Source organism: Mastacembelus armatus, chromosome 24 (assembly GCF_900324485.2).
Source record: "Mastacembelus armatus chromosome 24, fMasArm1.2, whole genome shotgun sequence".
In the NCBI taxonomy this organism is placed as follows: Eukaryota; Metazoa; Chordata; class Actinopteri; order Synbranchiformes; family Mastacembelidae; genus Mastacembelus; species Mastacembelus armatus.
Genome location: NC_046656.1, coordinates 6,165,212 through 6,237,300, shown reverse-complemented (window position 1 = coordinate 6,237,300; position 72,089 = coordinate 6,165,212). Strand labels below are relative to the sequence as shown.

The window sequence follows — 72,089 nt, the reverse complement described above, 5'->3', positions numbered from 1 at the left end:
ATGTCCTGCTGTGAGCTGAATTGAAATTGTGGTGTGGGACCAGGATAAGGTAATAAAAGATATGGCTGGCAGGAGTATCCTCTGTCACTAAGGAGGTAAGCATCAAACTCTCCTATAAAAAGGAGACCAGGCAGTTTAACATTTTAATATACATATAGAGATACATGGATAACGGAACACAGGGAGGTGTATGTTAGTACTCATTATGGGCAAATCTGTGGCTTAGTGCACACTCATGAAAAATTTGTAAGTGTGCACAGATCCAGGCCACATTCATGTTTGTTATCACATGTGATGCATTACATATAACCACATATATCTTGATCTTAAGCACATAGAACAAAAAATCTGGATTAGCTGTGATGGAATTATCTTTCATAATGAATGCTAAAGGCCACTATTTACTTGTACATTAATGCTGTGGAAAGACTTCCTATTGACATAATCACCTACATTTACAGACGGAGCCACAATAAGAATATGAGTCCCATCTATGCAGCTGATCATGCCCTAAAGTACACAATTGATTTGTACATGAAGTGTAAAAGCCACAGGCTGAATGTGCCAATTGTTGATTGTAGTGATACCTGCAATTTTGTAGAATAATTCCTCTTTGATAAGATTTGTGGGTCTGTGGTTGGGGAAGACCACAAAGCTGTACAGCAGACGTTTGAGCACAGTCACCTTTGACTCACTTCTTTGACTCACTCAGAGTCAATCTGAACGCGCTTTGTGAAACTGAAAACCCTGAGTATCCCTAATCTCAGGGTTAACAAAATCTGGGTTTTCACTAAACCCATTTTCTGAAACAGGCCCTGGGTCTCCTTAGGTAGTTGACAGACAACACCAAACATCTTTCCTGTACCTGGCTCCCACAGAGAGGGAGAGGAAGAAGCTGGACAAGGTCATCAAGATTTCCACCTCTGTCCTGGGCTGTCCTCTGGACTTAGTAAGGGAGGTGGGGGACCGAAGGATCCCGACCAGGGCCTCACTAGTGTGGGCCCTTAGGCAAGGTCCTTAACGCTACTAGCCTACCTCATCGCATCATACAAACACTGGAGTCATACCGGCTCGGACGTCGCCCGGGTCAACAAGGTCCGCGTCAGGTGCTAGGGGACCAGGGCAACCTGATGAGAAATGGGCTACTGGAACAGGACACTCGTGGACGAGGGCTGATAACAGAGAACTGCTTCTAATAGGGAATGTGAGCTGGGATTAGACCGTCGTGAGACAGGTTAGTTTTACCCTACTGATGATGTGCTGTGCAAAGATGCCTCCCAGGCCTCTGGTAGAGGACCCGAGATTGAGGAAGACACACACACCACCCATAGGTGTGAGAAGGGAAATTTTTTATATATATATCAATGTTTATATATTTTTTTTATATATATTTGCTTTAAACTGTCGTTTACTCTATACTTTAATGCTATAACAACCACACGGGGAAGTCAACTACAACCTATAGACTGTATTTTACTCTGTATTTATTCAAATTCATCTTTGCAAAAATCATTAGAATATATTCAGTAAATAAAGGCAAACCTGCCTAGGATAAATTACGAGTTGCTATATGGCTTTTATTTTAGCAATATTACAACAAACACATTGAAAGAGTGCTTAAAGTTTAATTTTGTGTTGTCAGTGTACAGTATTGTGATAATAAAAGTCTTTATTTCATAAAGTAGTAAAGTATTAATCCTTCGTCAATATGGAATAATCCATAATAAAATCAAAACAATTTTGAGTTAGAAAAATCACCTTGGAATATTTTTCCAGAAATGATCATTCTGAAAGCTGCTCTGAACCAGCTGTAAAAGAAAGCATAAATTAACGGATTCAGCGTAGAATTTGACAGTGTAAGCCAGTTAAGTGCTTCAATCACAGGAACTGGTGGGGAATTATTAGCCAAAGGCTGAAAGACAATACAAAGAAAGTAAGGAGTCAGACATAAAAGAAAAACACCCATAACAGTAGCCAGAGTTTTAGTGGCCTTTCTCTCCATTTTACTGGCAGTAGCTCCAGGCTTTGCATGCTGACAGGTTGTGTTCTGGATGCTATTCAACTGTTTCTGAGCAACAAGGAAAATCTTCAGGTAGATGCAAAGTATTATGATTGCTGGAAGGTAAAAGGAGAAAACAGGTCCCATAGTGTTTGCTAATGCAACATCAGTGGAACACACTTCTTCACATGTTCCTTGGCTGAATCCTGCAATAATGATGCCAATTCCAATTAAAACAGACACACTCCAGCTCACCAGGATCATAATAACTGTAACATGAATATTTATCTTAGTTCTATATGTCAGAGGCTGACAAACTGCATAATATCTGTCAATAGAAATACAGCACAAGTTTAGAATAGAAGATGTGCACAGTGACACGTCAAAGCTGTCCCGTATTTTACAAAACAAATCTTCATGATACACACATGACGTTACAGTGAATACCATGCTAAAAGGAAAGACCAGCACACCAACAAGTAGGTCAGCCACAGCCAGAGAGAGAACAAGACAGTTTGTAGGAGTGTGGAGCTGTTTGAAGTAAGTTATGGAAATTATTACAAGAAGGTTTCCAAAAATTGTGGAAATAGATAATAAGCCAAGAAATATATATACTAAAACACAGATTATGGAAGGTTTGCTTGTAAATACATAAGTTGTATTATCCAACTCATAGCAGGGATGTATGTCATTAATAATGGATGTACCATTGACAGCCAGCTGTGTTTCCATTCTCCTTGGTTAAAATTAGAACACAATCTATAACAATTACAATAATCTATGATAAGGAAATTCAAAGTTTTTTTTTCATTAGCATGTATGTACTACTTCAACAACATTCCTATTCTAAAGAAAAACATAGAATTTTCAGTATATTTGAGTTTTCCATTTATTATTTCTCCTACCTTGTAGTTTAACAAGGACTTCAGTCACAGCACCACTGTTCAGAACCTTTGCACTACTGCATTAATAAACCCCTGAATCTAAATTATCAAAAGCCTTGTTCATCCAATCAGATGTGGGTACCTGCCTACATTATGTCTGCACATGTATGCATGGGTGTGTTTTTACTTGTAGTTCTATCTTTGTGAGGAAAATTTTAAGCATCATTCTATGAGAGTGAGGACATGTTGGTCTGTTTTCATTTTTTCACACCCCTATTTAAGCCCTAAGACAATGCAACCACAGGGGGGCACGAATGCAAGAGGTGGATTTGTACAGGTTGACGAGGCAGAGAGACAGAGATGGGAAGGATGTGCAGCAGGTTAGGTTTATTAAGGACAGGGATGGAAATGTGTTGACAGGTGCCACAAGTGTGATGGAAAGATGGAAGGAATACTTTGAAGAATTGATGAATGAGGAAAATGTTAGAGAGCACAGAGTAGAAGAGGTGATTGTTGTGGAGCAGGAAGTAGCAAAGATCAGTGAGGATGAAGTGAGGAAGGCGTTGAAGAGGATGAAAAATGGAAAGGCAGTTGGTCCTGACGACATACCTGTGGAGGAATGGAAGTGTTTAGGAGAGGTGGCAGTAGAGTTTTTGACTGGGCCACTTAACAAGATCTTGGAGAGTGAGAGGATGCCTGAGGAATGGAGGAGAAGTGTACTGGTGCCCATCTTTAAGAACAAGGGAGACGTGCAGAGTTGTGGAAACTACAGGGGAATAAAGCTGATGAGTCACACAATGAAGTTATGGGAAAGAGTAGTGGAGGCTAGGCTGAGGTCAGAAGTGAGCATTTGTGAGCAGCAGTATGGTTTCATGCCAAGAAAGAGTACCACAGATGCAATATTTGCTTTGAGAATGCTGATGGAGAAGTACAGAGAAGGCCAGAAGGAGCTGCATTGTGTCTTTGTAGATTTGGAAAAAGCGTATGTCAGGGTGCCGAGAGAGGAGCTGTGGTTTTGTATGAGGAAGTCTGGAGTGGCAGAGAGGTATGTTCGAGTGGTGCAGGACATGTATGAGAGCTGTAAGACAGTGGTGAGGTGTGCTGTAGGGGTGACAGAGGAGTTCAAGATGGAGGTGGGACTACACCAAGGATCGGCTTTGAGCCCCTTTCTTGTTTGCTGTGGTGATGGACAGGCTGACAGATGAGGTTAGACAGGAATCTCCGTGAACCATGATGTTTGCAGATGACATTGTCATCTGTAGTGAGAGCAGTGAGCAGGTGGAGGAAAATCTAGAGAGGTGGAGGTTTGCTCTGGAAAGGAGAGGAATGAAGTTTAACCGCAGTAAAACAGTGTAAATGAGAGGGACTCAAATAGAACGGTGAGGTTACACGGAGTAGAGGTGAATAAGGTGGAGGATTTTAAGTACCTAGGGTCAGCAGTCCAGAGCATTGGAGAGTGTGGAAAAGAAGTGAAGAGACTGTTAAGCTTGTCGTAATTCTAGACCCAAGTGCAGAATGGAACAGACCAGGAAATCGGGAAGCAGGTTCAAGAAGTATTTAATTACAAAAATCAGGAAATCAACACAGCTTATCACTAAATAGACCGACAGGTGCAAGTCTGCAGGGTCGCTCCGGAGTCCCAGGTGCTGCCGGTTATCCAGATTAACCTGCTAAGAGAGAACCACACCCACATTCGCTCACTCATGGATAGGAGATCATAATCTAAATTAACACGTGACAAAACCGAACATGAAAACCCTAACAGTACCTCTCCCTCAACGACCGCCACTGGGCCGGCACACCATCCACCAGGTGTGGTGGGGGGGTGGGGGCTCCCCAGTCGGAGCAAGTGGGCTGGTAATCACGGGCTTGAGCAGGGAAACATGGAACGTAGAATGCACTTTCATGGTTGCTGGTAACTTCAGTCGGACTGCCACAGGACTGATGACCTTCTCGATCACAAAAGGACCAATGAAGCGGGGCGGCAGTTTAGGGTTAGTGGCTTTCAGGGGCAAATCTTTAGTACTGAGCCATACTTTCTGGTCCAGACAATAAGCAGGGGCCGGAATGAGCCGACGGTCAGCAATGTATCTATTCCTTTCTGCCGACTGGCTTAGCATTCTCCGGGTCTCCACCCATGTCCGGCAGGCACGGCGGATGTGATCCATGACCGAAGGGATGGCCACATGGTTCTCCGCAGATGGGAATAAGCGCAGTTGGTACCCCATGGCTGCCTCGAAAGGAGAAACACCAGATGCTGCTGAAACCAGAGAGTTGTGAGCATGTTCCACCCACTGTAGATGCTGTGCCCCTCCTTGAACCGCCACCTTATCCTGGTGGAGGGATTTGAGTGCCCGTATGATCCTAGGAGCTATGTTGTCCGCGGCTATATGCCCCTGGCAGGGTCTCCCAAGGCAAACAGGTCCTAGGTGACGGACCAGACTAAGAGCGGTTCAGTGACCCCTTATGGAGTGAAAATCGAGAACCGTGACGTCGCCCGGCATGGCGAAACCAGGGCCCCACCCTGGAGCCAGGCCTGGGGTTCGGGCTCGTAGGCGAGCACCTGGTGGCTGGGTCTCCACCCATGGGGCCCAGCCGGGCAAAGCCCGAAAGAGTGACATGGGGCGGCCCTTCTGTGGACTGTGGAATGCAGATGCACCCATGGGGACTTCACATAAGATAAAGGAAGTAACTGGCCTTGGTTTGCTCAAGCGACCCCCATCCAGAACACATAGAAGACAGTTGGCAATAACAACTACATATAGGGTAATATCATAAATTCCTTTTGGTGGGGCGCTGCCCAACAGTTTAAACATTGTATAGTTTCCATCTATTGTTTAGATCTCTCTGCCTGCGTGTGTGAGTGGATCTCCGGAGACGTCTCTGTACTTTTACAATAAACCGGTGTGTCGATTCCTAACTTCCATTCCGTCTTCTGTTAACTCTCCATTAATAAACTCGAGTGAACGTCACAAGGCCTGACTTTTCAACAATTTGGAGGCTCGTCCGGTCTTGGAGGGGAAAATTGGACTGAAAAACCGTTCGAAAGATCACATTGACAGTTTCTGAGGCGCCAAACAAAAAGTAAGGCAGAAACCTATTATATTAAATTCTGCTGAATTGAATACCACTAAAATGGATACTGTTGATGTGTATTTCGGATTGGTTACAAATTGAGACGGATTGAAAGTTATAAATCGAAAGTAAAATATACAAAGAAAATACAATAAAAGAAAAACTATCCGTGCGTGTGCGATCGGCGGAAAGATTAAGTAAAATCTGTGCGTGTGCGATCGGCGGATAGATTAAGTAAAATCCGTGCGTGTTCGATCGGCGGAGTATTTAACTCTCGGGTCGTGGTGGACCCCACCAGTCTTCGACGGGGGGCTGGGTAAAACTGGGTTGAAAGGCCCGGGAGCTGGGGAGACCCCGAAACAGGAATTAATAAAAGTTTGTGCGTGTTCGATCGGCAGACGCAGTGTGAGTGTAAATCTCAGCCGTGTACGATCGGGAAATATTCGTATGAATGTGAAATTGTGTGAAAGGCAATTAATATTGCATTATTCGATGTAGTTATTGTTATTAGACAAAGTATAATATATGTTATAACATAGTTGATATTTAGTATCATACTTATGTCTATATTCCTGAGTGAGGAGGTAAGTATGAACGGAAGTGTCTCTGAGAGGGACCCTGATAAACTGAGCAGAGAACCAGGATGTAGAGGTGAAGTGATTCAGAGGCTGCTCCTCCCACTATTTGGCTCCCTCTAGTGGCGCCGAGCAGAATTACAGGAGAAGCTGCTGACACCCGCAGGAGGCGGGAGGTACTGCAACAGGAATTGGAAAATTGCTCCATCTGGTGGAGGAAACACCGAATTACAACTAAATACAAATAAATAAAGAAAAGATCAAAATGGATGGAGAATTTGATCATGAGATGAATAATGACAGATGGGGCCCACCAGAAAAATGGGTCAATCTGGGGATTCAAGTTGAATCTATTTTAAAGGCAGGAAGACTGACATGTAGGGAAAAGGATCCCCAGGCAGAGATGGACAAGTATAAGGAGATGCTGATGCAGCTCATAAAGGATAAAGGTAAGACACCAATGGATCATACTGCCCTCATCCCATGGCTATGGGCAAGGGACCTCCTCCCCGGATCACCGGGATGGGGACTGCAGAGGAGGGGAACAGCCCCCTCGTGACAAGAAGTCTGCCTATGACTCCGGACAACCTATACCGCAGCTACAGGTAGAGAAGCCTGCACGAAGAGAGAGAGACAGAGGCGAGCGAGAAGTACAGTTAAGGTTCACACCACAGGAGGGTTCTCGACCCCCTGGGTCTATACTATTATGGGCAGAAGGAAAATGGAGACCTGAGGAGGAACCTCTGGATACAGATGAACATGACACGCTGTCTTGGTCTCCATACAGGGAGTGTGAGTCTCCAGGACAAGAGAACAGGAAGAAACCGGGAAGGACAGGCAAGGAATGGCAAGTCTGCAGACCAGCATGGATGCAAGAGATATAGAGAAGGCTGCGGGCACGCTCCGCAGACCAGATAAGGAGCTGTTCGCCCGGTGGGCTGGTGACCTGAGCAAGGCAATCCGCGAGAAATATCCGCTGCCAAATTCAGCAGCGGTCCCAAAGGTGACTTGGAACGTTAAAGCAGCATTTGTGTTCTTTTAGAATGTCTTTTCCTTCCTGCAGTGTTTTCGTTTTGAATGCTTGACATTTCTCTAACGGATGCGTTTTCTTGTGCACAGGGCAATATCGAGCTGGATCACTGTCTTTCTTTTCAGAGCCTGCGGTGCTTGTGGTGCCTGCGTCAACAGTAGCAGACACGTCTGTTTCGTGCACAGATATAGCAGTCTTGAATCCGCTTTGCTTGAATGTAGTTTTCTCCCCTTTGCTGTATGACTGGCCGTTGCTTGACGAGGCGAAACTTGGGTCGTTGCGGGCCCTAGCTTGGCCATCTATAAAGTTCACGAAGAATGAAAATCAAGGAAAGGTTACTCGTGCTGCTCTTTGAAGCCGGAGCCAGAGGTGAGCCACTTCTCCTGCAGTCCGGGAGGCAACTTCTCTACTATGGGCTTTATCCCACGAGGAGTGTCGAGGTAGGGCAGGCTGGGGAGGTATCCATCATCCTTAGCTGCCACCGAGCTCTCTCAGTTTTGCATTGTCTTTAGGAGATAGACGGGGAAAGCTATCCAGTCTTTTGAACAGGGCATCCTCCACCATCTCTGGTGTGCCGTAGTATTCCTGCCGTCTCTGCCAGGACAGATGGAGGGCCGCTCTGGGGTTAGTGACATGAACGGCGTGAATCCTTTTCACATGCTCAGATGACTCTTTACCCAGCCATGCCATGCTCTGAAGTTCTCTGGTGAATCGTCAAACTTCGAGAGGCCAGTGGTCACTAATTCTCTGCGTGCCAGGAACTTGGCGAAGTCTATCATCGGCGGAGAGTCGGGTTGAAGAGGAGGAGGCTGCTCATGTTGTCCATGTGAACTGTGTGACAGTTTTATGGTGTTTGTTTGCTCAGCTGCACGTGCAGGCTCGTGTGCTGATGGTCCGAAGACTCCGAGTGGGGGCTTTTCCTCTACTGCTCCAGGTGTCGACTGACATGGAGGACTGTTCACAGTGTGCTGCATTTCGTTGTAAGGGGATAGGGCGGAAGACTGTACAGAGATCTGTGATTGGCATTGCACATACTCCTCTGTGCGCTGTAGAGTTACTCGAGGTGGAACTGTACTTCTTAAACTTTGTACGTCTTCGTTCCCCATAGCTGCAGCTGCTTCTAAGACCTCAGGTTCGACTCGCGCTGCCTCGGCTTCCCCTTCATACGCCAATGCCTCCAAATCTGCTTCTAATGCAGCCTTTTGTAGATCTAGCCTGGCTCTCTCCTTTTTCATTTCTAACTGTCGTTTAGCATAAGCTGCCTTGGTGAGCGCTGCTTCAGCAGAGGCTCTAGCTTTGGCGGCAGCCTCCATGACAGATGATCTAGAAGATGACGAGCGTTTTGAGCTAGCTCTCGTGTGTGCCGAAGACCTTGGAGAAGATGGACGTGGTGGTCTTGCTTCAGACTTCGTTTCATCTCTGACACTAGTTTTGGACTCTGATGCCATGCTGGAGTTTTGTGTTTGCGTTGCACCCACTGCTGGTTGTCTTTTTACTGTACTGTTCTGTCTGTGTGTGAGCTCGTTAGTGCGTGAACACAGAGTAAACAGTAAGCCAAACTCGTTTTCACGAGCCAGGAACGCGAGCGCCTTGCTCCTTTATTATTTTTCTTCTTTCAGTTGACAGGTGAAAAGCGAGTAAAACTGTAAAAAAAAAAAAAACCAGAATACAAAGAACCATGAGCCTGACTTGTAAGCCCAAAAATCCAATATCTTAACCAGCAAGCTAACTGAGAATCAAACTACGTTCGTAGAGATCAAATCCAAAGCATGCATACGTCATGAATAAAGTTACGAGCGAACAACTCATGCACTTACAGACATTGCTGCCATAGGCATGATGAAACATAAACTCAGGAGCGAATTGACCCGGGACACCAGAGATGTGCTTCTACCATTTTACAGTGTTGATGGCTCATGGGATTGCCACAAATAAAACGTTCCCACATGTCGAAACAAAGGTTCCGCTTCCCTTTACAAAATGTCCCCGTGTGTATTCTCCTACATTATTTAATTCCATAGAAAACAATTCCCGAACATATTTCCCCCAAATTAACTTAAACCTGAGGACAGAACAGTTACTACAAAGAATGCTGGTTTGGGAGTGGCAGAGATGGGAGAATAGCTCTCTCGAACTGCAGTCAGTGGGCTTCTTATAGTCATCCTGGAAGACCTCAATCAATCCAGGAACACCAATGGACCAGCCAGCCATTTGAATGGACCAATCACGGGAATCCACCTATACTCCACGCCCTCTCCTTTCTCTCTCACACACACATACACATACACACCAAGAACTGGGGAGGAGAGATCTAACAACAAACAACCCACACACAACAAATCACATACCTAATGACCCAGGGTCATAACAGTGGGTTTGAAGTGGACTGGTATCTGATGTTTCCCAAAAATCCATTTAACTCTCTCTGAAACCCCTGCTACATATGGAATGACTAGGTTCTTCCTCTGTGGATCTAGAGGCTCATCTGTGTCTCTTGTTTTTCTGCCTGATGTGGATGTTGCCTTGTTGAAAGCCCACTTGGGGTAGCCACAGGTTTTGAGGGCTGTCTTCAAGTGTGTGTCCTCCTTTCTCTTGGCCTTTATGGTTGACCATTAAAACTATATAATTAGAGTCTGATGAAACACAGAATCAAGTTCATTAATAAATTCAGTTTTTGAAATTGAACCATATTGGCCCAAAAAAAATCTATAACTTCTTCATCAGTTTCACTCTTGTTATTCCTTCGACCAACACGGCGTTGGGCATTTTAAGGCCCAGTTTCTCAGAATTGTCCATGGTAAGTATAAAGACTACAGCTGATTGACAATGTATATTCAACTCTGTACAACACCCCCCTGGCTAGCTCGCCATGATTGTGTAGCATATGCATGGTATCAAGTATACTTATTGGCTAGTGATCAGACCACTAGAATTTCAGCTCTAGGAGGGAGAGACAGAGACTTAACTTATTGGTTCATAAAGTTCCGTGATTAGTCCCATGACCTTGTGACATTACCTCTCATGAAAATTAAACAACCCAAGATTAGGTCACAGGGAACTATAGACTGAGTAAATGAAAAATTCGGCACCTGGGTTACAAAAGCATTACTGTTGCACTGACCAGGGCAGAGTTATATACACATTTAAACTCATAGGTTTAAGATTATTAAATTATGATTTGTTTGCTTTGTCAAAAGAGGAAATGAAGTCATTTTTGGCCCCTAAGCTAGAGTGAATCAACATTATGAAGCTCTGGCATCTGACATCATCAGAAAAAGTCCTACATATGATTGGACAGCTAGAAAATGTATTCATTATGGTAATGAGACAGGTGTTCATAAACATCAAGGTGCACAGTGTCACAGTAATGAGGAGCATCAACACTGATGTTTATTATTTTGAGATTTTAAAGGTGTAATCTTTCTTTCACCTCTAGTGAACTATCACTGTAATTCTGAATTTGTGTAGGCAAAACTTTTTAAAATAATACTCTGACATTATAACTATTGTTATTCTTTACTGGGAAACTAATTTTCAAGAAACCAGAAACATGTCACCAGAAGTTAATGTCAATCGCTCTAATGCTGATGACACACCTCTCTGCTATGCAATACATAAGGTCTCTTATATATTGATAACTCCCCCTTTAACAATATGTGTTTTATTACACATTTTATTTGGTTCATTATCTGCTGTAACTGTATGTGGAAATCTCCTGGTAATAATCTCCATAACTTACTTCAAACAGCTCCACACTGTTACAAACTCTCTTGTTCTCTCTCTGGCTGTGGCTGACCTGCTCGTTGGTGTGCTGGTCTTTCCTTTCAACATGGTGTTCAATGTAAGCTCATGTCTGTATCATGACAATTTATTTTGTAAAATACGAACCAGCTTTGATGTAACATTGAGCACAGCTTCCATTTTAAATTTATGTTGTATTTCCATTGACAGATATTATGCAGTGTGTCAGCCGCTGACATATAGAACTAAGATAAATGTGCATGTTGTTTTGGTCATGATCTTTGGAACCTGGACTGTTTCTGTTCTAGTTGCTGTTGGCTTATTAGTTGCAGGATTAAAACAGGAAAGATGTGAAGACACATGCATCATTTCTCTCCTACTTGCAGATATTTTGGGACCTGTTTTTGCATTTTACCTCCCAATGATTGTAATGTTGTGTATCTACCTGAAGATTTTCCTTGTTGCACAGAAACAGGCATGCAGCATCCAGAACACAACCTGTCAGAGCTTAAAGTCCAGAGCAACTGTCAGAAAGATGGAGAGAAAGGCCACCAAAACTCTTTGCAACTGTTATGGGAGTTTTCCTCATGTGTTGGACTCCTTTCTTCCTCTGTTTAGCATTTCAACTTTTAGGTCATTTACCAGTCCCATTTGCAGTGTACGAAACTCTTAACTGGCTTGCACTTTCAAACTCAACACTCAATCCATTTATCTATGCTTTCTTTTACAGCTGGTTCCGAGCAGCTTTCAGAATCATCATTTCTGGAAAAATATTTCGAGGTGACTTTTCTAACGCAAAACTCCTCTGACATATTATTTGGAGAACTGTAATAGTTAATAGACATCTAAATACTGGTAAAATCAGACACATTCAACTTCATATAATTAAAGTCATTAGAATGTCCACCTTGTACCTGAGTTTCATGCATTTAAGTCTTTTCATTATGATATATAAGGTACATTCCAAAGTGCAACACTGACTGAGTTATAGTGAGATGTCAGTTTGTGCAATCTTATAAATGGCTTAAACACACTAAATGTTTATACTGTATGTGCTTGTTCCAACATTTCTTGATATATGATGCTTAGATAATATAATTACATTTACTGAATTAGATAAAAGTGTTGTTTCCAAAATGTCTACAAATCATTTCTTTTTCACACTTCGCTTCCAAATCTGAACACACACATAAAACACACTGATATTAGTCAAGTGTGACTCCCCGAAATATCATTGTCTTTGATGCCTATTGTGAGTACAAATCCACTTAAAAGTCATTGAAAAAGATACTTCAGAACTCGAGAACAGGACAATCAAATTTTTCAGTTATCAAAGTAATCCAGGGAGTGGAAACAGTTCAAACCCAGAATGGCCTTATGTTTCAGACTGTCTGGTGTTTTGAGATTGACAAGATTTTTTTTTCCCTACCTGAAGATATTGATCTGTACTTTGAGACCACTGTCATGAAGACTTTCCATATGTGCAACTGTAACTGGCATACAAATGGTATACTAATAAATTATACAGTAGTTGCACATATGACCTAAACTTTGGCTTGCGACTCTCCTGTTATCTATTGAGCCAGTGATTAGCCAGAGTTTTGTTTAATGCCCTTTCTCCACTTGTTGGACAGTCCATATACTGTACAAAATCAGTCAGGCAGGAGGACAAAGAGATGTGATTGAAATCCCCGGTAATTGCAATGAATGCATCAGGGTGCTGGGTCTGTATCCTAGCAACAGTTTAGGCCAGTCCTTCTGAGTTGTAGTTGCTTTAGTGTGGTGCCAATGCTGTTCGCTTTCTCCAATGCACTGTTGGTGCGCCTTTCCTTCCAACAGATTCTTTTCGTAAAGATTTTTGATGGTGTTGTTCCAGGACACACACGCCTGCTATAGGTAGTCTACACCTCGGCCCAATACAATAGGGTGTGGAGGACAACAGCACTGTACACCAGCAGTTTGGTTTGAGCCTTAAGGTCTTGATCTTCATATACTCTTTTCCTGAGTCTAGCATAATTCAATTCAATTCAATTCAATTCAATTTTATTTGTATAGTGGCAAATCACAATACAAATCATCTCAAAGCACTTTACAAAAACTAAAACTAAAAACCCAACAATTCCCTTATGAGCAAGCACTTGCTCAGTGGAGAGGAAGAACTCCCTTTAACGGAAGAAAAAACCTCCAGGGAGCTCAGTGCACCGATGGTCCTCAGGCAGTCTAGGCCTATAGCAGCATAACTAAGGGATGGTTCAGGGTTGCCTGAAGCCAGCCCTAACTATATGCTTTGTCAAAGAGGAAGGTTTTAAGTCTAGCCTTAAAAGTACAGAGTGTGTCTGCCTCCTGAACCCAGGCTGGGAGCTGGTTCCACAGGAGAGGAGCTTGATAACTAAAGGCTCTGCCTCCCAGTCTGCTTTTGGAAACTCTGGGAACCACAAGTAGACCTGCACGCTGAGAGCGAAGTGGTCTATTGGGATAATATGGTACTATGAGGTCTTTAAGGTATGAAGGAGCTTGATTATGAAGGGATTTGTATGTGAGAAGAAGGATTTTAAATTCTATTCTATATTTTACAGGAAGCCAATGAAGAGAAGCCAATATAGGAGAAATATGATCTCTCTTGCTAGTTCCTGTCAGGACTCTGGCTGCGGCATTCTGGATTAATTGGAGGCTTTTTATTAAGATATTAGGACATCCAGATAGTAATGAGTTACAGTAATCTAGCCTTGAGGTAACAAATGCATGGACTAGTTTTTCTGCATCATTTTGAGACAGGATGTTCCTAATTTTGGAAATGTTGTGCAGGTAAAAGAATGCAGTTCTAGAGATTTGTTTTAAGTGTGAATTAAAGGACATGTCCTGGTCAAAAATAACTCCAAGGTTTTTTACAGTAGTGCTGGAGGCCAGGGCTATGCCATCTAGGGTAGCTATAATTTGAGAAAAGTTATTTCTGAGATTTTTTGGCCCAAATATAATGACTTCTGTTTTCTCTGAGTTTAAAAGTAAAAAGTTACTGGTCATCCAGGCCTTTATGTCAGTTAGACAGGCTTGAAGCCTGGTTAACTGGTTTGTGTTAACAGGTTTAATAGATAGATACAACTGAGTGTCATCTGCATAGCAGTGGTAAATAATAGAGTGCATCCTAATGACATATCCTAAAGGAAGCATGTACAGGCAGAATCGGTCCTAGCACAGAGCCTTGTGGAACTCCATAACTAACTTTTGTTCGTGTGGAAGGTTCATCATGGACATGAACAAACTGGAATCTGTCCGATAAATAGGATTGTAACCATTTTAACGCTGTTCCTCTGATACCAGTCACATGCTCCAGTCTCTGTAATAAGATGTTGTGGTCAGTGGTGTCGAATGCAGCACTAAGGTCTAGGAGGACAAGTATTGAAACAAGTCCATTATCTGAGGCTAAGAGAAGATTGTTGGTAACTTTCAACAGTGCTGTTTCTGTACTATGATGTGCTCTAAATCCTGATTGAAAATCTTTAAATAGTTCATTCCTGTGTAAGTGGTCTGATAGCTGCTTAGCAACAGCTTTTCTAGGATTTTAGAAATAAATGGCAGGTTGGATATTGGTCTATAATTAGCCAAGACTCCTGGATCAAGACTAGGCTTTTTGAGTAAAGGTTTGATTACTGCAGTCTTAAAGGCCTATGGTACGTAGCCTGATACTAGAGATAAATTTACCAAGTCTAATAAAGACGAGTTCATTAATAGCAGGGTGTCTTTAAGCAGTCTAGTCGGGATGGGGTCTAAGAGATACGTTGATGATTTCAATGAAGCAACTACTGATGTAAATTCAGAGATCTATGGGAGAGAAGCAGTCTAAACATAACTGAGGTCTTACAGATGATTCAAGAGCTACTGTAGTAGAAGATTCATTTATTGCAGGTATAGGAAGCATCTGCTGAATTTTATCTCTAATAGTTGTGATTTTATTTGTAAAGAAACTCATAAATTCATCACTGCTGAGAGCTAAGGGAACACTGGGCTCAACGGAGCTGTGACTTTTTGTCAGCCTGGCTACAGTGCTGAAAAGAAACCGGGGATTGTTCTTGTTTTCCTCTATTAGTGATGAATAGTATGCAGTTCTGGCTTTACGGAGAGCTTTTTTATATGTTAGTAGACTGTTTTTCCAGGCTAGAAAAATTTCCTCTAAGTTTGTGGAACGCCACTTCCTTTCCAGCCTTTGTGATGCCTGCTTTAAGGTACGAATATGTAAATTATACCATGGGGCTAGTCTTCTCTGATTCACTAACTTCTTTTTCAGAAGGGCCACAGAATCAAGCGTTTCAAGCAGTGAGGTTACAGCGCTGTCAACAACATGATCAATTTGGTAGGGAGTGGAATTGAAGCAGCTGCCCTCCACTATGTTTATACTTGGCATAGATGTAAATAAAGATGGAATCATGTTCTTAAATTTATTAACAGCGTTGTCGGATAAACATCTGCTGTAGTGGAATTTTCTTCCAAACGCTGCATGATCCATCATTTTAAATTCAAAAGTTATTAAAGAATGATCTGACAAAACAGGATTTGGGGGAAAACTATTAGATGTTCAATTTCGATGCCATAGGTCAGAACAAGATCAATGGTGTGATTGAAACAGTGGGAGGGTTTATTAACATTTTGAATGAAACCAATTGAATCTAATATAGAATTAAATGCAATGCTGAGGCTGTTATTTTCAACATCTACATGAATGTTAAAATCTCCCACTATAATGACTTTATCTGAACTAAGCACTAAATCAGACAGGAAATCAGGGAATTCAGTTAAAAACTCTGAGTAAGGGACAGGTGGACGGTACACAGTGACAAGTAGAACTGTTTTTTGTGTTTTTCAGTTTGGATGCGAGAGACTAAGAGTGAGGCTCTCAAATGAGTTATAACTGTTCTGAGGATGAAAGTTTAATAAGTTTGAGTGGAAGATTGCAGCTACTCCTCCACCTTGACCTGTGCTTCGAGGAACATGATAATTTTCAGACTGACATATTCATCCTGCTGTAGCCAGGTTCCAGTAAGATAAAGTAGGTCAATTTGGTGATCAGTTATCAAATCATTTACTAACAGAGATTTAGATGAAAGAGACCTGATATTTATTAATCCACAATTGACAGTTCTGTTTTTCTGTTCAATAAGAGGAGTGGTCTTAATTTTTATTAAGATTTTATGAATAACTCCTCTTCTGTTAACTTCTGATTTATTTGATTTATATGTTCGAGGGGCAGACACAGTCTCTATGTGGTTTGAGGGGGGCGGTGGCTCTAAGGAAACTGCAGAGAGGCGTTTTAGACTGAGTCTCTGCATCCCGGTCCCCACCCTGGATTGTCAGGCTTTAGGTCGGCTAATAAACTCGCCCAAATTTCTAGAGATGAGAGCTGCACCATTCAAAGTGGGATGGATGCCGTCCCTCGCTACCAGACCGGGTTTTCCCCAGAAAGTGGCCCAATTGTCTATGAAGCCCACATCGTTTGCTGGACACCACCTAGACAGCCAGCGACGGAACGACGACATGCGGCTAAACATGTCATCGCTGGTCAGATTGGGGAGGGGTCCAGAGAAAACTACGGAGTCCGACATTAATTTAGCAAAGTTACACACCGACTCAACATTAATTTTAGTGACCTCCGATTGGCGTAATCGGGTGTCATTGCTGCCAACGTGATTAACAATTTTTCCATATTTATGATTAGCCTTAGCCAGCAGCTTCAGATTTGACTCAGTGTTGCCCGCTCTGGCCCCAGGAATACATTTGACTATGGTTTCTGGTGTATCTAGCTTCACGTTTTTGACTATGGAATCGCCAATTATCAGAGTCGGTTTCTCAGCGGGTGTGTCGCTGAGCGGGGAAAATCTATTAGAAACGTGAACAGGCAGGTGATGAGCCATGGGCTTCTGCTTAGGAGTACGTTTCCTTCGGACCGTCACCCAGGCTAATTCTCTGGGCTGCTCCGGAGGCGCCCTTGGATCGCTAACAGACCCTGAGCTCGGTGGCTCCACACCAGCTAATGGGGCTAGGCTAGCTGGCTTTTGTTCGAAGGTGCGGAGCCAGGCTTCCAAATCAGTGATCCTCGCCTCCAAGGCTGTCGTTTCTGCATTCAGCCTTGTCCATTCTTGAAGATGGTCACAATTAAAGCATCCTTGAGCTCGGAGGGGAGCTCTTTTTCCCAGACCTTGAGATGTAGAGCATGGATGTGGTACAGGAGCTCGGATCCACCTTCCTTTAGGACTTCAGCAGGGATCCCATGCAGACCGGTAGACTTGTTTTTAAGGCTCCTGATGATGCTGAACACTTTGGTCATTTTGGGAGGTTCCCCCATGTTTTCTATTATGGGGTTCTGGGGGATGTGGCTAAGGATGTCAGGTTCTGTTATGCAGTTACGGTTGAAAAGTTCCTGAAACTGCTCTTCCCAATGTGTGTTGATGGACACATTGTCTTTATCAACACAACAAAGGTAAGAATTACATTTAGATTACTCAATGCAAAGGTTTGTTCAGTAAGGCTGGCACGTCTCTACCACAGGAGGTTGGAGAATGGACTAGCGTCTACACTAAGGGGTCTACACTGTGTGGCACAAACTGGCTTAGGAAGCTCCCAATTAACTGGCAGTGAATTAGGTACCTTAAGGGGGAGCACTTAAGGTCACTTAAAGATGTGTTGGACAAATACACCCAAGTGTTTGAGTTGGGGACTCTCAAAGAGGTGAAGGCCTCAACTGCAGTCAAACCAGAGGTTAACTCCCAAATTTTGTAAGTATAAACTACTCCCTTTTGCCACAAAAGAGAATGTAGAGGGGAAGTTTAAAAGACTAGAGGAAGCCAAGATAATAACTCCAGTGAAGCAGAGCAAATGGCCAGCATCAATTGTGCCTGCAGGGAAGAGAGACAGATCACTCTGCTTTTGTGGATATTACAAGGTGTCTATAAATCAGGCTATTGAACTAAATAGCAAGCCTAGCCTTGTCCAGACGAGCTGTTAGCTACCCTTAGTGGAGGTAAGGTCTTTTCTAAGACTTAGACTTAAGACTTAGCTGCAGCTTATTAGCAGACGTTACTGGACGAAGATTCAAATAAATACACCACTATCAACTTATTGTTGTTAGACGTGGCTGGTGGTAAACTACCAACTAGGTTCCCAAGGAAAGTCTTGGTTGGGTTGGGAAAGGTAACTTCTGCGAGGTCAGGACTTCTTTAAGTTTCGAAACTCCTACTTTATATCAACTACCTTTTAGTCTATGCCAGGAAAAGTTAATCTGACCCCAACCTTCAGCTATTGCGTTTCTGAAATTCTAAATTAGGATTTCTGACCATTAAGATTTTGAATGAAACCCTGATGAACTATTTCAGTCAACTTATGTTGATCTAATTATGTCTTTAACTCTAGCTTAATTCCCTGTAAATTACTCTGGGCTCTTTTGCTTTTATTTCCCTGTCAATTCACGTTTAATTCCAGTTTCCAAAGTAAACCTACATTTTAATAACTTCTAGGTTTTCCACCCTAATTATAATTTTATTTAAGGAATTAAGTCTATTCATTATAGTTCTTTTTTCAGGAGATTATTCTCCACCTAGATCGGGACCTCACTCTTCTCTAACAATATCAAGATTCTCACCCTCGGGACCATCACATGCCTGGAAAGTCATGAAACAAGAGACAAACATGGGACAAGGACACATGAACAGAGGACATGGGAAAAGACTAGAGATGGGCAAATGATACCGAGGCTTCGGAGCTTGTGTCACTCTTCCTGAAGCGGAGTGATTCGAAACACTGTGTCGAGGCTTGTATCAAAACACCAGTGTCACGTGACTGATGACCTTCGAACGTCATCACTGTTTCGCTTCGCGCTTCATTGCTTCAAAATGTTTCAAAGCTTTTCATTGGCTCATAGTCTTTCAGTGTGTGTCATTGGCTCATGGCGTTTCAATGCATTCTGAGGCAATGACAGCTTGACAGGTTTGACAGATTTGAGTGGTTTGGTGCCATACCAGCTATATAAGATGCATCATTCTGCTTCAGGATTTGGACAGTGAGAGTGAGAGCATTTTGGCAAGTTTCACGGCGAGTCCCACCAATAAGCGACGTTCTAAAGTTTGGGATCATTTTGATTTCTGTCAGGGATTGAAACAGTGCCAGTGCTTCATTCGTGCTCTTTAGAGGTTGCTATGGCTTCAGTTGTCCACCAGATGTCACCGTCACTGAAGTCTCGAAGCTTTGAATCTTTTTCGGCACAATTGTCAGGAAAGCCTCAGTCCTTCATGAAGCTTCACTTGCCCATCACTAGAAAAGACCAGAAAACTAAATAAAAAGGAGGCAGATTACTTAACTTAAAACTGGGCAAACAAAAGATAGTCCATGATCCAAAATCCAAAAGAAAACACAAGTGTATCAACAGGCTCAAAAACGATGTCTTAGCAGGACTCAAAACCCATACATGAACAGACAACCTGGCAACTGAAACATGGTTCAACCAAGGTATATAAAGACAAGACACAAACAAGGAACAGGTGAAAACAATAACTAATTAGGTCAAGGTAAAGTAAACAAAGTAAAACAAAAACCAGTTCCTGTCAGGATCCTACAAAATAAAAGAAACAGGAAGACAAAAAAAAAAAACAGATCCTGACAGTTAACCATCTCTGTTGTTATGCCATTACACAAGATGAAGCCTAGATTTGATTGGACAAGAGATATAATTAATAATTGTAATGAGATAAAAATTGATAAATTGTAAATCTAAACACTGCAGAGTGCCAGAGTAATCAAGGCCATACATCAATATTGTTGCACAGACTATCTACAGGATTTAAAAGGTATGTTATGAAAATTTGTATGTAGAGCTTGGATCATAGAATTTTGAGCTGTGCATAAATATTGAAAATATTTTGTAAGTAAAATACCCGAGGTTAATACATGTTTATTTTTTTTTAATTGGATATAGAGATAACTGCATTGCAGGAACACAAGCATGAAAATGAAAATCAGCAACAACAGGTCTGATGTGTTTTCAGATATACATCCCTGCTACAAAATAGATGCTTCTTACCTATTGTCAAGCAACCCTTCTTCACTATGTGCACTGTTTCATATTTTCCTGGGTTCATTGTCTGTTGTAACTGTATGTGGGAATCTTCTTGTTATAATCTCCATTATTTACTTCAAACAGCTCCACACTCCAACAAACTCTCTGGTTCTCTCTCTGGCTGTGACTGACCTGCTTGTTGGTGTTTTAGTTTATCCACTTACCATGGAATTCTCTATAAGCTCATGTCGCTACAACAATGGTTTATTTTGCAAAGTGCGGGGCACCTTTGATGTATCACTGTGCACATAATCTATTCTGAACTTGTGCTGTATTTCTGTTGACAGATATCATGCAGTGTGTCAGCCACTGACACATAGAACTAAGATAAATCATCACGTTGTTGTGACCATGATCCTGGTGAGCTGGGGTGTTGCTGTCCTAATTGGACTTGGCTTTCTGATTTTAGGAACGACCCATAATTTATGTAGTGAAACATGTATAATTGACATTGTAACTGCAAACATTATGGGGCTTCTTTTTGCATTTTATCTTCCAATGATTGTAATGTTGTGTATCTACTTAAAGATTTTCCTTGTTGCACAGAGACAGGCACGCAGCATCCAGAACACAAAGTCTGGAGCTACTGTCAATAAGATGGAGAGAAAAGCCACCAAAACTTTGGCTATAGTTATGGGAGTGTTTCTGATGTGCTGGCTTCCTTTCTATCTTTGTACCACTATTCTTTCTTTCAGTCATGTTTATGTGCCACTTGTTTTGCTAGAATTACTTAATTGGCTTGCCTTGTCAAATTCTTTGCTCAACCCATTTATCTATGCTTTTTTTTACAGGTGGTTCAGATCAGCTTTCAGAATTGTCATTTCTGGGAAAATACTTCAGGGTGACTTTACTAACTCAAAACTCCTCTGACTCATGTTCAGTGTTCTAAAAAATTATATAATCATGTCTGCCATAATAAGTGGCACATTCATATCAGCCACAACATTAGAACCAGCCAACTAATAGTGGGTAGGTCATCCTTGTGCAGCCAAAAGAGCTCTTACACACATGCAGCAAGATGCAATGTACTGGGTGTTCTGACACCTGTTCATCATATCAAGCATGGCATTTTTCTGAAATTTGTGCTACATATGGGATCGAACGCAGCGTGCATTTTCTTTTTGGCCCGTGGCCTAGCCTGTAGTAGGAGAAATTGAAAATGCAGCTTATAGACAGTGTTAGGAAATTTTTATTCTGTTCAATTGTTTACATATATTCTTACACTTATCTTACTATAAGTATTTGTTTCTTAATTCTAAGATGTCTGAAGGATGTCTGTGGGCAGGAGGATAACAACAGGATGGTTGACCATATTTTAAGCCCATTTTAGTGCCTTGTCTTAAAGATGGATTAACACAGTTCTGGTCTCTTATAATCTGGAAGATGGTTGACCGCTCTTTAACCCATTATGGGTTTTATTTTAATGTGCCTTCATCTCAAGAAGAGTGTCCTCCTTTGCATGCAATTCTGGTCATAGTAAGTTATAAAATGTCTAGCCTGGCTGTGCTTAGCCAGTGATCTCACACTCTGTACTTAGTGTGCTTAGTGACAGTTTCTGTCACACCTTCAAAACTACACAGTATTGCCGGTACTAAAATGCTAATGGTATCAGTTTGGAAGTGAAGGACCACCGCTTATTACCCCTTCATTAACACGGGCAGCACCGATGCCATTTAATTCCCGTTTTACATAAATGCCAAGTCAGGAGAAAGCAGGAAGAGTGTGAACTGGTCCTGAATCTGTGGAATGTGGGTCTAAGTGTTGCATATTGCCTTGTTTTCACCAAAGGCATGCAGGTTAGGCTGATTGGTGACTTTAAATTACCTGTAGGTCTAAATATAAGTATGGCTCCAGATCCTGGACTGATCACCAGTCGTTTACAGGGCTGAGAACTACAGCTACAAACACTCACACTCACATTCACATCTATCAGCAATTTAGAGCGACCAGCTAATGCCTAACCTAGGCAGTCACACTTTTTTTTGATCAGTGTTTACACTTTGGTATGCTTGTAAATTGAGGGGGAAAAGAATCACTAAAACAAGCTGAGGGTTTTCAAATAGCTGAAGGAAAGAAACAGGCTCAAATTGACTAAAAACAGCAGAACAGGTCAAACCAACCATCACTTTGTGTATTTAATGAATGTGTTTTAATTAAAAAAAATAAAAGATCATGACTATTTCTTTTAATTTAGCTTAAAAATATTATATTTGTTGATATTTGTGAGAGCACATTATATTTCATGACCAATTTATGCATAAAACCAGGAGACTGCAAACAATGCCATTATTGTTTTTGCAACTGTAAGTGATACTGTGAGTGAGTATAAATCAAATGTCGTTAAAGCATATAAAAGGAAAATAAAATGGTAACCACAGTTGATCACCGAGGCCCTTCAAACATGATTTGGACCAGTAAAGAGATACAGCTGTTTACAGAACCAATGTTGTCCATCTTCAGGTATGATATCCTGCTATCCTGCTACTATCTTCGGTCCTGCTTCCAACCATTCATCATTTATCTAAGTATCTGAATAAAAAAAAAAAAAACGGCACTTGCTCTGGCTTTGCTTGAGGGTGATAAAAACAAACAAACAAACAAAAAAAATGTAAGGCGGATGGGAAGAACGAGGTGCACATCAACACAAAAATACAAAATTGGCAAGCAAAATGCTTTACTCACACTAAAAGCAATTACAAAAATCCCACCCAGGCAGACGAAATGAACTTTATTTGACTGGGACTTTAGCGTAGCTTTGAACATTATAATGAAAATCATTTTTATATATGCAAAGGTAAAACTAGGGCATGGTGACATTAATTCCTCCAAATATAAATTCTGGGTCTTGGTCAAAAGTACAGTTACACACACACATGCTGAATATTTGATGTTTATCTTTGTCCTTACCACTCACGTCTGATTGGATATTGAGTTTGTCATACTTGGGTAATGAGACAATCACTGATAAATATGAAGTCTAAGCCCCACATTGTTACAGTATCTGAAACACTGTTTAGCACTGACGCATGGAATATCTGGAGGGTAAATAAATAGTTATGGTATAACACTGCCTCGAGAGCTAATATGAACTGAAAATATCTAGTTTAATCTTAAGAAAACTAATGCTCTTTGTGCTAGGCTGAACTAAAGGCATGTTTTTAAGTTTGACAATATTATTAATCATAAATGACAATCTCATTTTAATCATCTGCAGAACCATGAAAATAGAATCCGGTTATGTTGCTTATGACATCTATCCCTCCTACAGAATGCACAATGTCTCTTACATAGTGAACAGCACCCCATCTGTGCTGTTTGTTTTATTACACATTGTACTTGGCTCATTATCTGCTGTAACTGTATGTGGAAATCTCCTGGTAATAATCTCCATAACTTACTTCAAACAGCTCCACACTGTTACAAACTCTCTTGTTCTCTCTCTGGCTGTGGCTGACCTGCTCGTTGGTGTGCTGGTCTTTCCTTTCAGCATGGTGGTCTCTCTCAGCTCATGCCTATATCATGAAAACTTCTTCTGCAAATTAAGAAGCAGCTTTGATATAACATTGTGCACATCTTCTATTATGAACTTATGTTGTATTTCCATTGACAGGTATTATGCAGTGTGTCAGCCTCTGACATATAGAACTAAGATAAATCATTATGCTGTTGTAGTGATGATCCTGGTGAGCTGGACTGTTTCTGTCATAACTGGAAATGCCTTCTCTTTTGCAGAAGTTGAAACACATTCAGTTAATGTAACTGCAAACATTATGAGCTTCATTTTTGTATTTTATCTCCCAGTGATCATTATGCTGTGCATCTACTTGAAAATTCTCCTTGTTGCACAGAGACAGGCACGCAGCATCCAGAACACAAAGTCTGGAGCTACGGTCAGTAAAATGGAGAGAAAAGCCACCAAAACTCTGGCTATAGTTATGGGAGTTTTTTTGATGTGCTGGTTTCCCTTTTTTTTTTGTGTCACCTTTCTGTCTTTTATCATGTCAATACCAGTTGCTGTGCTTGAAACTCTAAACTGGCTGGTTTTTTCAAATTCAATGCTGAATCCATTTATCTATGCTTTCTTTTATAGCTGGTTCAGATCAGCTTTCAAAATGATCATTTCTGGAAAAATATTTCAAGGTGATTTTACTAACTCAAAACTGTGAGTTTTGTGGAAATACAGCAATATGTAGCATAACAGCATAGCATGTCAGTGTATAGTGTCATCCTTTTAATTTTCACTCTGTCTCTCTCATATATACATTTAACATTTTGCATTTAAATATAAAAGCCAAAAAAGAGAAGCTTAGAATTATTTTGAATACTACAGAAAGTCAAAGTAGCAGTGGCAAAAAATGCTATGGATTCATTTATAGGTAAAAAAATTATGCAAACATGAATTTAAAATGAGATTTAGTCAAACCTCAGACAAGCCATTGCAATGCCTGGCTCTGACACTCAGGCAATTTTTTTCACCCATGTTTGGGCCAAATTATCTCATTTTCATTTAGATGTCATGTGTTCTGATGCCTTTCAGCTGGCACCATACTGTTATGGTACATGGTTTGTTTTTGGATTTTGCGGAATTTAAGATTACACCAAAGCATATTCATAACTCACATAAACAACAGACAGGAAATCCAAATTATAGTGTTTTATTTTCAATGATGTTTTCATGTAGATTTTGTCACTCTTTACAATTATCACCTGTGAGTATAACTGGTTTGGCTGAAAATACAGTTAAAAGTTTTGTTGTTGGCATGCTTTCCCTTTCTGTTCTTCTTTCCTTTGGTCATGTTTTGATGCTGAACTGTGATGGCAGAAACGTTCAACTGGTTTTAAATTTGAAACCATTTATTTATTTCCATTTTCTTTTAAAGCTTGTTCTGATCAGCTTTCAGAATAATGACTGTATGAAAATAATTCAGCATAGTCTAATTAGCTCAAAACTGCTCTGACTGCATGTGTCTATGATGAAGATAGCATAACTTTAGCATTAAGTTATTACTAGCATTACTAGATTTCATGTGAGTTATGGTATAGCTCTATAGACACCCAATATTGTACATTATACTCTGCAATTCGAAATGAAACACAACAATGAAAACATTATGGGAAAAAATTATTAAAGATTTTTATCACCCTATAAATAATGTAAATAAAATACTGTGAACCACAAAATGCTATGGACTAATTATAGGTAAAAGGTTACCTGTTATCTTAATGACACAAGTGACGTTTGAAATGACCTTTCAAGATACAATCCCTCAGGGTATTCAAACACTGGGAATATAGGTGGAATTTTTGAGAATGCAAAACTGATGTTAACTGTGAATACCATCTTAACATGATAATATCACAGTTCAGTCACAGTTTCTTATCCTTAAAAAGAATGAATACATAGGAAAATAGTCACTTATGACCCTTTCCTGTACGTGTTGTTGAAAAAACACTCTGGTTTGTTGTGCTAAAAAAAGTAAAAAAAAAAAAAACATCCACTATTCATTCAGCATTTCAACTACAAGTTTTTGTCTTTCCTGTTCCTCCTTTGACCATGATTAGTGAAGACGTCTCTCTTGCAGCTGTACTGCTTCACTATTATAAAAACACAGTGCCTAGCTTCCACAATAATATTTCTGGCTAAAAACATGGCATTAGGCATTAAACAAATCTCATATTAGCTGTACAGTATCTACTCTTATACACTCTTTACATACACCTAAGGCTTCACTGCGACCTGTGCTGTCACAGATTGATAGTAGTATTTCTGTACTTTATTGTCATGTGTCCTCTTTTTGTACATGTCATAAATGCAGTTCTGTTTTCATTCTGGCCAGTTGGACAGTGGAGAGGAAAAACTCCCTTTAACGGAAGAAAAAACCTCCAGCAGAACCAGGCTCAGTTTGGGCGGCCATCTGCCTTTACAGTAGCATATATTTGGTTTGACTTGTGGGCATAGGCGGGAGGGGTCACTTTTTATGATCGTTTTTTATGACAGTCATAAAAACAATAAAACCATAAAATCGACGTCACGCTCTCCTCTCACCGGGCGGCGCTATTTTCCTATTGGTCATGACGTTGTTTGTGGGATGCGGTGTGCTGACGTGAATGCCGTTGCGTCTGTGTGTATCACGTGTCGCGGGCATTTAAATACCTGCAGAAGGCGCATGGGAGCCTTTTCTACCGCTTGTTTATTAGTGAGAACTGTCGGGAACAACCATGATGATCTTTTCATCAGGTACGTGTGTCCTCTGTTCCTCGATTTAATAGATCGTATATAATATATCAGATCGTCTGCATTGAATACAATGTATTTCAAAATAGCGTGACTCCATCAGGTGCAACCATTTCGTTGTTGGATAAGGATTCTCCACATACAGCAGCAGCTGCTGGAGGTATGTATCCTTCTTTTATAATTTTTATAATATATTTTATTTCGGTCTGTGCCTGTTACTGAGGTGATTCTAACGGAAATATGGTCCGCTCAACAGGCTCCAGCGCTGAGTCGGATAAACGTAGCAGTGCATACCTGTGTGATAAAGGTGAGAGTTATTCCGATATGTATTCGTGTTTAAAGTAGGATCATTGCTTAGCAGAAACTCGTGATTTTTACAATTTGTTGGTGTGCTTTACAGAAAATCCTGGAGGGCCGCAAGGAGGCCGCCTGTCTTTAAAGAGACGCAGAGAGCACGCTATTTTAACTGAAATAAACAGTCAGGGTGAGTATGCATGTGATTGGTGGGTTTATATTAAAAAATAGACTAAGTATTGTTTTATCGGGGGTGGTGTAGCTGATTATCTTTTATACAATCTAGTAATGTAGCGGGTGTCGAGAGCTCAGTGAGCGGAGGGACGGGAGGAAGCCCCAGCGGCCCGGTGCTACCCAGCCGCTCAAGAGTCGCGGAGCGTCCAGTGACGCCGGTCGGAAGAACGAGCTCCCCGTACCGTCAAATCTCCATCGTGAGAGTGTGATAACGCCTCGCAAACAGCTCTGTGATTATGATAGTGAGGGTATGAGATTGATAAAAAGTGCATTTCAACACATTTAAATAAACGGGTTGTTTATAACACTGTTTTAAATACTTTCCAGTTGGTTTTTCGGTGTTTATATCTAGATGATTTTCATCCGGCCAAGAGACTGAGAGCCGCCCCTGCAAGATCCGCAAAGAAGAAGGAGGAGCAGAAGAAGGAGAAGAAGACCGATACATGTTACAGCGACACCGTTGCTCGATAAGGAGACCGAGCTGTGGGTGTCGGAGAGGGCAGCGGAGACTGCAGCCGCCACACACTTTCTGGAGCAGCAGGGGGAGCTACAGTTCACGTGTCCTCAGGTGGAGGACACTACAGCATGGGCACTGCATCTTCAGGAGGATTCCGCAGCATCTGATTCAACTCGAGGCGAGCAGGAGGATGCGGCTGTTTCATCTCAAGGTGATGTGGCTGTATGTTTTCCTACCATAAACTTTGGCAATTTGTTGTTGTACAGTCAGGACACCACACCGCCGGCTGAGGCGGTGCGCGAGAGGTCGCTTTTGTATACGCCCAATGTCACTCCTCCTACTCCTCCTTCTGTTGATCTGGTCCGGAAGGGTGGCAAGCAGTTGTCTATGCTTAAGTTGCTAGCTGGTGCTGCATACAAGAGTGACTCTGAGACTTGTTCCTCATCAGATAGATGTATCGCATTCGTGTTAACCGGCTACATAATAGACTCACAAAATCTGTTTTCCACCTCTTTAGCCAAAAATGGCAGGGTGTGATAACCTGTATAGCGGTGCTGCTGATAATGGTTCAACAATGAATACAATGTCACATGATCAATTCTCACGCTGGGCTGTTGAGATGCGTGCAAAAAACACTCATCCACCACCAAAAACAGTCGGCGTGGCTAAACGCTCCGCTCTGTCGCCTGATGTCCCCGGTGTTGCAGTCGTTTAGCATGCATACGATCAGAGGGCTGTATGTGATGTTGCAGATGATGATGAAGTTGTTGTTGTTGTTGTTGATGCTGACACTGATTCAGCACCTCTCTGTCTGATGCACGTCACTGGTCCTTCATACGAGTCGGGTCAGGAGACCCTGGTACCTTCTGATGATCATGGTATGCATTGTAATGCTGAAGATGTTGCTGGTGTTGCTGGTGTTGGTGATGCTGATTTAGTCACCACCTGTCTGGGGCACGTCACCGGTCAGCAGACCCTGGTACCCTCGTCTGACAGACGGGTCTACAGATAACACTCCCCCCAGTCCTAATGGTCTTCAGCATGGTGCCGGTTTAATTACTGTCAGGGATATTCCGACATTTGATGCTTTAGAGTTGAGACAGCCTATTCATTTTAGAGACATTAACATCGATAGTCACCCTGAACAGATTCCTGCACTTGTTAGGGAACGTCTAACCAGTGTTATAAATAGGGCTATTGATGTATCACGGGCTGATAGTGTGCTGAATGTGGTGTTGAGGGGGCCCTCCCTGGTTAGCGATGTGCAGGTGGTTTTGAGGTCCAATAATGGTTATGACGTTGACACCTTCATTGATGAAGTGTCTCAAGCGATCCAGAGCAATGACGATTCATTGTCAGACGGGGACCTAGAGTTTGTGGTGAGCGTGGCACAAGAAGGTAGGGGTGGAGGCACACGGCTCAAGCTAGGGCTAGGGAGTGTGAATCAGTGAAATTCTGTCTAGGAATGGAAAGCATCTGTATGATCCTGATAATGACACCTCAGACAACAATTTATGTTTCAGTATGTGTATTATCAGAGCAGAAAACCCCTCAATGGGGGCTCTGTAAATATTACACAGAGCTAAAGAACTACAGGAATCTGTAGGTCTTTCCACCAAACAGCAGGTGGGTTTTAGTGATGTCACTAGATTTGAGAGGGAAATAGATGCAAAGATAATCATTTTTCATCATGGTGGCGGTGGTAGTGTTGGTAGAAAATGACCAATCTTTTTCCAGACACACGGATCCCCGCACCATATGGCTTTATCTACATGGTGAGCACTCTTACCTGATAACGAACCCTAAAGGTTTTTTTGGTGGCTCATATGTCTGTGAACTTTGTTATAACACATACGAGACACCCTTGCTGCATAATTGCCTACACAGGTGTAATGTTTGCTTCACCACGTGTGAGCAGCAGCATCCTGGCCCCACAGTCAAATGTGATGTATGCAAGCGCATTTGTAAATCAATGCAGTGTTTCAAGAACCACAAATTAACTGACCCTAAACACAATATGATTCCCTGTGCTACAGTTGAATATTGTGAGGGGTATGGAAAAATTTACAGGACTTGCATGCAGAACCCTAAACACAGATGTGCAGCCCTGCGGTGCAGACACTGCGGTGCACTTAGAGGGGGCATGGTGCATCAGTGCTACATCCAGCCGCCACCGCCTAAAGAGGTAGAGGAGGAACCCCCTGATAATTACATTCTGCATGACTTTGAAACCAGATACCGTGATGGGAGACATGAAGCGAATTATATTTGTGCCATGGAGATGAGTGAAAAGGTTGACCCCTACCCGTTTTGTTACACAGGTGTTGATTGTGTGGCCGCATTTATCAGGCAGTTTAGACGCAAGAAGTACAAGGGCTATACGTTAATAGCTCATAACGCAGCAGGGTTTGACAGTTATGTTGTGCTCGAGTATCTTGTGAGACAATGCATTACCCCCCTAGTCATCATGAAAGGTAGTCGTGTCATCATGATGTATGATGACGACTACAGCCAGCGGTGGATCGATTCATACAGCTTTCTGCCTATGAGTCTGGCTAAAACACCAGCCGCCTTAGGCTTTGATAGTATGTCCAAAGGGTACTTTCCTCACAAATTCAACACTGTTGAAAATGAATTTTATGAAGGCCCCTGCCCCTCGCCAGAGTATTATGGGTATGACAAGATGCCCCAGAGTGAGCAGGTGAAATTCATGCAGTGGTATAATGGAGTTAAAGACGATACTTTTAAAATGCAGGCTGAGCTAGCTTATTATTGTCGAAATGATGTTGCAGTATTGCGCAAGGCCTGCAAGATTTACCGCACAGCGTTCATGCAGTGTACAGATACTGACCCTTTTGCGTTCACGACTCTGGCATCAAGTTGTATGGGCGTTTTTAAGAAGCTCTTCCTGCCTCAGGTCACACTGCCACTCATCTATGATGGGTTGTATCTGGAATGTAATAAAGCGTTCTCAGATGTGTCTGTGCAATGGCTCGAATACGTGGCCTATTCTGAAAAGAGGGTGATCAGACATGCTCTGAGAGGTGGTGAACACAAGATTGGCTCCTACTGTATTGATGGATTTGATGCCGCCTCAAACACCTGTTTTGAATTTGCAGGCTGCTATTATCACCGTTGTATAAAATGCTTCCCAGAATCCGCTGCCGAGAATAATGTAGGGCTCTACGCACAGTTTAACAACAAAGTTGAAGCTCTACGGGTCCGTCACGGTGTCAGTGTGGTTGTGATGTGGGAGTGTGAGTGGAATCTGATAAAACAGACAGATTCAGCTGTCAAGGCATTTCTTGTGTGTGCAGTGTGCAGAGGGAGAAAAAGTGCATTACTACGATTTCACAAGCCTGTATCCTACTGTTCAGGCTAAGAAAAATTATCCGATTGGGCATCCTGAAATAATTGTAGGCAATTTTGACAGCATTGAAAATAATTTTGGCTTTGTCAAGTGTACTGTTTTGCCCCCTAGAGGTCTGTACCATCCTGTTTTGCCATACAGGTGCCACCACAAGCTCATGTTCTGCCTCTGTCGCAAGTGTTGCGAGAAGCTGAATCAGGGCAGTGCCTGCAGTCACACCGACTGTGAGAGACAGCTGACGGGGACGTGGGTTTCCTTCGAGCTTGAAAAAGCTATTGAGAAGGGCTACCGGCTTGTGAGCATTGATGAAGTGTGGCATTTTCCGAAAAAGACTAACACATTATTTCGGGAATATGTTAAAACCTTTTTGAAATGTAAGCAGGAGGCCTCGGGGTACCCCAAAAATGTCAAGACAGAGGAGGAAAAGCAGAAGTATGTCCAGGACTACGAAGCCCATGAGGGTATAAGGCTAAACGCTGACAAGATTGCTGTCAATAAAGCTGTCAGGAGCTGCAACAAGCTAGTGATCACTAGTATATACAGTGGGTACAGAAAGTATTCAGACCCCTTTAAATTTTTCCCTCTTTGTGTCATTGCAGCCATTTGCCAAAATCAAAAAAGTTCATTTTATTTCTCATTAATATACACTCAGCACCCCATCTTGACAGAAAAAAACAGAAATGTAGAAATTTTTGCAAATTTATTAAAAAAGTAAAACTGAGATTTTATTCTGATAAGAGCATGTGATGACAGAGAGCAAATCCTAGCGTGGCCTAACCATACAGCCTGGGGCATACACCCGTATCCTGTGTGGTACAGCGACTGTGTCTCATGGTTTAAGGATTTTTATTTCATCCAGTGGGCAGACTGGTATGGACTGCAACACGTGTTTGCCAAGATTGACAATGCGATCAAAGAGGACGAGGGTATCTCAGATCCTGATGGGGTTAGGAGATGCTTGCTTTATGATGACATGGAAATTGCTGAGGAAATGTGTCACTCGTCTGCTGAGCAAGCTGCGAATCAGAGCCTGTGAGACAGGATGGTAAGATTCTGCAGTCCTATGCCGGTGCTAAGTATGATAGTTAGGTGTGCTTTGGGGGTTCCCTGCAGACTTCATGGCGCATCGTTTTGACTTCGTTATGGAGAAACTGTGGACAGCCCGATTCATTCTGGCTCTCTCAGCATACCTGCGCAAGAATGACCTGGTTGTTGAAAATCCAAGGATTGCAGGAGCTGCCGAAGTTATTCTGCTAAACCTGAAGACTTCCAAAAAACACTTCAACGCCGATGAGGTCTGGGGCTTCAAGAATTTTGTGGAAATTGCAAATCTGTCAGTCCTCGTGGACACCTGGGCAGCAGGGCTAGTGTGAAAACAGTATTGTTCCATGCATCCATTAAGGGTCTAGTCAAGCTTTTTCATTGTTATCAGTTTTTGACGTTATCATTAAATACTTTTGTATTTGTTAAGGTATTGTTATTGTTTTTTCATTAAATATTTCTGTATTTGTGAAGCTTTCCATCATTACCTGTTTTCATTAAACGTATCTGTATTCATTAAATATTTGTGAAGCTCTCCATCATTATCTGTTTTGATATTTTTTCATTAAACGTTTCTGTATTCATTCATTAAACATCATGGCATGTATGCTTTATCGTATTACACTGTCTGGGTACCATGCTGATGATTGTGAATGAGTTTTGAAAAGAAACTAGTCATTATTTTCCACCATGGAGGGGGTCATGCACAGAATTTATCATGATCCATCCCACCCCGGCGGTCTATCTGGTATTAACAAGCTGCGTAATGCAGTTAGAGCAGCCGCAGGGGTTAATCCTGCATTATCTGATGTCAAAAAATATTTATGATCAGAAGACGCTTACACCTTACATGCACCCAGCAGGAAAAATTTCCCCAGGTGACGAGTGCTGGTGGGAGGGATCGACCGCCAGCATCAGTGTGATCTTGTGGACATGAGCGAATACGCTGCAGAGAATGATAAAGTGCGCTATCTATTAATGTGTATCGATGTATTTTCAAAATATGCATGGGTTCGGTGTCTAACATCAAAGAGTGGACCTGTTGTAGCAGACGCATATAAGAGCATACTGGATGAGGGTCGAGTGCCGCTTAGGCTTCAGACTGACTATGGTACACAGTTTCATAACCGTCACTTTAAACAGTGCAACATTGTGCTTTTCTCTACATATAACGAAACTAAAGCCAGCGTCGTGGAGAGGTTTAACAGAACGTTTAAAGGACGGATGTGGCGCTATTTAACACATGTTAATTCGCGAAGATATATTGATAAAATAGACGATCTGGTGAGGTCATATAATATAAGCATATCACAGGTCAATTAAAAGATCTCCAGTATCGGTGACCAGAGAAAATGAGAAGGAGGTGATCAAGACCAAGGATGAAAACCACCCACCACTATTCAAATTTAATATAGGCGACACAGTGAGGATTTTAAAGCACAGAGGGGTTGTCGGACGGCGTCCTTTTATAGTGAAAATTTCATCTGTGAATGTTTGGAGGTACCCCTTCCTGAAAAGGGATGGTTCAGGGTTGTCTGAAGCCAGCCCTAACTATATGCTTTGTCAAAGAGGAAGGTTTTAAGTCTAGCCTTAAAAGTACAGAGAGTGTCTGCCTCCTGAACCCAGGCTGGGAGCTGGTTCCACAGGAGAGGAGCTTGATAACTAAAGGCTCTGCCTCCCAGTCTGCTTTTGGAAACTCTGGGAACCACAAGTAGACCTGCACTCTGAGAGCGAAGTGGTCTATTGGGATAATATGGTACTATGAGGTCTTTAAGGTATGAAGGAGCTTGATTATGAAGGGATTTGTATGTGAGAAGAAGGATTTTAAATTCTATTCTGTATTTTACAGGGAGCCAATAAAGAGAAGCTAATATAGGAGAAATATGATATCTCTTGCTAGTTCCTGTCAGGACTCTGGCTGTGGCATTCTGGATTAACTGGAGGCTTTTTATGGAGATAATGGGACATCCAGATAGTAATGAGTTACAGTAATCTAGTCTTGAGGTAACAAATGCATGGACTAGTTTTTCTGCATCATTTTGAGACAGGATGTTCCTAATTTTGGAAATGTTGCGCAGGTGAAAGAATGCAGTTCTAGAGATTTGTTTTATGTGTGAGTTAAAGGACATGTCCTGGTCAAAAATAACTCCAAGGTTTCACACAGGTTTCATGACTAGATACGACAGCAGTGATACTTAAAAATAATCAAAGCACCTGCAAGATGTTAAAAAATGTTTTGATGCAACAATTGCATGAATGGTACTGCTTCCCATGGTTACGTATTGCAACCCAAGATTCTGTGAATTGGGCGCAGCCCTCTGGGCTAACGCTAATAGCAAAAGCAAAAGCCAGGCATGCTCTATCCCTTACTTGGCCTTGCAAACCAGGAGAAGGGCCAGAAAAAAGGAATAGCAACATGCCATGTGACCTGAAGCAAAGCGAGCAACAGGTGGCATGCATAAGCACCAGCATGATAAAGAACTGAGCCCTAAACCAAATCACTCCTCTATCAGAGATACGCATGCAGCCATGCCTTGCCAGTCAGATTACAACCAGTGTTCGGTCCCCTGTGACTGCCCAGGAAAGGCATGTTCCTCCACAGACAGACAGAAGGGCATCTGTGAACACAGACTTGTGAGTCATTGGAATGCCCAGGGGAACCCCCTGTGTGAGCACACTGACAATCTGGCGGGTTGCCACCCATCCCTAATATCTTTTTCTTCAGAGCGAGAGGGTCTTCAGAGTCTGTCTCCAGAGAATCTTGAGAAGTCTGAAGGAATGTGGGTGCGTCTGTCTGTGTACTGTCTTTTTGTCTTGCAGCGATGGGTGGGGAATCCATCTAGTTGATCCGTCATCGTGCTTGACAGTTGACAGGATGTGTTTGGCCCAGGAGGTGATCTATCCTTGCTGGTGACTGGTTCACAGTCCTTTGACTGTTGTGGTGCAGTCTCACTGGTCTAAGCATGGTGTGATAAAACCAATCTTTCCATCCATCCATCCATCTTCTATACCTGCTTTTTTCTGAAAGCCAGGGTCACAGGGATCTGCTGGAGCCTATCCCAGCTCTCTCTCGGGTGAAAGGCAGGGGTACACCCTGGACAGGTCACCAGTCCATCACAGGGCCACATAGAGACACACAAAGACAGACAACCTCACACACTCACACTCACTCCTACGGGCAATTTAGATTCACCAATCAACCAAACATGCATGTTTTTGGACTGTGGGAGGAAAACAGAAAACAAAATACATTAAGAATGTTTTCTAAAAAGAGAACAATAATTTATTTTTCTATCTAGGAGGAACCCCTTGATGGCTCAAACACATACAAACATAGCAAGTAATCAGAGTCTATAGTTCAGCAACAACATAAATGGAAGTCAATAAAACTTCACAGTATGGATTAATCACAAGCATGAATGACAGATATAGAATAGAATACCACGGCTTCTATTTGACAACTCTGGTCACACGTTACATTTTTAGCAATCCAAGCAGATTGGGTATAGCCCTCTGAGCTATCGCTACGGGTCATTTCCCCTCTTCGCGCCTGTGCGCTGACGAGAAATTAATTTACGCCCCCTCACCCGAACCAGGTGTCTACACGTCCGCAGCTCCCATATATAAGGCGGCGGTTCGGAAAACAGATGGATGCCTGTCCCGCATCTGTGTAATAATGTAACATGCTTCCTGTGCTTGCCAGCCTAATTACGACTGGGAGGCTCCCAGGACAGCATAAGAGAGGGGTGAGCTCGCAACATCTCGCAAATAGAAACGCACGAAAGAACACGGGGAGGCTCACAAGGCTGCTGTGCAAATGTCTTCCACGGACAAACCATGCAGAAGAGCCGTGGCAGATGACACTCCTTTAGTAGTGTGTGCACAGATGCCGACCGGAGGCAGCCTGTCCAAAGAGGAGTAAGCCTGTGCAATGGTCTCACATAGCCAGTGAGACAAACATTCTGCAGAGGGGGAAGCCCAGCGAACGCTCTCTGTAGTGAACAAACAGACGCTCCGAATGGCGTAACTCCGCCGTGTGTTCCACATAACATGCCAGAGCGTGCATCCGGCAGAGAAGATGCGAATCAGCTTCTTCTGTGGACATGTGGGGAGGGGGAAAGAAGCCTTCCAGCATGATCACTCTAAATCTGAAAGAACTAGTGATGCATTTAGGCATATATGCAGGGTTAGGATTCAGAACTGCCACACTGTTATCCTCCCTGATCTGAAGACACTCCGAGGATACCGATAGTATCGACAGATTGCTGACCCTCTTTGCAGAGGATAACGCTAGCAGAAGAAATAGAGGGAGGGACCTGCTGTAATGGCTCGAACAGAGCGTCCATGAGAGCGCGTAAAACCACAGCGAGGTCCCATTGCGGAACCAGGGAACGTGTGACGGGGCACTGCCTGCACACTCCCCTCAGAAAATGCTTTGTGAGCGGGTGACTGAACACCGATCTGTTGCTGAACCCCTCATGGCATGAGGAAATAGCCGCAGCATATGTGTTAATGGTGCTAAATACCAAGTTTCTCTCCACTAATAACTGGAGAAAAGACAACAGACGAAACGGCGTTCTTCGTGCACCATCTCTCAAACGTAGCCCATTTAGCTCCATACGATGCTGTAGTGAACCAGGCGCGCGCCACTTGTATGGTGGGGACAACGCCGGCGGAAAACCCCAAACTCTCTACGCGGTCCCTCTCAACAGCAAAACCCACAGGTGCTGTCTTATTACTGGAGGGCTGACTACCATGCCCCCTGCCTACAACAGAGCATCCTCCCTCCATGGAAGCATCCAGGGGGGAGATGCCTGCATGCGCTGCATAAGGGAAAACCAAGATGCTCCAGGGCATTCCGAACCTGCTCCATATCTGAGCCACCAGGCTTGGAGACACCAATCCCCTGCATGAGGATTTCCACATGACATGATATCCGTGGTCACGTTGCATTCTCCTGCAATGTGTACCGCTTTCGCGGAGAGGAGCTGCGTGTGAGTCCACAGCAACAGTTTGTAATGAGTTCAGTTCCACCCCCAGATACACTATGGACTGAGTGGGCTGGGGTGCGTTCGTTTTCTAATTTTTGGGGAAACCTAAAGAGCTCAAATGATCCACTTGTTCCACTGTCTGCTGCCACGACTCCTTTGGGGAGTGGGCCAGCAGAAGCAGGTCATCGAGATAGAAGCGTGATAGACTATCATTACTTTTCTCCGAAGGCGCTCCAGTGCCGTCTCGACGCACTTCGAGAAATTGCGGGGAGCTAGCAATTACCTGAACGGAAGGCAGTTGTACTGGTAGTTGGTCCTCTGGAAACGGAAGAATTCCCAGTGTTGGGGAATGATGAAGACGTGGAAATACGTCAGATCTATCCTTCAGATCTATCGATGAGAACCAGTCGCCTTGGTGAAAGCACGTAGGAGCTGGGCTTTCATTAACATGTGAAATCTCCTGACCTGCACTGATTTGTTAAGACACATCAGATCCAGGATGGGCCTCATCTCTCCCGATTTCTTTGGAACCAGGAAATAATGGGAATAAAATCCACGGGCCGCATCCACCGGTGGACAACAGAAACAACTCCCTTTGATAACTGTCTGTTAGCAAAGCCCCCGCATGCGCCAACAAGGCAAGGTGAGGGTCTATTACCCTGCTGAATGGCGGAGGTGTCATGATTGTTTGTGAATCGTGATGTTGGGTCACAGCTTTCCCCCACACAGAACACCCCAGAGTCAAAACAATGTTCATTAAACTATTTATTTACACCAATAAAGATAATGATAATGTCTCTGGTTGGTTGTGGACTAGAAGACAGTGACTAGTGGTGAAATCCAGAGGAGTTATTGCTGGAGGTTGGTTACTATGAGGGCCAGGCTCGATAATGGTGATGGTCCTCACAGACACTGGTTCATCCTAATAGCACCCGCAGAGCAACGTCTGATGGTAGCTTCCCTCCGTGGTCCACGGCAACCACTCTCTCCAGTACTTGGAGTAAGACAGAGAGAAAGGGAAGTGATTAATGATAATTTCAACAGGTAGCGAGTGACACACCTGGTCCTCCTTGGTTAGGAGCGGAGTGGCGTCCTCGCGGTTTCCTCCTGTGCGACTTTCGTGCTGAGTGTCAGGCGGCGTCCCCCCCTGAGTAAACTCAGATCCAATTGAGTCGTCTTCTCCTAGTTCCTCCTTTTCCTCCTCCCGGAGTAATCCTCTCGAACGGATACAATCCTTAATTTTTTCCAATACTCCTTAGCCGCGTACGTACTCACACCAGGTAGTAGAGGCTGGCGATGTTCTCCACTTCCTCTGTGGTTAGAAGAGTGTACAAAGTGACGGGCGTAATCTCCTGTGAATTGGCAACAGACAACCTGGCAGCTTGTTGCTGCCCAGGGTCTGCTATTTAAACTGTGAAAAAACTCTCAGGTGAAATGCATTAATAACTTAATGAGTCAATGTGCTGTGAATATTGTTCATCAAAATCCTGTTTGTCTCTTCAGAATAAAACTCCTCTTCCGGAAGTTTTATTCTGGAACGTCACAGGAGGGAGCCCTGCAAACTGAAGAGTATGGCCGAGTGGATGAGCTTGTCCATCCACCGGTACATCTCGCGACGCCTGCGCTGCTCTGGATAAAGATCCAAGAGAGGGTCATGTGAAGCCCCTCTTCTGCTCTCTATAACACCCGGAAGCGGACCGTTGGTAAGCCATGGGAAGCCCTGCCCGAAAGGGACGATGGGACATGGAAATAGCGAGGATGTCTGTTTCGCTATCCTCTTGTGGTCAAATCAAAGATTAGCTGACAGAGGGCCCAAACGAGACAGCTGTGTGAAGGGAGTGTGCTGATTAGCATGCTCGCTCAAGCTAGCTGGCATGTGCTTGGCAGCGTGAAGGCTGCACTGTGTGGGTAATGTGTGTGAAACAGCCACGGCTGCCTTATGACTGGCAGGAGTCAGCTGGGCTACGGAGGAATATGTGCCCTTCAGGGGGATGTAAACATGTTTATTTTCCTCAGAACCATAAACATGACAGAACTTAGTGCACTACACACATTCCCCGTGCACCATACAAACCTTTGTTGTTTGCGGGGGGGATTTGGGTGCTGCCAGAGCAACCGCTGGTTGAGGCTGCAACCGGGAGCGGACGTCTCGCTCTCGGGTGACAATATATGTACATAATATGTACACAATTTTAGAATAAACTAAAATAAAACAAAATAAATACTATATACAGGATATATGGAATCACTAGCTTTTTTATCCATTTGTGTACATTCCATATACACATATACTGTCAGGGTTGTGTATTTGATTCAAATTCTGGGCCCAAATGACCAAAAATTATAATTAGAATTATAATTTGGAAGATTTCACTTTTGACCGACAACACAACCAAGGCACAAATATTAAACATGATCTATGAAACTAAGGTGACCAGAAGAAAGACCATAAAACAACACAGTGAAAGTTAACAAAATTCCTAGGCAGCAACAGGGGGAACAGGATAAAGCTGGGTAAATAAAAACAGTGAAGGAATAAACCAAAACCAAGGTTTAAGTCTTTAGTTCTCTCAACCAAAACTCAGTTCTAGTAATGAAAACCTTAAGGATAGAACGTGGAACGTGACAGCTAGGCAATTAGTTCTTGTAATCAAAGGTTCTCATTACATGAATAAATAAGACAGAATCCAGAATGGACTTAATCTAGAATGTAGAAAAAATGGAGTGTGAAGCCCAGGAAATAGTCCATGAAAGTATTTACAATGAGAAAGCGCTTACGTAAAAAAAAAAACAGGTTGCAATGATGTAACTTAGGGTAGAGTTGAGTGTGAATACCAGCTAAGAGTTCCTGAAAGTTTTTACAAACAAAACTTCACCCTGCATACCCAAGAAGACTTCAGGAAACACTGTGTGAATGCTAAGCCCAGAAGCAGTGAAAGCAACACATGCTCACAGTGAGAGGCTGGTAAAAATCCAAATGTGAACAAAACAAAAAAAGGTGAAAGCAAACCAGGACAAAGGGAACTAGAAAAAACAGTTAAAAACCCTAAAGTCCATGGTGCCATAACAGATGTGTTATGACGTAAAATAGGAGGATCTAAAGTTAAATTGCATGAATTATTCATGAGATAGGCACTACTAAATATACCTTACAAGTCCTTTGCAGAAGCAGAGTTGCCAATGACATCCACCAGAACTGATGCAGCTGATGCAAGGGCTCCACGGGGGAGAAATTGGTATGCTATGAAACTGTATGGAAATTTCTAAATGAAATTTTATCTACCATATTTCTTATATCTGAATATAAACATATTTAGAACTTACTTAAATTGCAAAACACACAAAATGGAAATGAGTTTTAACGGGACTTCTATTACTAACATACCTCTCTGCTTTGAAACAGATCTCTTTTATGCACTAACAAGTTCCCGGTCCATATTATGCATGTTACTTAATATTTTTTTTGGTTCTTTATCTGTTGTAACTGTATGTGGAAATCTCCTGGTAATAATCTCCATAACTTACTTCAAACAGCTCCACACTCCTACAAACTCTCTTGTTCTCTCTCTGGCTGTGACTGACCTGCTCGTTGGTGTTCTAGTTTTTCCTCTCACTATAAAATTCTCTACAAGCTCATGTTATTACCATTATAATTTATTTTGTAAAGTACGGGCCAGCTTTGATGTATCACTGTGCACATCTTCTATTCTGAACTTGTGCTGTATTTCTATTGACAGATATCATGCAGTGTGTCAGCCACTGACATATAGAACTAAGATAAACGATCATGTTATTGTGACAATGATTTTAGTTAACTGGAGTGTTGCTGTCCTAGTTGGAATTAGCTTATTGATTGCAAGATTACATCAGATAATATGTATTAAACCTTGTTTAACTTTTGTTGTTGTAGCAAACATTATGGGACTTCTTTTTGCCTTTTACCTCCCAATGATTGTAATGTTGTGTATCTACCTAAAGATTCTCCTTGTTGCACTGAGACAGGCACGCAGCATCCAGAACACAAAGTCTAGAGCTACTGTCAGTAAAATGGAGAGAAAAGCCACCAAAACTCTGGCCATTGTTATGGGAGTTTTTTTGATGTGCTGGTTTCCTTATTTTCTTTGTACCACTATTCGTGCTTTCAGCAAAGTTACAGTGCCAGATGTTTGGCTGGAAGCACTTGGATGGGTTGCACTGTCAAATTCAACAATCAATCCATTTATCTATGCTTTCTTTTACAGCTGGTTCAGATCAGCTTTCAGAATGATCATGTCTGGAAAAATAATTCAAGGTGATTTTACAAACTCAAAACTGCTCTGACACTTTGTTGAGCTGAAATATTGAAACATTCAGTGCACACCTATAATGATTATGATACATACATATGTACTTTACATTGTATATAACTTAAGAAAAATAAAGTTAAACGTAATATTTTCTCACAATAAAAGAATTCTGCTTTATTAAATATTAATATTTACTAATGATATTTAATGTCAGTCAGTCAAGCAGATACAGATATTATGTCTTGTTCTGGGCTCCACTGTTCATAGCTAAGTGAACATAAATTCATTCACAAAGTTTGATGTCTATAGTGCAGGACAAACAACAAAACGCAAGTTGACAAAGCTGAGATAGAGGAAAAATAGTTTAGTATTTAGCCAGAACTGATGTAACTGGCTGTTAGTGGCACATTAGTGACACCAGAAGTGTCATGATGATGAGCCAGTGCCAGGCACTCAATTTATTAATCATTTAGTAATGCATCACTGAGGTATATGGTTTAACTTTGGGCTGGACTGTATCTTTTAAAACAGAGAAGCAATAGTTATAGTATTCCTCAAACTTAAACTTAATATAGGTCCACTGAATGTGTTGTAGATTATGAATATATGACTATTCGTTTGATATTAAGTATGATTTAAAAAAGTTGGAAGGATTGATGTCTTGTGCCTTCAGCACACTGCTTCACCATCTGTGTGACCAATTCTTGTCATAAACAAAATGTGGGTATGCATGGGCATGAACTGCCAGGGGGTATTAAAGATTAGGCCCTGCCTGTACAAATGAGTTGTGCATGACCCCAACCCTCAGGTACCATCTTGTTTGAGGGACAGGATTGTTCAAGTTAGGTTGCCTTTCAATAACTGATTGTATTAGACCCCAGATTGATTTTGAGTAAACTGCATCATAGTTCTGTCTCATTGGTGCACAGCCCTCTGGGCTATGACTATGGGCTATATCCCTTCTTTGTGCCTGTGCACTGAAAAGAAATTCATTTATGTTCACCTGGGGTGGGCCCCCTCGCCCAAACCGAGTGTCCCAATCATGTCCGCAGCTCCCAGATATAAAGCGGCGGTTTGGGCAAGCTCTTCCCTTTTCTTTTCTTCAGCCTAAGCACTGAGAGCAAGATCTTCAATCATGACTTCAGCAGACTGCGGCTTCACTAGAATCTGCGGAGAGTGCAGTACCGGCTACATCTTTGGGGACGACCTGCACCTGCACGGGCTACATGGGAGCGGAACACGCTGCCAGGTCTCTCATGCCAAGGGCGAACTGTGAGTTCTTCAAGCGGCAGCCCCTCGAGGCACTCCACCAGAGGGCAGAATTCCTCATTCTTGCCTCCGAAGAGTGCTGGCACACACGGCTTCCCGCATCTCTCCCTGCTGAGGAAACTACCAACCGGGATGACTGAGCTCGAACCCATCCTGGAATTAGCCTTGGACCCAGAGTCGGACTCTGCCTCCTTGCCAGACCGCTTGCCGGATGGCTCCCTGCTCCACCCCCTTCCCTCTGGGAAGCTGGTGCAACTGTCTGCTGCTGGCATGCTAGCTGAGCGGCCTACACCGGCCTCTTCTATGCCTACGCCAGACATGGCTCAGCTATTACGAGAGCTCCCGGACATCATCACTACAATGGCTAACAGGTGTAAGCTACTCGTCCCTCCTGAGCTGGTCCAACCACTTCAGGATGCCCATGTGCTAGCTGCTAAGCTAGCAGACAGATCCCACCATTGCACCTTCCAGACCATCGCTGCAGCTAATAACATCACCGCCCTGGCTCACTCACGATCCCTGTGAGGGCCTCCTGCCTGATTGCTCAGAGGAGGTTAGTAAGATGGCGGGCACTATTCTGGCTCTCTGTGCCCCCATTGCTGTGGGAAAGGCCAGCATCGTCACATGGCAGATGATGACACACCAGAATATTTGGCTGTACCTTTCTGTTGTGTATTTACGAAATGCGAATTGTCCCTTCTGTGTTCCCTTACCCTCTAATGTTATGTGATGAGTATGGATACGCCGTAAGTTTTAGAGTAGTGCATTTAAGCTATAATAAACGGCAAGCACTAGAAGACTCGTCTCACGTATATTTCTTAGCAAAATACAAGCAGTACACAATATAACTGGTGACGAGGACGTTTCGTACCACGCTAAGTTATTGTTTTCAGTGAGATAATAAGTGTTTAAAGATATAGATTTTTGCAGTGCGAATTCCTCGTTTCGACCACGCTGTCCTCCACCAGAGAGAAGCAGAGTGAATGCACAGCGACCCTGTAGAGAACCGCGACGGTCGGAACAGAACGAGTTGTCTTCGCTGGAAGGAAATTGAGTGAAAGACAGAAAAGACGCAGACGACGGACCGAGGATTAGGAGAGGGGAGGAATCTCAAGAGCTGACGAACACAGAAACATAAAGAGAGGAGTGAGTAAAACAAAGTGACTGGATTAATCGGCAGCATTGGACCATTTGATGAAGCAATTGAACAGTGGAGTGCATATACTGAACGTTTTGACTACTTTGTGCTGGCAAACAAAATCAAGGATGAAGCTTTAGTGCCGACTTTTCTGAGTGTCATGGGAGTGAAGACATTTAATCTGCTTCGTAGTCTAACACAGCCAAACAAACCAGGTGATAAATCCTACCAGGAAATAGTGAGTTTACTCAAAGAACACTATTCACCTAAACCTCGTATTATTGCTGAGAGATTCCGTTTCCACAAAAGAAATCATCAAGATGGTGAATCTATTTCTCAGTTTGTGGCAGTGTTGAAACGATTATCCAAACATTGTGAGTTTGGTCAATCACTGAGTGACACCATACGTGACAGGCTTGTCTGTGGTCTCCGAAGTGAGGCTATACAAAAGCGACTACTAACTGAAGGTAACTTAACACTACAGAAGGCCATAGAGATCAGCACGTCGATGGAAATGGCCGCAAAAGAGGCACAACAACTAAGTGCATCTGCCCAAGTGCACAAGGTTTATTCCGACACAAGGAACAAGTCAAACTCAGAAAAAGGCATGTTATCGATGCGGAAAAGTGGGGCATCAGCCAGGAGATTGTTGGTGCAAGGACATGAACTGCAGAAATTGTGGCAAGAAAGGCCACATTGAGCGTGCCTGCAAAAACAAAAAGACACAACAAAGTAAAAACACTGGACCTAAAAAGAAACATCACCAGAAATTTAAACAAAAGCATATGAATCAAATGGAAAACAACCAGCAAACACAGAGTGGATCAGAAACAGAGGCCGATGATGCTTTATGTGTTTTATCTGTCTCAGGAGATAAACAAGGTTACTGGGTGACTCCTTTTCTGGATGGAAAACCAGTACGTATGAAAGTGGACACGGGGGCTGCAGTTTCATTGGTGTCAGAGACGACAATTAAAGAAATGTTGCCACATCACACCCCTCAGCCATCCAATGTCACACTGAAGACCTACACAGGTGAGATAGTTCCTGTTAAAGGGGTAATTGAGGTGACAGTTGAACTCAATATGCAAAAAAGGAAATTACCACTGTATGTTATTGAGGTCGATCAACCAGCCTTGTTTGGAAGGACTTGGAAAGAAAAGATTAAGTGACCAGGAGAAGTGAACTAACAATTGAATCTGGTTGCCTACTGTGGGGCACAAGAGTTATAATTCCACCACCACTGAGACAACGAGTACTGGAGGAGCTTCATTCTGGACACTGTGGAGTAGTTAGGATGAAAGAAATTGCTCGCAGCTACCTTTGGTGGCCAGGTGTGGACTCTGAGATTGAGGAGAAAGCCAAATCGTGCAGTCCAAAGTTAAGAAACACCCCTCAACCAGCCCCGTTACATCCATGGCAATGGCCTGAGGAACCGTGGGTGACAGTCCATGTTGACTTTGCAGGGCCGCTGGAAGACCATATGTTTTTAGTTCTTCTTGATGCCCACAGTAAATGGCCAGAGGTGGAGATAATGAAAAGCACTTCATCTGCAAAAACTGTGGAAGCCCTTCATTCAATTTTTGGTCATTTCGGCCTTCCACAGCAACTTGTCAGTGACAATGGGCCTCAGCTGGTCTCAGAAGAGTTTGAGACTTTCATGAAGGCTAATGGGATTCAACATATTCGATCAGCACCTTATCATCCGTCCACTAACGGTCTTGCTGAGCGATTTGTTCAGACAATGAAGCATCACCAACGCCTCAACATTTTTCTCCTCTCTTATAGAAACACCCCCCATGCCACAACAAAAGTGTCTCCGGCCACTGCAATGTTCAAAAGACAGCTCCGCACTCGTCTGGATTTGTTGAAACCCCAGAAAACAAAGCAGACAGTTCAAGCACAACAAAACATCCAGAGAACATCCACCAAAACATCTTAAAGCTAAACAACGTTGTTTCAGACCTGGAGACAAGGTGCTAGCTCATAACTGCGGAAAGGGTATCGAGTGGTTACCCGCAGTTGTGATTGCACAAACCGAGCCAGTGTCTTACACTGTTGAACTCGCTGATGGTCATCTCATCTGGAAAAGACATGCAGACCAATTACTAGCTCCAATTCAGACGACAACTCTGAAGAACAGGTGACAACAGATCTTTACCCAGAAATTGCTCCAGATTACCATCAGCCGTCCGAGTATTATTCTCCACCAACCCTTGAAAACGCACTGGCTGAGACTTCACCAAGCCTGGTGAAAGAGACTGTTCCAAGTACAAGTCCATCAATACCCTTGTCAAATCAAACCTCTGTAAAAAAACTGTGACTGTGAGCGTACCGATGAGTCGGCCATATCCTCAGAGAGAACGTCGACCCCCCGATAGACTGACACTCTAGTTAGTGACAATCCCAGAGCATTGGGGCAGAATAATCCCCAGGGGTTGTCAGGGAATTGAGGTAGTCTACCCTCTTTCCCTAGTTTAAAAAAAAAGGGTTGTGTTATACTGTTGTTGTTAGATACATGGTATCTCTATGTTTGCATAACCATTGGAGGTATAAATAAATATATATATATATATATATATATATATATATATATTGTTAAAGTACTGTTTATTTTCTTTGCTGTTTAAAAAGGAGGGAGGAAATATGTTGTGTATTTACGAAATGCGAATTGTCCCTTCTGTGTTCCCTTACCCTCTAATGTTATGTGATGAGTACGGATACGCCGTAAGTTTTAGAGTAGTGCATTTAAGCTATAATAAACGGCAAGCACTAGAAGACTCTCTCTCTCGTCTCACGTATATTTCTTAGCAAAATACAAACAGTACACAACACTCTCCACCATCCCATGTTAGTTAGAGGGACCCATTAGCTGTGACGGTTTATTTAAACCACACATCTAGCAGCTGATTAAGGAGTTCCAACCTACGACAGGCGAGGTGGAGAGGTTTCAACGCCATGTTACGGCCCTCCCTCACACTCCTGGGGCATTGCGTATGTACCAGGATTATTGCCCTAGGGTGAGATGTCCTACTGGGCATCCTGAGCTACTGCTCCCAATCACCGCCCTCAACCAGTGGTCGCTCCGGCTCTGGCCCCTTGCTCCTCGGAGCAGACACCTCCTGCTTCTTATCTGCCTTCCAAGGCTCCTAGGCTAGTTTGTTCCTGATCTACCCCGGCACGTGAACCTCCCCACAAACAGCAGAGGTTCTGATGGTGTTTGGGGAATGTGTGTGGTCTAAGTTATGAGGAATGTGTATGTCATGTTTCCCGTTCTGAGGAAAATAAACGTTTACATCCCCCTGTAGGGCAAATATTCCTCTGTAGCTCAGCTGACCCCTGCCAATCACACACATTTCCCACACAGTGCAGCCCTTACGCTGCCAAGCACATGCCAGCTAGCCTGAGCCAGCATGCTAACCAGCACACTCCCGTTACACAGCTGTCTCGTTTGGGTCTTATGGCAGCTAATCTTCGGTTTGACCACAAGAGTGCGCCCACGGATAGCGAATCATAAGACATCCTTGCTATTTTCATGTCCCATCATCCTTTTCGGGCAGGGCTCTCCATGGGTTACCCCCGGTCCGTTTTTGGATGCGGTGATGGTGTCGGCGCATGTGTGGGCATTGCTAACAGATATACAAGATCTGTTATCAAAGGGAGTTATTTCTGTTGTTCCACCGGTGGATGTGGCCCGTGGATTTTATTCCCCAAGAAATCGAGAGAGATGAGGCCCGTCCCGGATCTGACTCAGCTCAACAAATCAATGCAGGTCAGGAGATTTCACATGCTCACGTCGGTCCAGCTCCTGTGGTGCATTCACCAGGGTGACTGGTTCACATCAATAGATCTGTAGGATGCATATTTCATGTCTCCATCATTCCCCAATACAGCTTCCATTACCAGGGGACCAGCTACCAGTACAACCGCCACAACTGGGTACTCTCTGGTTCCTCGCACTTTCTCCAAGTGCCTCGAGACGGCACTGGAACCCCTTCAGAGACGGAATGAGAGCTAGAGCGTTAGGTTTCACCATAAATTGGAAAAAGCGTGTCCCCAAGCCCACTCAGTCAATAGTGTATCTGGGGGTGGAACTGAACTCATTACAAATGAGGGCCCGTCCACCGAGGGGAGATCGGTGACCATCTCCTCCCTACTGTGTCACTTCGGTCCGCCTCACATCATGGCTCAATCGGTGCTGCGCCTTCTGGGGATGATGGCAGTGGCTCACCCAGTGGTGCCGTTCAGCATATTGTTTACAAGGCGGCTCTAGTGCTGGTTCATCCAACTGAGGCTCAACCCAGTACGTCACCAGTGGCGCATACTATCCCTCCCCTAGTCAGTGGGCCCGGATCTGCGTTACTGGGAAACCCCCACACTCTGACGCAAGGGGTTCCCCTGGGCATTCCATCGAATCACGTGTCAGTGTTCATGGATGCTTCCCTGTCCTGTTGGGGAGACGTGCCTCTCCCAGATAGTAAAGGTGGAGTGTACGCTCAGGGAGACGGCGGATATAAACAAACTCGAGCTGCTCACAGTGTGGAAAGTTCTCCGGCACTTCTCTCCACCGTTGAAGGGTTGCCACGTTCTGGTCCGAATGAACAAGACCATGGCTGCAGCGTATATAACCCGCAAGGAGAGGTACACTTGTCGTGTACTCCTCTCTCTTGCTCGTCACCTGTTGCTGTTGACTTACACGCATCTTTTCTCCATGAAAGTGGTGCACATTGCAGGAGAACATGGCCGTAGACATTATGTCACGTGGCAGTCCTCGCGCAGGGGATTGGTGTCTCCATCCGAGTCTGGTGGCTCAGATATGGTGCCGGTTCAGAAAGGCAGCAGTGGACCTATTTGCAGCTGGGGGATGAGATTGGGACACTCAGTTCAGGCGAGGGGGCCCACTGTAAACAAAAACAAATTTCTCTTCAGTGCGTAGGCACGAAGAAGGGATATGAGCCGTAGTGATATTCACAGAATCTTGGGTTACGTTACATACCAGCGTTTGCTTGTTTCTGGTACTGACCTTTGCAGGAACAGTGCAGTTAAAGGCTAGCAAACTGTAACTGTACAAAATATACTTTCATTTTATTTCTTGTACACCTTGTTTTTGTAACATTTTTTATTTGAGAGGCATTGTTAACCCTCAGAAACGCGCTCGAGTAGCATCTTCTCCTGATAATGCCGAAACAAACTTAAATTAATCTGTCAGTTTTAATTGTACAGATAAGAGCAATATACAGTGTTGTTAAAAATAATAGCAGTGCAATATGACTAACCAGAATAATCCAGGTTTTTAGTATATTTTTTATTGCTACATGGCAAACAAGTTACCAGTAGGTGCAGTAGATTCTCAGAAAACAAACAAGACCCAGCATTCATGATATGCACGCTCTTAAGGCTGTGCAATTGGGCAATTAATTGAAAGGGGTGTGTTCAAAAAAATAGCAGTGTAACATTCAATCAGTGATGTCATCAATTTTGTGAAAAAACAGGTGTGAATCAGCTGGCCCCTATTTAAGGGTGAAGCCAGCACTTGTTGAACATGCATTTGAAAGCCTGAGGAAAATGGGTCGTTCAAGACATTGTTCAGAAGAACAGCGTACTTTGATTAAAAAGTTGATTGGAGAGGGGAAAACCTATAAAGAGGTGCAAAAAATTATAGGCTGTTCAGCTAAAATGATCTCCAATGCCTTAAAATGGAGGGCAAAAGCAGAGAGACATGGAAGAAAACGGAAACCATCAAAACGGATCGAAGAATAACCAGATTGGCAAAGGCTCAGCCAATGATCAGCTCCAGGATGATCAAAGACAGTCTGGAGTTACCTGTAAGTACTGTGACAGTTAGAAGACGTCTGTGTGAAGCTAATCTATTTTCAAGAATCCCCCGCAAAGTCCCTCTGTTAAAAAAAAGGCATGTGCAGAAGAGATTACAATTTGCCAAAGAACACATCAACTGGCCTAAAGAGAAATGGAGGAACATTTTGTGGACTGATGAGAGTAAAATTGTTCATTTTGGGTCCAAGGGCCATAGACACTTTGTGAGACGACCCCCAAATTCTGAATTCAAGCCACAGTACACAGTGAAGACAGTGAAGCATGGTGGTGCAAGCATCATGATATGGGCATGTTTCTCCTACTATGGTGTTGGGCCTATTTATTGCATACCGGGGATCAGGGATCAGTTTTATATGTCAAAATACTTGAAGAGGTCATGTTGCCTTATGCTGAAGAGGACATGCCATTGAAATGGTTATTTCAACAAGACAATGATCCCAAACACACTAGTAAACGAGCAAAGTCTTGGTTCCAAACCAACAAAATTAATGTTATGGAGTGGCCAGCCCAATCCCCGGACCTTAATCCAATTGAGAACATGAATTGTGGAATGTTGTTAAAGAATCATGGAGTGGAATAACAGCTGAAAGGTGCCACAAGTTGGTTGACTCCATGCCACACAGATGTGAAGCAGTTATAAAACACTGTGGTCATACAACTAAATATTAGTTTAGTGATTCACAGGATTGCTAAATCCTAGAAATAAAACGTTTGTACAAAATAGTTTTGAGTTTGTACAGTCAACGACAGACACTGCTATTTTTTTGAACACACCCCTTTCAACTAATACATGGTACATTTTCTCCTGTCTCACTTCATTATAGCTAATGTGATCCCACCTCACACTGAGCACCTTTCAGTCAGGAATGCGGGTGTTTGTGCGGGTCTTTGTCTTCTCAGGTAAATCACATGACTATTCATGTCAGACACACCTTCCTGCATATTTTTTTTTTAAAAAGTGTCTTAGAAAATTTAAATCAGTATATGGTTTTCTGTGAATGAGTGAACAAGATGACTTTCACATAATTTTGAAACAAACACTTTAGACAAGATGCATTTCTTGAAAGTCTTGTGAACCAATGTTCTGTTTGTGTTTTATGGTCTTATTTCAGTGACTTAAAAATTTTAGTTTTTCACTAACCATGCATAAACGCTGTTTTCTCAAAAACACAACAATGTATAAACATGCTGCTCACATATTATTGTAGCCCAGTTTGTGCTGATTACATTGTTATCAGACCTTAGTCATTAATATGTTTAAAAGCAACTGAAAAAAGCACAAACATCAGGGCATGTCAAAACACCCTTAGACCGAAAAAGGGTAAACAAAAAAATAATGGAATCATTTGCTTTTGTTCTGTTTCAGCAGATCCCATATACACACACACAAACACCTAAAACATTCTGACCTATCATTATTGTCATGACCTCTCACAGGATGGGACAGCACAGGATTTGAAGCTAAATTTGCATGATGTATTCATGAGATAATCATTAATAAATATTACTTACAAGTCTTTTGCAGTGGCACAGACATCCACCAGTACTGACTCCACAGGGGCTAACTTGGTATGGTATGAACAGAAGACCTGACCTATGAAGACCTGAAGTAGAATAAAAAAAATTCTACATCTGCAAAAGAAAAAAAAAAGATGTTAAATGTGCATTGATACTGTAAATTTGTGCATGACCTCATTTTTCATATCTGAATATAAACATATTTAGTTTGCAGAACACACAAACAAACTGGAAATGAGTGTCAACAGGACATCTATTACTAATATACCTCTATGCTTTGAAACAGATCTCCTTTATGCACTGACAAATACCCGTTATATATTATGTATGTTACTTAATATTTTCCTTGGCATTTTATCCATTATAACTGTATGTGGAAATCTCCTGGTAATAATCTCCATAACTTACTTCAAACAGCTCCACACTCCTACAAACTCTCTTGTTCTCTCTTTGGCTGTGGCTGACCTGCTCGTTGGTGTTCTAGTTTTTCCTCTCACTATAAAATTCTCTACAAGCTCATGTCATTACCATTATGATTTATTTTGTAAAGTACAGAGTAGCTTTGCTGTATCACTCTGCACATCTTCAATTCTGAACTTGTGCTGTATTTCTATTGACAGATATCATGCAGTGTGTCAGCCTCTGACATATAGAGCTAAGATAAACGATCACGTTATTGTGACAATGATCTTAGTGAGCTGGGGTGTTGCTGTCCTAATTGGAATTAGCTTATTGATTGCAGGTTTACACCAAAAAATATGTGTCAAACCTTGTTTAACTTTTGTTGTTGTAGCAAACATTATGGGGCTTCTTTTTGCCTTTTACCTCCCAATGATTGTAATGTTGTGTATCTACCTAAAGATTTTCCTTGTTGCACAGAGACAGGCACGCAGCATCCAGAACACAATGTCTGGTGCTACTGTCAATAAGATGGAGAGAAAAGCCACCAAAACTCTGGCCATTGTTATGGGAGTTTTTTTGATGTGCTGGTTTCCTTATTTTCTTTGTACCACTATTCGTGCTTTCAGCAAAGTTACAATGTCAGTTGTTTTGTTTGAAGTGCTTAGCTGGGTTGCACTGTCAAATTCATTGATTAATCCATTTATCTATGCTTTCTTTTACAGCTGGTTCAGAGCGGCTTTCAGAATGATCATTTCTGGGAAAATAATTCAAGGTGATTTTACAAACTCAAAACTTAGTTACACTTTGATGTGCTGAAATGCTAAAATATTATATACACAAACAAAATAACTGGTTGTCCATTTAAGGCCTTAACCCTGGTGTTAATATTAACATTTCCATTTTAATGATGTTTACTGTCTTATCGTCTCTATCTTGTTTAAATATCTTCTAGTTACAGGCTTCCATGCTTCCATTTTTTGTTTTGATCTGATGAACATGTCTGTTTTTCTCAACCAAGTGCCTAAACATAAGTAAAATATAAAAAGTTAAATGCAGAGTTTACTTCTGCTTTAATTATTATGGCATTACACAATTGGATTTTTGTGATGAAAATGAATGAAACACATTGTCATTGACATTTTACCGTGTTTAGGTTCAATTGTGACTTGCCAGGTTCTTTAGTAGTCAGTCCATTATGTTAATAATCACCAATCAGGCATACATTTCCACGAGAACATATTTATTATGCATATTTGTAGTTTAAAACCCGTTGATCACAACCGCTTTTTCTGCACAAGCCTAAGAATGGCATACCCAAAATAAACATTCGCTATCAATTTATGTATACTTCCCTGGTCACTTATGAAAGGAAACACTTCTAGGTTGCTATCAAATATTAAGAAGTAATTAGATGATCAGTTCACTGCGTTCTTTGAGCTCTGACTGACGGAGAGAAACTTTGATAATTTGCCAGAGAGAATATTGGTTCACCACATTTTACACCTGTTCAGTTGGTCAATCTAACCAAATCAAATGATAGACTTTCAAGTTTGAGGTGATGATAGTTTAGGTGACTTTGATTGGCTGGTCAACACTTGATAAAGATACATGTGAGTGCCTTTATTTTTTTTTAGGAGAATGAAAAATATTACCTGAATATGAATACAGGTGCAATATACACAGATATTTTTCTTCCTAGTGGAGAGAACAATCAAAACAAACAAAACAAAACCTCCTGAATATTTTTCTATAACAGGACTATAACTTTTCAGAGCAATATGTTTTATTTGTTGGATTATTGTGATTTAACATGTACAAGTTTAACAAGTTATCATGTACTGTATGGACAACTACAGATGACAGAAAAGATGAGTAACTGTGTATTGTTAAAAATATGAAACTGCTGTTGTTATGATGTTGGCATATTAAAATGAGAGTTTTGGCTTCAAGTGATGGACAGTTTGTCAAATCTGATTGTGGTGGCAGGGTGTGATTACGGCGAAGCTGCAGGGGGAGTGGTGGGGCAGCGGCCGGAGGATCGGCGGCTGAATTAGGAACAGGTGTAGGGGATGAATAATCACCGGCTCCTATTGTTATAAGAGGAGGAGACAGAGACAGGAGAGGGGCGAGGGCCAGCTATAAGGAGAGCTGGAGCACCTGAGTATTGTCGAAATAAATAAAAAGCTTCAAATCTTCACCAACGGTGTCTGTGTGGTTCAGTGGTTCTGCATAACAGGAACCTGCAGGTAGCCAGGAGGACTGCACTGATCATCATTAAATCAGCTGTTCAACTAAATATGTCATCATCATGATCATCATCAGATGAATAGTATCTTTGAGACCCCACATACAAAAGAACCCAACAGGTCATCTGTGCCAGTGCCTTATCATGACTGACAGTTTTTGTGTTTTTTGAAGACAACTTTCAGCAGCTGTAAAGGAACAAGAGATCACCACCATGATCACCACCCTCAGTTTAAGGGTTATCTCCTAACTCCTATATGGGCCTAGGTTTAATGAAGATGACTCACATTGATATAATCTGTTCTCTAAAGTTTTTCTCCTTGGAGTAAGACATATCTCACATCAAACACTGTATTGAATTTCCAATAGATACAGTAAAGCTTCAGTATGAATGTGCCAGCTGAATGTGCCTGACTCCATGTGCAGTTGGATCATGGACTTCCTGACAGACAGACGGTAGTTTGTGAGGCTGGGAAAGCATGCCTCTGACTCCCAGACCATCAGCACTGGATCCTCTCCAAGGCTGTGTCCTTTCTCCTCAGCTCAGGAGAGAATGTATTTCCTGCGGCAGATGAAGAAGTTTCACCTCCCTTCAAAGATGTTGGTGAACCTCTACACTGCCATCATAGAATCTATCCTCACATCCTCCATCACAGTCTGGTTTTCTGCAGCCAAGGTCAAGGCCAAGATGTCATCCACTCTGCTGAGAAGGTGATCGGCTGCAGTCTCCCATTTCTCCAGAAGTTGTACATCTCCAGGACCCAGAGACGTGCAGTCAAGATCGCAGCTGACCCCTCTCATCCCGGACAAGAACTCTTTCAGTCTCTCCCCTCAGGACCTCACGCCACAAGAACAATTTCTTCCCCACTGCAGTCAGTCTGCTGAACAGTGCCCCAGTTACCCCCACATCCCCCCCCCCCCCCCCCCCAAACTTACAGACTTTCACCTTCAGTTTGACCTTCTAAATTGCACTACTTTTCACACAAACAAATTTTTACGTATTAGCATTTATTTTATTTTATTCTATTCTAGTTTATTCTAAAATTGTGTACATACTCCACATTTGTATATATGATTGCAGCAGACACAAAGAGAAAAGTGTGAAATGTTCTTTGCCGTACCTGGCAATAAAACTGATTTTGATTGTGGTATTTTGGTAAAATTAACAGACCTTTGGATTTTAAAAGAATTTTAAAAGAGCACATTTACTGAGAATTGTCTTTTATGTAGCCAATAGTAACAACACAGCAAAATGTGTCATAATTTGTTATGCTTCTTAAGCTTCTTATTCATGTTAAATGTTCTATTTAATAGCCTTTCTTTCACTCAAATGAATACATCAGGTCTGAGTTGCTCACACTTGTGATGTCTGTATTAAAACCTTCCCTCTTCCATCATGCCTGACTTTCAGTACGAGTCAGTGTTTGGGCAGCTGATGTTATGGAATAGAAATGGTATGATCCACTTTAGGGGTGTCTGATGTTGTGTGACAGTTCTTTGGTAAAATATACTTAAGTAACAACTGTTGGATTACATATTACTATACCTTACTTACCTATACCTATACTAATATACCTAGTTTTTGTTGAGGAAACAATGTCAACTCAAGATCCATTTAGCGTTCGATCACATAACATGATCTTTATCAACGTATGGAGTTTTCCTTCTGAAAACAGAAGCTAAGAGATCGGTCTCACCATAATGAGACCATAATCTCAACACCAACACATCGCCAGAAAAAGTGGCACAGAAAAATTTTAAGGTTGAACTTTTCATGATGATTGTGCTTTCATAGTGCCTGGGGAAAGATGACACCTGTGTATTCGACTTGCCATCTGCTGCTCTTGTGTCTTCTTGTCTGGTTGTTCCTTCTGGCTCTTGGATATCTACATTCATGAACTCTTATACCTTGGATGTGGCCTGCTCCTTTCACAATACGAATTAGTTATCACAAATGGTCCTCCCGGATTGTATCCGCCGGTGGCCCTCCACACCCCGCAGAGAAAGCGAAGGAAGAAACAAGGTAGCCATGGAGGATTCATTGTGAAGCTGAACGCTCATCTATGGGCTGGCTTTCTCCCGGATCCTTCCTACGAATCGTTTCACGGTGACTCTACTACCCGGGCCCACTGGATTTGGCCTACCAGTGGCTTCGTCTTGTTCTCCCCCAGCACCTGAGTCCTGTTTCCCATGTCGGTCTCCACCGAATCAGTCTCCACTCCTGACGATGGTGAGTAACCCACAGTAATCTGCCCTCACTGAAAAGAGCGTCCTCAACTTCTGTTATCTCCTCACCAAAGATGGCATTATTAAATGCCGGAACCTTGGTGAAGACCTTTTTATTAAATTACTTTTATTCATCCTACAATTTGGATTTTATGTTTCTCACGGAATCTTGGATAAAGGTTGGGGATCTAACTATGTTCTTTGATTTGATCCCTGCTGACTGTACATTTTTTAACTCTCCTCGCCTGAGTGGACACGGGGGCTGGATAGTTACTATTTTAGATAACTCTCTCTCTGCACGCTATTATCTGGTCCTGGTAATGGCTTTCTCCAGTTTTGAAGCTCAGTTTCTTCACTTAGACTGTAATGGCCCTGTAGGTTTAGGGGTGATCTACCGTCCTCCATGCTCCACTTTATACAGGATTTCACGAATCTGTTCAGTATTCTGGCTACTAAGACTACTAATTACGATCACTTTCTATTGATGGGGGATTTTAACATCCATATCTGCTGTTCATCCAACCCCCTATTGCATGACTTAATCTTATTGATGCTTTTCATCTATCCAAGTGGATCAATGACTCTAATCATATTCAGGGACATCTGCTGGATCTTGTACTCTGACTGATGAAGCCACCCATCCAAGTGGTTTCATCAGTCTAGATCACAGACCAAAGTGCTTTACAGAGGAGCAAAATTAAGTCTAACGTGTGGGATGGCCAGATCACAGACTGATGAAGCCACTTGGATGGGTGGCGAAACATTTCAGCTTTAAAAGGAAAGTCCAGTCGCCATGACTCAACCTCTAGAAAGCTTAGACCTTCATTTTGTCCTAATAATATCAATGCCCTGAGATTTTTGGGCCATGTCTGGTGTCCCCAAACTGGCTCTGTTCCTGCCATGTCAAAAGGGCTACAGTCACTCCCCTGCTCAATTAGCCTTCACTGGATTCTTCTGTTCTAAACAATTTCTGTTTTACCTTTCATTTCTAAAGTTTTGGGAAAAGTTGTGCTGAATCAACTCCAATGTTTTCTGACCAGTAACGGTATCACTAAACATACCTCTTCTGCTACCTGATCCAGCTTTTACCAGCTTGGCTTATTGTCTACAATTACAACATTTCTCACTCTGAAGACTCTGGAAATGGCTATTCTTTCATTTGTGACCTCTTGTTTAGATTACTGCAATTTTTTATACTGCAGTATACCTAAATCTCAAGTCGCCCGTCTTCAGCTTCCCCAGTAAAGCTTGTCACATGCGATAAATAAGAACATATCACTTCGGTTCTCAGTTCCCTACATTGGCTGCCGGTTCGTCAATAGGCTGAGAAAAATTCTTCTCTTTGTACATAAATCCCTACATAATCTAATGTCTATCTTTCTGAACTTCTTCTTCCTTACTCTCCATCTAGGTCCCTACAATCCTGTGAGCAGGCTGTGTTGGCTATCACACACGTTAGGCTTAATTTTGCTCCTCTGTAAAGCACTTTGGTCAGCCGGGTGGCTATTATAAATCTTTCTTTTCCTTTCGGCTGCTCCCTTCAGGAATCTCTTTCAGAATGATCATTTCTGGAAAAATATTCCAGTGATTTTTCTAACTCAAAATTGTTTTGATTATATTATGGATTATTCCATATTGACGAAGGATTAATACTTTACTACTATGAAATAAAGACTTTTATTATCACAATACTGTACACTGACAACACAAAATTAAACTTTAAGCACTCTTTCAATGTGTTTGTTGTAATATTGCTAAAATAAAAGCCATATAGCAACTCGTAATTTTTCCTAGGCAGGTTTGCCTTTATTTACTGAATATATTCTAATGATTTTTGCAAAGATGAATTTGAATAAATACAGAGTAAAATACAGTCTATAGGTTGTAGTTGACTTCCCCGTGTGGTTGTTATAGCATTAAAGTATAGAGTAAATGACAGTTTAAAGCAAGGTATTTCATAGATTACTCTACGTGCACATTTTAGTATGGTATTTTAGTCTTTCTGTACCTGAAAACACTATCAGCTCTGAATGGGATATAAACATTGATATATATATATATATATATATATACAAAATTTCCCTTCTCACCCCTATGGGTGGTGTGTGTGTGTCTTCCTCAATCTCGGGTCCTCTACCAGAGGCCTGGGAGGCATCTTTGCACAGCACATCATCAGTAGGGTAAAACTAACCTGTCTCACGACGGTCTAATCCCAGCTCACGTTCCCTATTAGAAGCAGTTCTCTGTTATCAGCCCTCGTCCACGAGTGTCTTGTTCCAGTAGCCCATTTCTCATCAGGTTGCCCTGGTCCCCTAGCACCTGACGCGGACCTTGTTGACCCGGGCGACATCCGAGCCGGTATGACTCCAGTATTTGTATGATGCGATGAGGTAGGCTAGTAGCATTAAGGACCTTGCCTAAGGGCCCACACTGGTGATGCCCTGGTCGGGATCCTTCGGTCCCCCACCTCCCTTACTAAGTCCAGAGGACAGCCCAGGACAGAGGTGGAAATCTTGATGACCTTGTCCAGCTTCTTCCTCTCCCTCTCTGTGGGAGCCAGGTACAGGAAAGATGTTTGGTGTTGTCTGTCAACTACCTAAGGAGACCCAGGGCCTGTTTCAGAAAATGGGTTTAGTGAAAACCCAGATTTTGTTAACCCTGAGATTAGGGATACTCAGGGTTTTCAGTTTCACAAAGCGCGTTCAGATTGACTCTGAGTGAGTCAAAGGAGTGAGTCAAAGGTGACTGTGCTCAAACGTCTGCTGTACAGCTTTGTGGTCTTCCCCAACCACAGACCCACAAATCTTATCAAAGAGGAATTCTACAAAATTTCAGGTATCACTACAATCACCAATTGGCACATTCAGCCTGTGGCTTTTACAATTCATGTACAAATCAATTGTGTACTTTAGGGTTTCCAGGCATTATCAGCTTCATAGATGGGACTCATATTCTTATTGTGGCTCCGTCTGTAAATGTAGGTGATTATGTCAATAGGAAGTCTTTCCACAGCATTAATGTACAAGTAAATAGTGGCCTTTAGCATTCATTATGAAAGATAATTCCATCACAGCTAATCCAGATTTTTTGTTCTATGTGCTTAAGATCAAGATATATGTGGTTATATGTGATGCATCACATGTGATAACAAACATGAATGTGGCCTGGATCTGTGCACACTTACAAATTTTTCATGAGTGTGCACTAAGCCACAGATTTGCCCATAATGAGTACTAACATACACCTCCCTGTGTTCCGTTATCCATGTATCTCTATATGTATATTAAAATGTTAAACTGCCTGGTCTCCTTTTTATAGGAGAGTTTGATGCTTACCTCCTTAGTGACAGAGGATACTCCTGCCAGCCATATCTTTTATTACCTTATCCTGGTCCCACACCACAATTTCAATTCAGCTCACAGCAGGACATAGGCCAGAACTGAAATGACCATGGGCACAGTCAAGGCCCAGTTCCAGTGCCTTCAGAGGCTCAGGATCACACCAGACAGGGCCTGTGACATAATTGTTGTGTGTGTGGTTCGCCACAACATAGCGACAATGCAAAGAGAGTAATGTCCTGCACCAACAGAAAGTGAAACAGTCCATCTTGACTACCCTCAAGATGTGCCAGATGCCAGAATAATTAGGTACACAATTTATTTTAATCATTTTGCATATTAAAATAAAGAGAACATATATGTATCAAGTTTTTATTTCCTGTAAGTACAGATGCAATAAATGGTCATTTTATTTTGTTTAGACCATCATACATAGTGGCACCATATCACCTTACCCACCATTAACTTCTGTTACAAGTATAATTTGTACAGTTGTTTCACTGGGAGGTAGAAGAACACAAAAAGAGTGAAGTTCATAGTGCCATAGCCACTTAGTATTATTGCAAGTCATTATTCAACAAAAGACACAATCTTACAGTGGCTAGTTGGGCAGTGGATGTTGATGGATGGATCGCTCCTCTTCATTACTACTCTGTGATATGTAATGATAAATAATTCACTAATAATATCTATCTGTTTGAAGGAGGTTTTTATATTTCATTTTATTTTGCTGCCACGTCGGTTTGGAACCTGTAGGGTTGCACCTGCAGGGATATTGAACATGCCCAGAGGGGCAACATTAATGTTGGAACATGAGAAGTTTAAAAAAAAAAAAAGTTTACATATCGCATTGTCAGCAGTTTTCTGCCATGCCAGCTCATGTTCTTCTGCTGCTGTGTTGGTATTGCTTTTTTTTAAAAATAAAAATTTATGCTCATGTTCTGCATACGAGGCAATTAAAACTTCCAGTTCCACTGAGGAAAAATATGTGTAAGGCGTCACCACTGTTGCCATGGTGAATCACTGTATCTGTGCTCCACTTATGTGGGTTTTTATATGTTGTCAGGCACGTGCTTTACTCAGGGTAAATTAATTCTGGGTTGATTGAAGTAATTCTGATCTAGTTTTCTGAAACCAGAGTTTCTCATGTCAAGGTCAATCAACCCAGAGTTCAGCATCAACCCAGGTTTGTTAAACCTGGTTTGTGAAACAGGCCCCTGGAATAGAAGACACAGTGGAGTTGATGGTGTTGGCTGACCTATTGGACAGCCCAGGAACAGGAAATGCAGTGGCAGTGACAAAGACAGGTGATGCAGTGGCGTCAATGGTTTCAACCAACCCACTGGGAAGACTAAGAAAAGGCGATGCAGTGACGTTTGCGATGGAAACCAGCTCACTGGGAATATCAGGAACAGGGACTGCAGTGGCATCTGTAGTGGAATTTGACCCACTGAGAAAAGCAGGAACAAGAGACACAGCAGCATTGGCATTGGAAACCAATCCACTGGGAGGACCAGAAACAGAGAGTGCAGTGGTGTTTGCAGCAGAGTCTGACCCACTGGGAAAACAAAGAACGGAGCCTCAGGGTCTGCATACTGAGGTCCGCGAGCTTGGAAATTGGGCAGTGTTGGAAAATCGGGCTGGGTCAACAGAGATTCTGGCTTGTCGGGCATGGGCACTGGAGGCACAGACTGCTGAACTGGAGACGCAAACTGGGGAAATGGAGAAGAAAATGGCTGACAACAGAGCAGGTAGTGTGGACCTGGCTATGCCTGAAGAGCCTGGGACTCTGGCTGGAAAGCACTGGACTTTGGCTGGAGACAAAGTATGTTTACTGAATGTCATGAATTCTAAAAAGTAAAAGGGACAAGCATCTTTGTTGGGTATCTGCTGCCTGTCGCACTGAAAGAATTGAAGAAACCAGATTGTAGGAGTTATGCTTTGTCTGATCACATAGGAGGGAGGAAACAGAACCTTCATCCAGACAGTATGGAGTACAGAAAAAATCCTCTAGTCCTCAGCAGTGTCTATAACCAGGGAATACAGGCAGACACAGCTTAAGGTAAAGCAATCAAAATCAAAGTTGCCAAAGACTAATTAGGGAACCACACGAAATAATTACAAAATAAAAGTCCAAAATAGAAATCTAGAGCTGAATCATGAAAGATGCAAACCATGTTTGCCCTTTTGTGTTGAGAGGGAAGATCCAAGGATAAATTAAATGAATGAAAACAATGATTGCAATCCTCCATCTTTATGTTGCAGGTATACTTATAATCACCTTTCACATTTTATAGTTTAATTTATCAAAGTTGCCATGACATGACTATAGGAAACTGTTCAGAAACCAGTAGCATTAGTCATGTGTTCCAGCAGCTACCAGACATGTCACCTGTGTGGTGCAAATAATCCTCTCCAACAGCACAGCATTGTATAACACTTTAAAGGCAATATGTTTGCTAGTGACATTGGGAATACTTGCATTGTACACTTTGCCACACCATAAGAAAGTATTTAAAGAACCTATACAGGTTCAACTGTAAAGTTTTTGCTAGGATTAGGATGATGGAGCACATGCAAGCTCAGAAAAACATTTTCTGTTAGTTCATTGACTTTCTGTGAACCTTTCATTTGGCTGTATTTTCTATGTGTATGTGCTCAGTCATGTAACAGTGATGCAAATGTGAGAACAACTTTTACATACATGGAAACTTTAGTGGAGACAACAGAGTATTCCTCAGACAATAAGGGAGGCTCTTCTCACGTTTGATTATTGTTCCTCATTAAATTGGACTCTGTGGGTATGTTGTCTTATTAGTCAGATCATTGAATGGCCGTGAGTCCCCAGGTTGATGAGATGAGATGAAACAGGCAGGAGTGTGTATATGTGTGTATGTGCCTGTTTGTTTGGGACAAAGGCAGCTCAGGGACCAACAACCACTCCATACTTTCACACCTTTAATTGAAGGCTGTTGCATCACATCATCTAACTGGAGACATGGTCATGAACACAGAGTTGAGCATTTGGATCAATGTGCATTAAACTTTTAAGATAACAAAATATGTAATGAGAGGGGTTTGTATTTTAAATTATGGTACTGCTATCGATAGCACTGACTGGACTAGAGACATTACAGTGGTAAAAGAAGATAAGGAAAACAATGTCTAATGTCATATAGTACAAATGGTGTTGAGTTCATTCTTTTGTAGTATTTTGTTATTGCTCAAAAATGGACACTCCACTATATCTGATTTTAAAACCATAATAAACATAACATTACCTGATGTTGTTTTAGATTGTTTTGCTAGATCTTGCTAAAGTTTTTAAATTCTATTTGCTAATAGTGGCGTGTAGGTGTCTTTGACCTGGGCCCTGTTTTTGAGTTAACTCTCTGGGGTTTAAGGGTGCGCTAAAAAGAAAGGTTTTTAGCTTGAACAGGGTGGTTAAACATTGCCAGAGATGAGGTCTGTCTAACATCATTGGGAAGACTATACATGATTGTGTTTTTGAGAAAACAGAGTTTATGTATGGTTGGTGAAAAACAAAAATTTTTAAGATATTGAAATAATGTCATTCACAAGTCTTTGGAGAACTGCATCTTGTAGGCTAAAGTGTTTGCTTCAAAGTGATGTGAAAGTCATCTTGTTCACACATTCACAGAAAACAATACACTAATTTAAAGACACTTTTTGTTTAGAAAAGACATATGCAGTAAGGTGTGCCTGATCATGAATAATCATGTGATTTACCAGAGAAGACAAAGACAAATGAGCTACATAATGAGCCTTTCAATCAGGAATGCGGCTGAGAGGGAATTACTGCAGTACAATGCAGATGAAAATGTTTGTCATCTGAGTCGTGTTTTTCCTCTTAGGACAAAGTATTCATCGCTGTCTGGAACATATGAAGTGCTTCTTCACCCGCGTAACATGCCATCATCCCAACGCTCAGAAAAAGTGAGTAAATTCTATGATGAAGTTTGACATTTTATGACATTTCTCAGGGGCATGCACATATTTACCTGGTTCACCTCAGATTATTTCCATATGAACAGTTCGCTCAGTGTGAGGCGAGATCACATTAGCTATAATGAGGTGAGACAGGAGAAACCGTACTGCTCCTTGAATTCATACAGATTAAATAAAAAGAAATAATTTGTTTTTGACTTGAATTGTTTAATTTAAAAGAAAACATTTTAAGCTCTCAAGTCATATGTTTCTTATGTCTTTGAGGCAAGCATACACTGAGATTCAGGTTGTTTCATTTACGTGTCTGTGAAGAGGGATGACAGAGAAGACAGAGAGCGCACCCTGCCTGCTTTCTTTATCTTACAAAAGCACAGCGTTTTGTAGTCATTATGAGTGTATACAAATAAAACTAGACCCTTTACAGATTCGAATGATACATTGAGCTTATCTGTATGATCAACAATGACAGAGTAATTTAAGTTTGTTTCGGCGTTATCATGAAAAGATGCTACAAAATCCGCCGCCACATTCGTCAACCCCTGAGGGTTAACAGACTAAAAAAAAAAAATTCCCTTCTCATCCCTACAGGTGGAGTGTGCGTCTTCCTTAATCTCAGGTCCTCTACCAGAGGCCTTGGAGTTTGAGGGTTCTTTGCAGTATCTTGGTTGTTCCTAGCACTGCGCTCTTCTGAATTGAGAGCTCTGATATTGTTTCTCTTCTTTCAGCCCTCAGTATGTCTCAAGCTTCTCATGTTCCTTCTTTCTGATGTTGCTATCACTTGGGATTACTACATCTACCACCATGGCCGTCTTCTGCTGTTTGTCCACCACTACTGTTTGTCGGTCCCACAGGATCTTAGCTCAGTCATTCTCCATCACTTTTGGAGGTGTATCCCATTTTGACCTTTGGACCTCCAGCCCATACTCAGCATACACTATGCGAGCCACTTGGTTATGTCGTTTCATGTATGGACCTGCAACCTGCTGTTATGTGCTGGGTTGTGTCTGTTACGTGTTGGGGGTGCTGGATGGAGGAAGGAGGAACAGGACCCAAATGCAGGACAGCTAGTTTAATGATTTCCCTGGATATCCCAGGGTTCGGGAAAACACAAGCTTTAACCGTAGCGGTTACAATACCATCGCCGGCGTCACGGCAGAACCTACCACGTAAGGCATGTAACAAAAATATACTCAATAGTCAAACAAAGGTGCGCTTCGCCAACACAGGTTACACAGGTTAACACAGGTTACACCAGTTACATAGGTTAACATAGGTTAACAGGCTAATGCTTCTGCACCGAACAAAGGATCACCGGCAGTACATATAGCCGGCAGAGAAAACCAAGAAATTGGACACAGGTGAGAACAATTAGTGACCAACGTAAAGCTGCCGGGGACCGATGCAGGGGGGAAACCGGAAGCCCTTTCAGCATAAAGGTCCCCGACAGGAAGTCCCAAAAGGGGACTCATAACAGTGTCAGAGGCGTCTTTGCACAGCCTGCACCTGGGGTCCTGCCTGGTGTGGTAGATCCCAGCCAGTACTTGTTCTCAGGGCCTGTTCTTGTGCTGCTATGATTAGTGTCTCTGTGCTGTCTTTCAGTCCAGCCTTTTCCAGCCACTGGTAGGACTTTTCAATATCAGCCACGTTTTCTATCTGTCGGTGGTACATAATGTGCAGGGGTTTGTCCTGCCATGATGCCTTGTTCCTTTCCCTCTGCTTCGGGCTTCTGTTGCCTGAGATATTCACTAAGTACGCCATCGTTTTGGAGCCATCTTCCTGATTTCCTCTCTAGTAAAGTGTCAGGTGTGATGTGTGACAAAAGAGTGTCAGCAAGAATGAAAGGAAAGGTGTACAAGACAGTGGTGAGACCAGCAATGTTGCATGGTTTAGAGACAGTGGCACTGAGAAAAAGACAGGTGGAAGAGCTGGAGGTAGCAGAGCTGAAGATGTTGAGGTTCTCTCTGGGAGTGACGAGGATGGATAGGATCAGGAATGAGTACATCAGAGGGAGAGCTCATGTTAGATGTTTTGGAGAAAAAGCCAGGAGAGCCAGGTTGAGATGGTTTGGACATGTTCAGAGGAGGGAAAGTGAATACATTGTTAAAAGGATGCTGAGGTTAGAGCTGCCAGGAAGGAGGCCTAGAGGAAGACCAAAGAGGAGATTCTTGGATGTAGTGAAGGAGGACATAAAGATAGTTGGTGTGGGTGAGGAGGATAAAGGATAGGGTTAAATTGAGGCAGATGATTCGCTGTGGTGACCCCTGAAGGGAGCAGCCGAAAGGAAAAGAACATACCATGTGTACTATTTGTATTTTATCATGTTTACACCTACATATTTTATTTATTCATCACTAATGGTATTCAATACTTTAAAAAACAGTAATAAAGTGGAAAGTTTCTAATCTGCCACCCCAAAATTCAATTTTTTTCCTCCTTAAACGTCATTGCATTTGTATCACTCCTTCCGCATGTGTCATCACGCAGGGTTGTATCACTGAAATTTTTGATTTCAGTGATTGACACCTCGTTTGAATCATTAGAGCCAGTAAAGTGACGCTATAGTCACCAAAATGATATTGGCAGCAAGTTCAGCCAATCGGTCAAACCCCGTGAGGGATGGAGGCCAGGTTGCTGTATTGGGAGGTGGTACATGCCCGGAATGATTTCAGTGTAACACAGGCATTCATCTTAAAACAGTGGAGTATGGATTTACCTGTAAAATACAGTTTTGATGGCAAAACAACCAAGATCAATTTTTACAGTTATAGCTTGGCAAAGGGATTTCTGCTATTGCTGTGTTTTGGCTTCTATCTTTTGAATGCTTCAGAATGTGTGGAGTCTCTGCTTATATTTGAGGTGTATATTGTGTGTATTGCACAAAGTACAATAGCAGTAGACCCAGAATTGTGGTTGACACAGTTGTTGTGTTTGGAGCATGTAAAGAAGGTTTATAGTCTTGTAGCCCATGTTAATAAACCCACCCACTGTTTCAATCACAGCCTTGATCTTGTTCTGACCTGTGGCATCGAAATTGAACTAGTTTTTCCCCAGAATCCTATTTTGTCAGATCATTTTTTAATAATGCTGGAATTTAAGATAATGGATCATGCCGCATTCTGAAGAAAATTCCACTACAGCAGATGTTTATCTGACTACTTCTTCTCCTTTCGGCTGCTCCCTTCAGGGATCGCCACAGCAAATCATCTGCCTCCATTTTACCCTATAGATGTTTATCTGACAACGCTGTTAATAAATTTAAGAAAATTATTCTATCTTTATTTTACGGTGGCCGACAAGGGCAAACGCGCTGCAAAAGAGAACCACGTTGCAAAAGAGAAACGCTGCAAAAGAGAAACGCTGCAAAAGAGAAACGCGCTGCAAAAGAGAAACGCGCTGCAAAAGAGAAACGCGCTGCAAAAGAGAAATGCTGCAAAAGAGAAATGCTGCAAAAGAGAAACACGCTGCAAAAGAGAAACGCGATGCAAAAGAGAAACGCGATGCAAAAGAGAAACGCTGCAAAAGAGAAACACGCTGCAAAAGAGAAACGCTGCAAAAGAGAAACACGCTTTGGAACCTCGGATCCAGGAGGAACAATGCGGTTACTGTCTCGACCGTCGAACACTGGACCAGCTCTACACCCTCTCGAGGGTGCTTGAGGGTTCATGGGAGTTTGCCCAACCAGTCCACATGTGTTTTGTGGACTTGGAGAAGGCATTTGACCGGGTTCCTCGTGACATCATGTGGGAGGTGCTCCAGGCGTATGGGATTCGGGGCCCTTTGCTGAGAGCTATCTGGTCTCTGTACAAACGGAGCAGGAGCTTGGTTCGCATTGCCAGTAGTAAGTCAGACCTGTTCCCAGTGCATGTTGGAGTCCGGCAGGGCTGCCCTTTGTCACCGTTCTGTTCATTACTTTTATGGACAGAATTTCTAGGCGCAGCCAGGGGCCGGATGGAGTCCAGTTCGGGGACCACAGGATCTCATCTCTGCTTTTGCAGATGATGTTGTCCTGTTGGCTCCATCAAGCCAGGATCTCCAGCGTCCGAGGCCATGGTACTCAACCGGAAAAAGGTGGCTTGCCATCTCCAGGCCAGGGGAGAGATCCTGCCTCAGGTGGAGGAGTTTAAGTATCTCGGGGTCTTGTTCACGAGTGAGGGAAGGACGGAAGTGCATCGGCAGCAGTAATGCGGTCAGTGTACCGGTCCATTGTGGTGAAGAAGGAGCTAAGCCGGAAGGCGAAGCTCTCAATTTACCGGTCACTCTACGTTCCTACTCTCACCTATGGTCATGAGCTTTGGGTCATGACCAAAAGGACAAAATCACAGATACAAGCGGCTGAAATGAGCTTCCTCCGCAGGGTGGCTTGGCACTCCCTTAGAGATGGGGTGAGTCACCCGGGAAGAGCTTGGAGTAGAGCCACTGCTCCTCCACATCGAGAGGAGTCAGTTGAGGTAGCTCGGGCATCTGTTTCAGATGCCTCCTGGGCGCCTCCCTGGGGAGGTGTTCCGGGCATGTCCCACCAGGAGGAGGCTCCAGGGAAGACCCAGGACACGTTGGAGGGACTATGTCTCCCGGCTGACCTGGGAACGCCTCAGTGTCAGCTGATTCAATGTATTTGAAGCCGAGTGTGTAGCTTTTAACCCTTGATGTTATTATTAAATCTCTCTACTTTAACCCTGCTATTTATATTACATTTTGTTCATCCATCCATCCATCTTCTACTGCTTATCCGGGGGCCGCGGGGGCAGTAGTCTAATCAGGGATACCCAGACTTCTTTCTCTCTGGACACTTCCTCCAGTGCTTCCAGGGGACACTGAGGTGTTCCCAGGCTAGCCGAGAGAAATAGTTCCTCCTCTTCTCAATGTGGAGGAGCAGCAGCAGCAGCAGCAGTAGAGCAGCAGCTTTACTCTGAGCTGGGTGACCGAGCTCTTCACCCTATCTCTAAGGGAGCACCCGGCTACCCCATGAAGGAAGCTCAGTTCAGCCGCTTGTATCCAAGATCTTGTCCTGTCAGTCATGACTCTTCCTACTCTCTCTCCATAGGTGAGAGTAGGAACGTAGATTGAAGGCTATATCGAGAGCTTCACCTTTCGGCTGAGCTCCTTCTTCACCACAGCAACTGCATTGCTGCTGCTGATGCACCGATCCATCTGTCAATCTGTCCGTCCCTCACTTGTGAACAAGATTGCAAGATATGTCTGTGGAAATTCTCAGTCGTCCAGATTAAGTTATCTAGAGGTTGAGTCATGGCAACTGGACCTCTAGTTTTTAGGTCGAAACGTTTCACTACTTATCCGAGTATCTTCATCAGTCTAAGAGAAAGCTGGTATAGAAACTCTAATTTATCTTTCAGGTTGGTTTCACTCCACCCCTAGCCCAAATAGGCTCATTAGGTGAGCTATGTAAATGGGGTGAGAGTCGTTAGACCCACAGTCCTGAGTTGGCTTCACTTTACACCTCGCCTAAATAGGCTCATTAGGTGAACAATAGAAGTGAGCTTAGGTGAGGGTCATTAGGATCTAATGGTAGACTCATGTGACCCCTCTGATTCACCAACTGGCTGCAGAATGTGTTCCTTAATTTCCTGGGAACAGATCAAAGGGCAGCCTGGTTGATTGAAGACATTGAAGACTTCTCTGTCCAAAATATGTACATCACCATCTTCAAATGAGTGTCCCGTGAGTGTCTCTAAAAGTCTACTACAAGACATGAATGCAGCATTACGAAAAATCCCCACTGTGACCATCACTTAGATCAACAAGCTGATGTAGCCTACTCTACGACCAGCATCTGGTCATGTTCTCCAAGCAGGATTCCCTGATGAGAAAGTGCCTCTTGAAGAGAAGGAATTGTGGAGCCAGTTCCTGAATTTGGATCTGCTTTGTCCATATTGACCAGTTCATCCTGTTAAGTTAAGAAAAGAACCCAAATGCAGATCTGTGATTCAAAAAATGTCAGTCTTTATCGCAAAAACACAAAATCACTGGAGCAATGAACTAACGTTGTTTCTTCTTTAAACTACAAAGTTAAAAGTAATGAGCACCCCATGTAAGCAGACTGCAGACAACCACTGGGCCAAACCACCTACACAAACAATTGGAGAGATAATTAGTCGAGCATCTGAGCAAACAATCAGACTTGGGTCGGCTCTGTGTGAGCATCTACTATCGAGTAGATCAACGGATGAACTGGTGAAGTAACAAAAGGAGACCAGGGCTTTTATGTAGCAGCGAGGAGTAGATGGGCGACAGGTGTAGTTCATCAGACCCTGCATCCGACTTCCAGGTACCTGCAGGTAATTAAGACAGACAAGTGAAAACACACATAAGGTAGGGTGAACTGAAGACACAGATGGATATGGGAGGTATGAGCACTGTCGCCTCCTGACACTAACCTTCCCTTAGCTCATGCACCAAGCAAGTGGGAAGTGAGAAGTAGTGGGAAGAAAAAGTTCATCAGTCCAAGTTAAGATTAAAACTAAAGAAACTGGAAAAAGAAAAGTTAGAGCAGCAGAGCTTGATGCCATGACAAAATGAAACAGTAAATTGAGGGTTCAAAAGCATAAAAAAGTTAAGAAAACTGTGCGTCAATCCACCATCACACCATGAAGAGGTGCTACAGAAAAAAAAACAGCAAGTAATTCAATTTCAGTCTAGAGATGAGAACAGTAGTAGGTCATAGTGGCAGTTTGTTAGGTACAGGCCCAAGCACATCACCAAGGCCAGTCACTGACAGAAACACTTGGAAGCATAAAAATATGCATCTCCTCATCAAGTGCTTGGTACATAAAGGCATGATCTCAACCAAGAGCCTTTCAAGTTTTCTCTATGAGATGCACAGCATTGTATGTGCACAAACTGCTATTTTGATGAGGTGCATCTCAACTCGCATAATCTTTTTGAATCGACAAGGTGGCAGCAGGGGCAGCAAGAAGATGTGACTGTGGGGCACAATGTATATAAAAACTGAGTGAAGAAGGGTGTGAATAGAACACTTGGACAGCTTGCAGAGGCCTTCCAGCAGAACTTAGAGTCTATAGCGTCCCACTAGTTTAACTGAATGCACCAAGCAGGGAAAATAAGGGAGTTAAAAGAACATTTTCAGGAGAATGATTTAGCTTTGCACATAGATTTCTTTGTGAACAGTGGTTCCAAACTTAACAAGCAAATACAGGCTTTCACCTTTGGTAAAAGTAGGAACCAGGTAACCCTCCATATAGTCATTTAAACTAAACTAAACTAAAATGGCCATCAGAGCTTTGTAACCATCTAAAAATCTCATCAGTGATGGACCTGTGACACAGTACCATAACAAGGAGAACTGTTTCCTTATGAGCACAGTGCCATTTATTTGGGGATTCCACAGCATGGAATTACAGTGAACGAGGGCACAGAAAAGGGGCTCCTGATGGGATCAGAGCTTGTAAGAAGCAGATGGCAGACCAAACTGCTGAGGCCCTTTTTGACTTCTTGTCCAGCAGAGATAGGATGATAATTGTAATGATATGGATAGAGGAAAAGGACATAGGAGAATTTGACAAACTCCTTCCTCCTGTCCTACCGGCTGTGAAAAGCATAACATTTACACACCAGATTTACTCAACAACACCAGGTTGCTTCTGCAGCTAACCCAAAATGTGGGACTGCTTCAACGTCAAAAACAAGTCACAGTGACCACTGACAGTCAAGCTCAACAGATGAGCCCAGTCCCTCCTTCCATGGATAAAGATGATGAAAGTGACCAAGACTGGAGATATGAAGGTTCATCATTGTGAAATATGATGAGAGGAGATATGTGAGCCAAATCCTGGATATTCAAGAAGAAGAAATACAGTTGAATTGTATGGCTCAAGATAGACAGAAGAATGTCAAAGAAGATAGCATCCTGTTTTGTTCCGTGGACCTGTTCAGGAACATCACTCAGTGTTTCTGATACCCTGCTGAGGATTTGTTGTAACCTATCCAGCACAGCAGTTCCCTGCTCTTCTATAGCTTTTAAAGGTTTTTGACTTAAGTTTCATCACTCTGTCAAAGCAGACAGCTGTTTTTATCAAATTCCTCTGGATGTTTAAATAAGCAAATACTTGAGTTGATGTTTTTGGTGACTTTTGTATTCTTGCACACCAAGAAAAGCATGAGAAAGCCTTTAAGAACAGTGACCCAGTAGCATACCGCTGAACTGTGCTAATGCAGATCATGTGACTTTTCAACAAAAACTGTTTTCCTGCATCTAAAATTACCATTAGTTCATAAATAGCTTTGTAAGACAGTACTTAACAAATAAAGGCGAAACATTTTTTTTAAAAACAAAGTTCTTCTGAAAATTAGAATTGTATGGAATATTCATTTTCAAATACTGAATTTATTGAAACTGCAGATTTTTTTTATATTTCATTATCTTTTTAAACTTGTCTCATAGCTCCAGACACCAGTTTGTGTCAGCGTGACATGTCACTATGATAAAATTAAAGCACTTTAAAAATGATCATTAAAATTCCGCATGTTTGTCACAGCTGTTTTTCTATCTCACTTGTGCCATCTTTGATCACTCACTCCCATTTTGAAGTGAATTTGAAGTGATGTCACACCACAGGATGAGAACAGACACTATATGAACATTATTAGTAAAATTTATTAAGTACTTTTGTAACAAACAAATTAGTTTTATTTTTAGCTTAACATAGTGAACAAGACATACTGAATAATCAACTTATCGGGGGCATCACTTTTATTTAAATAGATCAGTGGTCATAAAGAAGACCATTCATTTGTATTTTTATCTTAAAACACAAAACATCTTGTTTCTCAGTAGAGTACCCTTAAAATCATGTTACAACATTATGT

The 72,089-nt window shown here is 42.4% G+C and overlaps 4 protein-coding genes and 2 pseudogenes across 4 annotated transcripts; 5 read left to right on the top strand and 1 right to left on the bottom strand.

Moving 5' to 3' along the window:
- Positions 1-1,729: 1,729 nt before the first annotated feature.
- On the bottom strand, positions 1,730-2,731 carry LOC113137314 (trace amine-associated receptor 1-like). The gene has a single exon (XM_026318878.1). It carries the CDS (start codon positions 2,729-2,731, stop codon positions 1,730-1,732), a length of 1,002 nt encoding a protein of 333 aa, XP_026174663.1.
- Positions 2,732-11,113: 8,382 nt separating this feature from the next.
- Positions 11,114-12,113, top strand: LOC113137537 (trace amine-associated receptor 1-like; annotated as a pseudogene).
- Positions 12,114-20,287: 8,174 nt separating this feature from the next.
- LOC113137408 (trace amine-associated receptor 1-like) lies at positions 20,288-21,271 on the top strand (annotated as a pseudogene).
- A 2,348-nt stretch (positions 21,272-23,619) lies between these two features.
- LOC113137535 (trace amine-associated receptor 1-like) lies at positions 23,620-24,567 on the top strand. Its single transcript, XM_026319258.1, has one exon. It carries the CDS (start codon positions 23,620-23,622, stop codon positions 24,565-24,567), a length of 948 nt encoding a protein of 315 aa, XP_026175043.1.
- Positions 24,568-40,374: 15,807 nt separating this feature from the next.
- Positions 40,375-41,343, top strand: LOC113137306 (trace amine-associated receptor 1-like). Its single transcript, XM_026318861.1, has one exon. The coding sequence runs from the start codon at positions 40,375-40,377 to the stop codon at positions 41,341-41,343; it is 969 nt and encodes a 322-aa protein (XP_026174646.1).
- A 9,960-nt stretch (positions 41,344-51,303) lies between these two features.
- On the top strand, positions 51,304-52,287 carry LOC113137534 (trace amine-associated receptor 1-like). The gene has a single exon (XM_026319257.1). The coding sequence runs from the start codon at positions 51,304-51,306 to the stop codon at positions 52,285-52,287; it is 984 nt and encodes a 327-aa protein (XP_026175042.1).
- The last annotated feature ends 19,802 nt before the right edge of the window (positions 52,288-72,089 follow it).

Excerpts from the sequence above, each read along its gene's own strand:
- LOC113137535 (XM_026319258.1), top strand. The coding sequence starts at position 23,620 with ATGAAAATAGAATCCGGTTATGTTGCTTATGACATCTATCCCTCCTAC.
- LOC113137314 (XM_026318878.1), bottom strand. The coding sequence starts at position 2,731 with ATGGAAACACAGCTGGCTGTCAATGGTACATCCATTATTAATGACATA.
- LOC113137306 (XM_026318861.1), top strand. The coding sequence starts at position 40,375 with ATGAGTTTTAACGGGACTTCTATTACTAACATACCTCTCTGCTTTGAA.
- LOC113137534 (XM_026319257.1), top strand. The coding sequence starts at position 51,304 with ATGAGTGTCAACAGGACATCTATTACTAATATACCTCTATGCTTTGAA.